We start from the raw sequence: 61,992 nt of genomic DNA, 5'->3' as shown, positions 1-61,992 counted from the left end.
TTTAAAAAAAAAGATCATGAGTCGTAAAGTGTTGATTTTTCAAAATTTCCCTAAAAAAACCTAACAGGGATTAAACTACTTGGAGTTGGGACATGAACAAAATACACTACCTTTTGGTATGATGATTTTGCATAGTGGCTTAGTATTGTGCCCTGTTTGCCCCGACAGGTGTGTCGAACTTGGAACATAGTCTCACTCTCACTCACGTATTTTTTTTTCTTTAAAAGGGAGATAACTGGTGGCAAGTCACGGTTATCCACCATTTTCGGAGGCTGAAAAGACTCACAGAGGCATTTCAACCTTCTCCTAACCACAAGTCTGGCTTCCACATTAGTAGCGGGTTTCGAACCCGAAACCTCCAAATTTTAGCTTCAAGAAAATCTCATAATCTATTATTTACCACTGGACCACCAGCTCGTGATTTACTCACGCATTTAGGTTGTTAGTGGAAGCGTGGTGATTTCGTTTGGTTTCTCGTTTATTAAAAAACACCAGACAAAAGTAAAGCAGCAAATGCGACAACTTTCTCCTCCAAAAATGCATCCATTTCCAAGGTGGCGTTTTCTTTTTCTTAGTCTTGGCCTTAATCAATAATATTCTATTATGTTTGTGTATTTTATACGAATTTTTCGTCATTAAATTTTAGTCATTAGATCCTCAATCAAGAATTTGATGACGAAAAACTCTAGTGTTTATAAGCTAGAGTAAGCAAATTGACTGACATCATGGGTCTTCCAGACACGTGGCATCCGAGGAGGCTACCCGTTGTGTCATGTGATCATGGTATGTTTCTTCTCTCACATATTGAAAGAGAAAAAAATAAAGATATATAATCGATTGTAACCAACAAAAACAAATGAAAACAAAAAAAATATACAACTAGTTGCACTTAAATTTCTCTCCTACTACAAAGTTGGTCTTTTGGTTTTGGTGGTTGCGTGACTACACATCAAAAAGCTCTTATTGTAATTTAGATGGCATGGCATGATTGCCAATTTGCCATGCGCTACAAAATACAAATAATCACTTTTGGAAAAGCGCTTCTAAGTGGGTTTGAGGATGAGAGAGAGAGAGAGAGAGAGAGAGAGAGAGAGAGAGAGAGAGAGAGAGACCCATGTGAGGTTGCTTTGATGATGTCCAAAGGCCGTTAGGTTCCCCTCTCGGGTCCAACACCATTTGATTAAACAAAAGCTTCACATCTAAGTGTTACTCTAATTATTATTCATCAAATTTGCAGGAAGACACAAAGCTTTTCAAAGTATGAGAAAGATTAAAGAACACACTAATCTTGATTAGGGTCAGTGGAGTACGCATAAATATGCACATGATAACATTAATTTGGCATTTTAGCTAAAATAGTTTATGAGACCGGTATAACTCCTCACTTTGGTCTCTGCAATTTAAAATTGATAGAAATCGGCCCTAAATTTTTATACCGTCAATCATTTTAGTCATTTCGTGAAAATCTTTGTTAATAAGGACTAAAATGACAAAAATCTCAATTTAATAAACAATGAGCCAAAATAATTTAACAAAAGGGTATTTTTGTTAGTTTGGAATTCATTTAATGAAGATTTTTACAAAATAACTAAAATGATTGACGGTAGGCAAACTCAGAGACTACTTCAATAGATTTTAAATCTCAAAGACCAAAATGATGAGTTATGCCAATCTCAAGGACTATTTTAGCTAAACAACCTATTGATTTTGAATGATAATTTTTATTTTTATTTTTTTTATTTACCAGTTTCGCTTTCACCTAAAGATGCAACAAATCCTTTAACTTAAGCAAAAAGATACTGTAATTAAAGCTTAGTTTTATTACAAACAAAGCAACATGGCCAACAAAAAAAAGAGTAGAAATAAAGCAACCTGGCCATGTTTCCCCTCAAGTTGCACATGATGATGCTGCTTTTAATCTTAATCCTTATGCCCATAAGTAGTGTTTTATTGGGAAATTTTTAAGCATTATTCTACTTTGTCTTCTGGTTACCTACATGGCATCGTGCTATTTGTATGTAACACGTTATTTGTGGCGTATAAAAAGTGTATGTAATACGCTATTTGTGGCGTATAAAAGGTGTATGTAACACGCTATTTGTGGCGTATTAGAAATGTATGCAAGTCTAGAGACAGAGACGGTTTATTGTTGTTTATACTGAGAGATCTTTAACCCAAACCCGAATCAAGTTGTTCCATTTCAAACCGGTGAGAAGCAATCTGGCACCATACAAGTGCTATACAATTAAATAGGGAATAAAATTACAGACACAAATGGAAGACATGGAGATGGAACTCCAACACTATATTCTTTTTGCTTTTGCTTGCAACAAAACTGGATTGATCTTCACCGGCACACGGCGATTATCTGTTCACTTTCTCAATCTGTAAACTAAAATTATTCTAATTCCTCCTGGCCTTCTGAAGGGCATTGGATGAGTTCTAAAATGTTGATCACTTCATTCATGTCCGGGCGATTTGATGGCACTTGAGACGCGCATATCAAACCCAGCTTGATCACCGGAATTGCCTCCTCTGCTGGAAAGTTGCCAAGGAGGTTTTTGTCCAGACATTCCTCCACCCGGCCTTCCTCCAGCGCTCCCCTCACCATATCACAGAGTACTATCACATCATCCTCCATATATTCGACAGGCCTCTTTCCAGTCACCACCTCCAAAACCAAGATCCCGAATCCGTAGACATCACATTTCTCAGTAATCTTAACCGTTTGACATGCAAACTCGGGCGCCATGTATCCAAGTGCGCTTTGGATTTTGCTGCTTAAGATGCACCGGTCTAGTGTTGGCAACAGCCTTGCCAGGCCAATGTCTCCCACCTTAGCCTCACCATTGTTGTCTATCAAAACATTAGTTGATTTCAAATTGTAGTGGATTATGTTCATTTGGTGCAGATGAGCCAAACCCTTTGCCATCCCGAGAATTATGTGGAACCTCTGCCGCCAAGTGAGACAGGTTTTGCCAGGTCCGTCATGCAGATTCTTAAATAGACTCCCGCATGGTATGTACTCATAAATGATGAGCTGCAAGGACGGAGTCCAGTAATAGCCTTCAAGTGCCACAAGATTACGGTGCCTGATCTTTCCAAGTCCCTTAACTTCCCTCTCGAAAACTTCTTGGGACTTGATCAAACTTGAGACTGATAGCTTTTTTATCGCAACAGAACACCCATCACGAAGGGCTGTTTTGTAAACTACTCCAAACCCACCACGACCAAGTTCGCAGTCCTTGTTGAGCAAGGCTTGTGTCCCAGCAGCAAAGTCAGCATCACCAGAAAACATGACAAGCTTGCCGTAGTTTGGATCATTAGTCGGGGAACAACTATAATCTTCCCCGCCTGATAACTCAAGAGGAGCAGCAGACAGTGATAATGAAGACCGCGCATGCATGTTGAGGATGGTTACAGCTATGACACCAATGGCAATAAATACAGCTGCGCCTATAGCAATGAGGGCTGATATGCTGAATATGATCTTGTGACCATGAGATGGAGCGGAAGAACCACCGACGGGATTGGAAGAATTAGGGTTGAGGACAATGGGTTTGGGGTGGACGGAAGGGCAGGCACGGTTAACAGCAGATCCACAAAGAGATGGATTGCCCAAGACAGATGAGGGTGGGATAGTGTTGAAGAATCCCCCTAGTGGTAGTTCACCCTCTAGGTGGTTGTGGGAGACATTGAAGTAGAGGAGATGGGAAAGATTTGTCAGCTCTTTCGGTATGCCTCCTGAGAATTTGTTCAAAGACAAGTCGACATATTGAAGATTGGTAAGGTTAGCAATGGCAGTAGGAATAGGGCCAGTCAGATTGTTCTGAGATAAAATCCTGTATAATTCGAAGACGCAAAAGAAAAAAAATTCAGACCAATTTAAGCTCCATCTGTACTCGTAAGTAGAGTAAGATAAAACAGCAATGCTACTATATATATATAAACATTGGAAAAACGAAATGCATTTTACGCTAAACGAAAAGCATTCTGAAAACAGCTTCAGGTTAAGCACTTTCTGATGTAATTAAGCAGCATTCGGAAAACAGCTTCAGGTTAAGCACTTTCCGATATAATTAAGTAGGTATTGCTTTCCGTTCGTTATAAATCATGTATCAAGAAACATAACTAAAGAAGCAGAGATAAGCAGAACAAGAGAGCTTACAGATTTGTCAGAGATGAGCACTTCACAATTTCGGCTGGAACCTTCCCAGTTAGAAAGTTCTTCTGCAGCCTTAGTTCCTTGAGTGAGATTGCCCCTCCGATTTCATCAGGAATGCTTCCACTTAGCCAATTGTCACTCAAGTCGAGAACATAAGCCGCCTTTAATTTACCTATACTCGCTGGAATCCAACCCAACAGATGGTTCCCAGACATATTCAAGAACTGCAAGTTACTAAGAACACCAATGTCGGATGGAAGCACATCAGAAAATGCGTTCGAAGACAAATCCAAGACCTGCAGGCCTCCATTCGATGCTGCCATTGACGCCAATGAACTGTACTCCTCACTTCCACCTAATCGGTTGCCAGAAAGCAAAACACTGCGCAGACCAAGCTTAAAAATCCACGAAGGAAGCTTACCTGCCAACAGATTATGGCTAACATCTATAGCTAACAGATTGATGCAGTTTGCCAATGCATCAGGCAAGCTTCCAGTAAATCCATTCCTAGACAAATTCAACTTTTCGAGCACCTCTAGATGTCCTAACGAACTTGGAATTTCACCAGATAAATTATTTCCAGACACATCTAACATCACAAGGTTTTTCAAATCGCCAAGCCAATTCGGAACTTGCCCCGCAAGAAAATTCCCCTGTAAACTCAGAGATGTACATGAATTGAGACTCTGAATTGAATCCGGGATTCCCCCAGAAAACAAATTATCACTAAAATCAAGCAACTTCAACTGCAAACAGCTTCCAATGTTCCCTGGAAGCTGTCCTGAAAACCGGTTTTCCCCCAAGTTGATCACTCTCAAATCATACAAATTCTCTATATCTTCAGGAACTTGTCCCTCCAGCAAGTTATCCGACAAGTCGATTGATTGAAGCATTCTCAAGTACCAAATCCCAGGAGGCAATTTCCCAGACAGCCAATTCGATGAAAAGTTCACCTCCACCAAGGTCTGGCACAAGCTCAGGGACTCCGGAATCCGCCCCGTGAGGTTGTTTCCGGCGAAAGAAACCACCCTGAGGGATCCACATTGCTTGAAGAACTCCTCCGGGATCGACCCAGATAGGCTGTTCCGGCTCAAATCGATAACCCGCAAGCTGCCGAGGTGTGGGAGATCAGGGTTTATGAACCCAGTGAAGTTGTTGTCGGAAAGCGAGAGTTTTTGAAGGTTCTGCAGCCGCAGAAGGCCGCGGCCGATGTGCCCGGACAGCGAAAAGCCATCAAGAACAACCTCGGCGACTCTGCCGGTTGTCGGGTCACATGTGACGCCGGCCCAGTTGCAGGGACTGCCGTCGTCCTCGCTCCACGAAGCAAGCTTCGCTTCCGGGTCAGAAAGCCCGGCCTTGAAGACGATCAGCCCCAAAACGTCGTCATTAAAAGCGGGGTCTAGGGCGAGTACCAGAAGAGGAGCAAGAAGAAGGAGAAAACAGAGCTCGAACGCCATTTTTTTCAAGTCTGATAAAATCCCATGAAAATTTCAGAAGTCTGAGAGCTTCAAAGTTGTGAAGAAAAACAGAGGAGGAGGAGGACTTTTGGTGGAAGTGTTTGAATTGAACAGAGAAATGCAACTAAGCCATGTGTAATAATGGGCAAAGAAATAGGGCAAAAGGTAAAGTGATCAACCCACCAACATCAATCACAACACTCCTCCACTTTTTCTCTTGCTTTTTTCCTCTTTCTTTTGTTGGGTTTTTTGAGAAAACCAGTGGACAAAAAAAACGCAGAAAAGTGGTTAAAGGTGGAGGCTTTGAGGTGAGAGAAGGGAGGGGATATGGGTTTTGGGGAGGAGGTAGGTGGAGGCGGAGGGTGGCAGGGTACGGGGTGGGAGAGGAGTTGAATCCGAAGTTCAAACCCTAGAGAGGGAGAGGGAAGGAGGGGATTAAAGAAGGGGTGTCACTTGTCAGGGAGTGTGGGGGTTGGTGTGGAGGAAGAAGAAGAAGAAGAGTGGAGGGAAAATAATGGTGGTGGGGGAGTAGAGTGGCTGGCTCTGCTGGTTCTGGCGAGAGAGTAAAAGGCAATCATTTAAAGCTTGTACCGGCGATGGCATTTAATGCTTGTACCGGCGATGGCATTTAAGGCTTGTGCAAACACGGTGATATATCACGTATTTTTATGTAAATAGTAAGAGATTTTATTTTAAAATTATTAATTTTTTAACACGCAGATTTCATTTGTACAATGACACGTGACGTGTACTATTTCCTGTGCGGGTGACACTAAAAAATCTCTCCCATTTTGAAGTTGAGCATTTGGTCAAACTAGAATCCGAGGTGTGATCCACTTGGCTTTTGACTCTGTTTTTTAAACCAGCGTGGCAACTGCAAGAAGACATTTGGTAGTTTTGCTTAATTAATTGAGAAATTTGAGTACAGCATTCTAATGAGTTGGGGTAATTCTCCCGAGATCATCTTATCAAAACATTGTTTGTGAACTAAAGGGGTAGTCAAATTAGGATTTAACATAATTTTAATGGGCTTTAAAATCAGAGAATAGTCGATTAAGATTTTAAAAAATAATTTTAAAAGATTTTGAAATCATGGTGTAGTCAAATTAGGATTTAAGAAGATTTAAAAAATACATTTAAATCCAGAAGTAATCAAATGAGATTTTAAAAGACATTTTTAGAATCATTTTAAATGTATGGGTATTCAAAAAATAAAGATTTGGTAGTATTTCATGAAGAAGTGGTTTTCGTTGGACACCAATTACAATCCCACCTCAACCCCTAGGATTTCTTTCAAGCTTATGTTCCATTCTCTCTCTTCGGCCCTCAGTTCTCAGCTATAAGCAGCGGGAGAACTACTTCACTGGTGAATCAATACTCACTCGCACTCCCTTGACCCTTTCCACTATTGTTCTTTATATTTTTATGCCTAAACTCATTGAATTTGACATGGAAGTGGTAAGTTTGTCGACAAAGTTGCAGATTGACTTGAGCTACGGAAATATACCATTTCAAATCAAACCCAGAAGTTTGATCACCAATCCAATCTGCAAAGTAAGACCAAAATTCAAAACCCACCATCTATAATGTAAGAACATATCGACCCACGGGTAAAAAAATAAAAACCAAAGAAGAAGAATTTGATTTGCACCTGAAAATCCAATTGAATCACTCGTCCATGCTCCGAATTGAATTTGAATAAAAAACAATCATTCTTCAGGTAGACAGAAAATGGATAAGACAATTAAAAAGTGTGAATTGGGTTGACAGGCCGGCTTGAAAAGGAACCAGCCGCACAATCATGTTTTAGGGCATGGAGGGAGAAAATGGTTTTTCTTTTGTTATTTGAAAAAAAAAAAAAAACAATCTAATAAAGATAAATGAAAAGTAAAGAGTATGCAAATTCATCAAAATCTACAAATAAAATCCATACAAATTCACAAAAAATTTATAATATAAATTCATATAAATCTGTTAAAATCCATATAGAATTGTAAGTACATTAAAATTCTTTGAAATCTGTCACTTAAAAAAATATATTGAAATCCTTTGAAATCCAAATTGATTACACCCCCTAAATAATTTGGCGGTTGATGATTAGACTCACTCTTTAAATTATTAAAGAAAGAGTTCAACCATCAACCGTCACGTCATTTAGTTAACACAAAATGATCTCCAAAAAAAGTTTATCTCCCTAGCATTTTCCTAACCTGGGTGTTCATATATTTTCCAAGTTCTACTATATTCGATTACAAGACTCTACGCAAATATAACTCCCAAACATATAGAAACGGTCGCCACTTAGTACTACAGTTTAATGAGAGGTTTTAAGTTCAATTCTCGCCAAAGACGAATTTGAACCACGTTATTACTAGCCCATTGTGAGACTTAACCCACTTTCCCACCCTCTTAGTGTAGATAATGTCGTGTGTACGAAAAATACATATAGAAATAGTCATATTTTTTTGGACCCTACACAAGTTTTTGTCTTTAACTAGAACAACTCTTGTATTAGGTTAGACCACGTAAGATTATATAAAATCAAATATACGAGGTCATATGTTTTTGTGAGAGATGCCTAATGTGGTGCCATAGTGTTTCACATTATATTAACAAATAGCGTTTCCAATTTTTAATCAACAACATTTAGATCTATAGGACATACACAAGCGCATATTAGTCCCTGAATCTAAGAAATAGTGAGAATTTTGAATCTCTCTCAATATTGCTTATGAAATCCTCGATAAGAGAAGATTTTCAAATTATGTTAGTATTACGTTTAAAGTAATTTATGAGGTTCTCTTAAGTAGAAAACTAAAACCTAATCGACCTAAGACATTCCCTATATTCTAAAGTATTCATCAAACGTAAAGGACAAGAAATTCATCATACGAAGAAAATAATATCCTAAAATCTTCTTGCTCCAAATTTGAAAAAAACAAAATTCAAAACTTGTATCGAGCCTAAATAATTTTTGCTTGAAGCACACTTACCCTTAACTAGCTTGATGTCTATTCTTGCAGTAATATGTTACTCAAGCCCATGTTTTTCCATCCTTACATTCTTCCCTTTTTTCCTTTTGTCCAGCACCATAAAGGATGGTCAAAATTCCGTGCGGATATAAGTCCTAATCATACATTTAGTCGACCAATTATTGTGGAAAGAGATCATCTTCGAATTTCTTTCATTAAATCTACCTAATTATTTAATTTGGACATTTGAAATTTGATCCAAGAGCTAAAGTTATTATAACTTTTAAAGGGGACCACTGTTTTTAGCAGTTTAATCAAATTCCAAAAGTCCAAATTGAGTGATTGAGTAAAATTGGTGGAAGAGATTCGGAGAGGATCCCTTTCCTTAAGCACCAAACTTTGGCTTTGTCCCTCCACTTGTCACTCACTCACATCAATTGACAGGTTTAACAGAATCTGAATCCTGGTCGGATCCTCTTTGTGAGGATCTCGGGGATTCGTGAATCGTGTCCGTTCATCGTATATCATACGATCATAAATTATTTTAAATATTTTTATTTAAAATTAAATACAAAACAGTAATGCTTGACAAAAATTGACATCACGATATATAATGAATGGACACGATTCACGAATTCTCTCAATCCTCACCAAAAGAATCCAAAGAGGATTCTGTTGGGACTTGACAAGCCATCTTTGTTCAAAATCTTGACAAACTAGTTTCAAGTTTTCACACCTATATACCTATATATTTTGTATCTTGTGTTCCTCTATCTACAACCGATGTTTTGTGTGATTAAAATAAAACCCGTCTTAAATGTACATCTTGGGAGGATTAGGAAGTGTCAGAGATGGTCCAATTCTATAATAATTAATCAAATAACTTAGTCAAACTTCTTTGCTTTAAAAAATGGCAGCCATTGAGGATCTAGAAAGCATAAAGACTAAGTTGGGAGATTGTGGCCTAAGTGGGCTCTTCTATTCTGCTATCTCCAAGTCATGTCATAAAATTTGAGGCCTAAAACTAATTAGGCCGTTAGTTAAAGTTGGGCTTTAACAAGTCTCACAGTGTACTTGATTGACAAGTTCTATTTGTCGCGGTAAGATCAAAACTTGAAATTTTCTCAAGAGTAGGCTATAAGTTATTTTCTTTAATTTTCTTTAGTTTTGTCAAGGCCGTTAGTTAAAGGAGTGACTGATTTGGTCTTAAGAGTTGTTAAGGCTGGGTTGACCAAATTTTAGTTGAACGAGTGAGGTGTGCTAATTTTTACTAAAACGTTGAACTTCAAAAGAATTCGACATAAAATTTCGGTTTACCTAGATTTTTAATTGGGCTGGAGCCCACCCTAGCCTAAAGGTGGCTTCGCCGTTGTGTTACATTGTTCCCTTTATTGGGAAACCCTTATTACAATGTTACTAATTGGCAAGTCCATCGTGTAATGCCTTGACTCCTTTAGAGCAGCTCCAGCGGGAACTTGTGCTCGAGGGACAGGCTGCGGAATAGGGCCAAAGAGCCCGAGTGGGGAGGTCCAGCGTGTGCTGGCGATGGAGCCCAAGCGGCCCCGAGGGAGAGGCCCCGCAGGAGTTGCCAGCCCAAGAGCCCGAGGTGGAGGTGATGCACGTTGATGTCAGGGTGAAGAGGCATGGATTTTCTCATAGATTTTCCGGTCCGGGAGGAGCCTAGAGTCTTGGTTCTGGTCGTCGGACATCATCTCGTAGAGGGTTTGGGACTGGGTCGGTCAAGTCAGAGACTGATTTGACCCGACGAGTTACGGTGATGGCGGCGGTTGGGGAGAATGAGGGCGAGGAGATGCGGGAATAAAGCTTGGAGAGGGATCTTGACGGCGAGAATGAGGGAGGTGGGGGAGTTGGGTATGCGTTGGAATTTAGAGAGAGGTTGCATCATTGGGTCAGAGTTTTAAGGACGACTGATAAGGAATGTGCTTCTTCTGCAAATAGGGGAGGGGATTACATAGAGAGAGAGAGAGAGAGAGAGAGAGAGAGAGAGAGAGAGAGAGAGAGAGAGAGAGAAAGCTCTGAGAGAAACTCGGGTTAAAAGATATGGATTTTTTTTTACGGGAAAAAGAGGAATGAGAGCTCTGAGAACTCGGGGGAATTAAGTGAATGGGAAAGAAAACCCAAAAGTGGGATTTTTGTGGGGATGCAAGGATTGAAAGAAAGAAAAATATTTTCTAGGAAAATGAAAAAAGTAAAATATTTTGAATTATTTTATAAATAAATAAAATAATAATATTTTATTACCTATTGCCAGTGTTATTGAAGTGCAACGGTGGAGATGCAAAAAGCGATTACTGTTCATTGAGGGCAATTACTGTTCACTAGGTGGATAGCATAGTGTATTGCCTGGGGGGGTCTTTCCCACTTTGGAACTGCTCTTAGAGCAACTTCAGCCCTATTTTATAGGCTGGCCCAAAGCCTAAAAATATAGGTTGGCACCCAAAAAAACCCCTCCATCCCTAAAAATAGGACAACCCAAAGTCCAAGCAGTTTGTAGGCCGGTCCAAAATGGGCTGAGGTAGGAACCGGCCTATTTGGCGTCATGCTGATGCCAACAGACAACACAATTTTTTTTTTGCATCAGGCACGTGGGCGCACGTCCCTAACAAGGCTACAGGCCCCGGGCCCATGCTGTAGGCGCACTAAAGGGGCGTCGGACATGGGCCACATGGCTAAGCCTCGGCTGTTGAATTTTCAACGGTAAAAAAAATTTGAAATTCAAACCCAACGGCCAGTGACGTGGCACAATCTGCACCGTTCGATTTTCAGATCAACGGTCCATATTTTTTGGGCAAAAAAACTTAAAAATAAATGAATAAATAAAATGTTAGAAATTAATAATATTTTTTTATATATAAAGAAAATGTTAGAAATTAAACATAAAATCATTATTATTTTATTATTTTACAATAAAAAAATAATATTTTAATAAAATGGATTAGGCTATTTAGTTTTAGGAATAAAGATGCACTTTGACCAATTACTATTCTACAGTCAATCACTATTCATTTGAGTGGATTAAATTGATTTTGAACCAACTCATTTTTTAGAAGTAGAGTTGCTCTTATCAGGGTACTCGGCAAGCCTTGAAGCGAAAATCTTCAATCCCATGGTCTTAAAGAAGAGACTGACAAGCACTAGCAACATGATTTATGCACTAATAAATGCATGTGGTTTCCCATGGTTTAAGCTTTCTGCTTTTGGTTAGTTGTAAGAGAGAAAGCCTGCTGGCTGGAGGTGCCTTGCTTGCCTTTTGATTCCAAGTATTGCAAATATGGTTGTCCTCTAGCTTGCATCTATTCCTTTCTTTGCTCATATGTCTCTCCCAATGTTTTGTTCATGTTATGCAATAAATTAAAGAATTTCCCAAGAATTCAAACATACACTCGCTACACCTCTGTATTATGGTCTAACATTTTCATCGATTCAGGTTCGTAGTTCAAGTGATTAAGAAAATTGAACTTTTCTTCGAGTAGAATCAGTTGCATGTAAAAATGATGTCACAATAACATTATCTCAAATCAATCATGCATTGACACGTGAAAAAATTAAACGCATGACAATGAGTGACTGAATTATAATATCACTGCATAAATTCTTTGCATTACAATAAAAATGATGGAAACTTATTAAAGCAAGTAATTCACATAGGGGGCAAATCATTATGCTGGGTTCGTACGACACCTATATTAGTGTCGTCTACCAAATCATGAACATTGCCATGAGAGATTTTTCAATGTGACCATCACACGAGATGGTACACCACGTGTCGTTATATAAATGATAAGATATATGTATTAAAAAGTTAGTAACTTAAAAAATAAAATTTCCCACAACTTACATAAACACACGATTCCATCACAATTAAAAATTTCTCAAGATTGGGTGGGCGTGCGGTACAACTAACCACCCGCTGATTACGTGTCACCAAGGCATTAACCAGATTCTTTTCTCCCTATTTTCCTGGCAACCAAACACGCAGTAACTGGCGCGTACCTCACCCCCGGCGCATTTTAGCCTAGGACCCCCCGTAAAGCCCGTAAACTCTCCTAATTCGCAACGATTCTTCGAATTTCACCAAAATTTCCAGCTTGGAGTACAAAAATTGCACCCCTCGGCGCATTTTACCTACCTTTCCTCGTCAGCTTCGCCTCAGTTTCAAACTCTCTTTCTCTCTCTCTCTCTCGATTCAATCACAATGAGTGTGACATTGCAGTCCTTCTCGCTCTTAAACCCTAACCCTAGCAGCTGTGGATTGAAGAAGTCACCTTCTTCGTCTTCTTCTCTGCGGTTCGGACAATTGATTGCAGCTCGCGGTCATGGAGCCTCGCCTATTGCCCTCCCGAAAGGGCTTTCCGGCGCTTCTCTCTCCCTGCACCGGCGGAGCTTGTGGACTCGGCCGATTGTCGCCGCCGCTGCTTCTCAGGAGGAATCTGTAAGCTGAAATTTTGAGTTTTCTTTTTGTTGATGATAGAATTAAGAGTGTTTGGTTAGTGGTAACGGTGTTTTGATTTGGTTTTTTTTTTGAGAAATGGGATTTTGAGGTTCATGTATTACTAGTGTTTGATTGAAGAATGCGGAGGCTTGTGTGGGATTATATCAAGTATTCATTTTTGGCATTTGGGAATTGGGAAAAAAGTATGGTTATGATGAATGCTTTCAGAAATTCGGGTTTTGCGATTTTTGTTTACATTTGTCCAGTTCTTTTGACTGGATGTTTGATTATGCTATTCCGACATCATGATCATTTACGCAATACTATGAAATTTGAGACTAAGCGTTACAAAATGTTGGTTTTATGGTTTATTTGAGGTTAATGTAGTGTTTGATTGAAGAATGCGGATGCTTGTGTGGAACTATATCAAGTTTTGATTTTTGGCATTTGGGAATTGGGAAAAAAGTATGATTAGTATGATTATTTTCTGAAATTCGGGTTTTGCGATTTTAGTTTACATTCGTCCAGTTCTTTTGACTGGATGTTTGGTTATGCTATCCCGACATCATGATCATTTACGTGATATTAAGAAATTTGAGACAAAGCGTTTTAAAATGTTGGTTTCGGGTTTATTTGAAGTGTGCCCCTTAATACCCACTTAGATTTTATGGGAAGATAGATATATGGATGAGCCGGGTTTGATTAATCGTTCATTGGGGACGCAACTTGTTCACATGTCATGACATTAAATTGAATTTTTGTTCATAGCAACATTCAGACATTGAGGTGGAGAATGAAAAGAACAATGCTAAATCGGAATCTGAAGAATCAGAAGAAGCTTGGAAACACACTCTGGCTTCTTTCAAAGAACAAGCCTTGAAGATGCAAAGCATCTCGCAGGAAGCATATGAGCAATACTCAAAGAAAGCATTGGTTATTATGAAAGAAACTTCGGAGCTGTTAAAAATACAGGCTGATAAGGCAAGGGATGACTTGAGTGAGATAGCAAAAGAAATCAGTGAAGAAGGTAAAGAATATATCTCCAAAGCTGCAAAGAATTCCCCTGAGCCAGTGAAGGAAATTGTTGAAACATATAATTCATCAGCTGATGATCTCCGTGATGTTTCACAAGTCCGCGACTTTCATGTTGGGATACCTTATGGTATGTGTTATGGAAAAAATCCTATTGTTTGTTCTTTTCTTTCTAAAGCTTTTAGTAAACTTATATGCCTGATTGCATATGCCTATGCCTTGTAGGTCTTTTGCTTTCTGTTGGTGGATTCCTGTCCTTCATGGTAACGGGAAGCACTTCTGCTATTAGGTTTGGGGTTATACTTGGTGGCACTCTTTTGTTTCTAAGCGTTTCAAGTTTAAGATCAGGAGGAGAATCATCTCCCTTGGTCTTGAAAGGGCAGACAGGTAAAGAATGGTTTATTTCTATAATTATACGTATTGGAGCTTATCCAATCTAGTTTTAATTACATGATTTAGTTGATCTTTTATATAATTTCAATGATTCTTAATGTACTGTCGGACCTGCAGCCGTATCCAGTGTAATTTTTCTGAGGGAGCTACGCTTTCTGGCTCAGGTTGGAAATTCATTCTTTTCTTATAGTACAATTAAATTTCTTTACTAGTCTAATTGACATGTCTTCCAAATTTCTAATATTTCTTGTTTCTGTTTTTGTTTCTCCTATTTGCAGAGATCATCATTTCCGAATTTTTTAACAACCCTTGTCAGGTTATTATGATTCATGTTTCTTCTCATTTTTATGATGCTGTTTGCTTTCTTGCGTTTCTTTAATCAGAGAAAATTATATTTAATCTTTGAAGGATATGGAGACAATGATATAATCTTTAAGAGGGTCTATTTTGCTCTCAAAATCCTTGTTCTGGGAAGGTAAAAAATAACTCGTAGTTTTGGGAAGGAAATGATGGCATCTAGTTATAAATAACAATGTGAGAGGGAAAATAGTGGAAGAGACTTGTATGGCTGATCTGAGTGGATCTTGATGTGGTATTTTGCAATCTTTGGACCTTGCATGGTTCTTTCGTTGTTTTTGTCTAGATGGTCTAGATTGCCGACTACCTCCTAACATCTTTGAATACACATACCTGAGCAACAATGCACATTTTCCAGCACAAAAATGTACAAGTATACTTTGTTTATTTGAAGTGAAGATAAAACCATCTTTTTAAGTAGCTAATCCAAAACCGTATAGTTTGCTTGTTCATGATAATATGAGTTTTGTAATATTTATAATTCAGATCTCAAAAGAGTTTATTATCTTATGGTTCGCTTTTTTTTTCTTTCTGTGCAGTGGCGCAGTTGTAGCTTTCTACTTCTATAGGATTGTACAGAATCGCAAACATCAAAAGGGTTCCAACTTTGAGAAGGAGACGTAGAGTTAAAGAGTGCAAGGTGAGTTTCCAGGTTGTTTCTTGGATGAGGTACGGTAAACATACCAAGACGGTGATGCATTGCAATATCACTAAATAGCGGAATCCAATCCTTTTGTCTGATTGAACATCTGATTGAAACTGATATGTATAATTTGGTTTCATGTTTCAGCAGAGCCAAGTAAGCGTCTCCACGCGTGCCAGGCTAGTGGTGTTTGTGGGAAAGCAGTCGCGATGAGAGAACATTTGTGCGTTTGATGCCGTTGGGAATGAGGCAACAGAACTTAGGTGTTTCTTTTTTAACTCTATATTTTCATCATCTAGTGGGCAATCAAATAGATTTTTACTGTGTAATAATATATGGTGTTCTTGCTCCTCTTTTCGGCATTCATACTTTTCGATAAGCAAATTCGGTAATGCTTAACGTAATGGCTGTAGCCGTCCGTACAATGTACTCTTGATTCCGCACTATTATTCGATAATGCTTGCGCTTGAACCAAATTGTACTTGTTTTGTAATTGAATCAGTCTCTCCAAGTAGTACATTCAACCTGAGAGTAAGTTCATGGACTGAAGTTCATTTTTTCTGTGTATCCGGAATTCAAGTCATTACATCATATGTCGCAATACAAGTGAAGGGACATTGAAATATATATCTTAGGCCATCTGTAGTGGGGAGGGCCAAAGGTTCAAAAGCAAAAAAAATAACTTAATTTGTTCAGAAATTTATCTCCAATTGATTACTGTGATGTAATTCTATGGTGTATGGAGCTTACTAGATCATTATTTGGGCAAAGAGGTATCAGACTTGCCAAATGTAGCCCTCTTCTTAGCCTTTTATTTGGGCTCAGTTCATCAATTCCAATAATAATCGATACAAATTTAACGGCTAGATTTGAAAACATTCAACCATAATTTAATTAAATTAACCAATAAATTTAATGTATAAACTAAAAACTAATAAATATTGTGGGACTATGTTTAGCCTCTTCGGTTGGAGATGGTATATGAACATGACCTGACACTGTTCATTTAAAGAATGAGTAGGAACTCCTACTTAAAATTGTTCATTGCCAATTTATAGAACTTTGTGTTTATAATCAAGACAGTTCATAGTATAAATCATCCTATAAAGATCCCCTATACAAAAAATCAATTAAAAATAAGGTTGTTTAGTCATCGAAATGTATAAAAGCAAATGAATGGAATTGGTAAAAGTATTACGAACCGTCTATGTATTTGCTAGAATAGATTGACTAAACGACTTTCGTTTTAATTCATTTTTTGCAACGATGATCTTTATAGTGTGATTGATAATATTAATGGTTTTGATCATAAGCGCAAAGCTCTTTGATTCAAATATTAAAAGTTTTGAGTACGAGTTTTTACTCATTTTTGAGTAGCCAAGTAATGTTGTTTTATAACACCACTTAATGAACCCAGTGCCAGTGGGGGAGCTTAAAGAGTGAAGGCTCACATTTCACTCTCTGATTTCAAGCCCTCGCATCCCAAAACCTGTCTCTGATTTCCGTAGACTTTTGCCAAGCCTTGCTCCTCGTCATCCTTCCCATCTGGACATCTGGTGCTTAAAACTTCCCCTTCCCTCCGTTTAACTAGATCCACCCTTCATTCCGCCACCATCGACGCCACCACCGAAAAAGAGGGGCGCCGTTGGAAATTTGGGTAAGATTTCGAAGAAAAGAAATCTTGGCATTGGAAAATTGGTGTAAGATTATGAACGAGTAAAGCCCGGCTTGCCTCGAAGCCGGATTAGTACTTGTATCTAGTTTTCTGTGGTATGTTTTACATTGATGAGAACATCGACGGACAATTGTTTCCTACTAGAAAATATAATGCGAAACATGTGGAGTAACGCTGATGCTAGACACATTTAAAACGTTACACTCTCGCGAGTGAACCGATTGTTAATGCCGCGCCTAGAGGTTAGAGGAGGGCATAGGATTTCAGGACGTCGTTTGTCTTCCCTTTCTCTCGGACAGCATCTTACATCTTATGAATATGTCTCCGCCAGTTTCAGATCTCCCCGCGGGAGACATGGCCGGGAACTTCTCCTTCATTACCCAACGGCATGTACTGCGCCATGATTGCCCGGATCTCTGAATCCATGTATCTCTGCACGGGAGTAATTCAACAAACCACGTTTAGCTTTAAGGGCTGGCACATTGTAGAAAGCGGACTCGTAAGTAATACATTAGTTTTTGAACAAGAATTTCAGGGTAAGAAAACATACCCGGATTCGATACTTGTAAACTGCATATCCCCCAACTCCGACAGCACCCAAGCAGAGAATGATAATCCAAATTAATCCCCAGCTAGACCCAGAACCACTGGCGTTTTTACCTGCTTAAAAAAAGAGCGACAGAATAATTAACGTAGAAAACCATATAAACATGATGCAAAAGCACAGAAGGTAGTAATCATGCGTCAAAATTAATGGTGGGAAACAAACAGCAGGAATTCCATCATCTATATTAGTCTCTGTCTGAAAAGGAAGTTCCAATGTCACGACTCACGACTCACAATCTAACGCATTGTGAAGTTGAATGGACGACTAGTTTAGCAAAGAAAACCATACCAGCATGTCATTCAAATGACAAAAAACAAAAAAGAATCGAGAATACTCACTTATGCATGCATCATATCCTTGCATGTACAGTAAGCCACCACCGCAACTGCACTCGTAACTGCCCCAAGTATTCTTGCATTTGCATTGTGCACATCGGCAAGCCGTTTTCTCCTTGCACTCATCCACATCTGGAACATGAACAAAAGCAGAAAACCGGGTGGGGTGACTTGGCACCAATACAAGAGAATAGGGATCATAAATGTCATCTAGTTGTTACAATATGAAATAAAGCACATATAAGTTTTCGAGGAAACCAAACCATTCACCTCTGCAATGAAGGCTGGTAATCAACAAGAATTATTAAAACCACAAGTATTTAAATATAATACCAGTGGTGGCCTTCAAACTCAGGACCCTAGATTATGTGCTCATTTGGTAGCCTTACAAATTTATAAGCGCAGGAAGTGGGTAATGTTCTCTCGATGGTAAAACGGTGTGTATAAATGTGGCATAGAACAGTTTGCGGTAGAAATCCCTTGGAAATGGACTCGGGAGCTTAAGCTAAATATGCTCAACGAGCCATCCAAGTCATCAACTGATTTATAAATGAGAATTGCACTATAAATCATTAATTAGAGACATCTGGACATGGTGGGTACCTTCACATGTTTTCTCTCCATCACCCTTGAATCCTGGTGGACAACTGCAACCGTTTGTATGGTCATCCTGAACATCCATTAATCAGAAACCATGATCATTTTTTCACTTTAGGGTGGAGATAGACTCTTTAAGAAGATTCAAATCCAAACTTACACGACAAGCAGAGTAAGTCCTGCCGAGTTGGGTTTCCTTCCAACAACCTCCATTGTTAATTCCACAACGTAATGCTCCTGTAGCTGTTCGATCAAAGCAAGCAGCATAATGACTAGAGTAAAACAAAACAAGAATATAAAATGGCAAGTCATTTCCATATAACCAAAACAACATATTCAAGCACCCCGTTCTAAAATTTCCTAGCATAATGATGGCAACTTTTCTTAAAACAAAAGAAAAAAAACGAAGGAGGAAACAAGGAAATACAAACGAAGTAATGTCAGGTAAGTTAGAGACTACAACCTAGACTAAGACCAGATAATCTCCACCGGCAGTAAATGTGAAAATTTGGAATGCATGCCACAATTAACCATAAATGACAATCAAATAATGTACCTTCACAGTGAGTATACCCATCGCCAACAAACTTTACGCCTTGCACAATAGGGCATTCACACACTCGTCCACGGAATGTATCCTAAAACAAAGGAACAATCAGTACACACAAGAAAAACTGAAATCCCAAACAAACTAAATATCAATAACCCTGAGCAGCCCCCATAAAAGAATACACCGACAAAAGTTTACGACAATAGATACCCTGCAAGCGGTAAGGTTAGCAGCTTTGTCATGCCAGCAACCTCCGTTGTTTTCCAAACACTGATTTGTTTGTACATCTGAAAATAAACAGGCAATTGACACCATCTCAGAGATAATAGAGTGTGAGCCAAATAATGAAATGATGTTTCCATTGGATAATCTTGGTAAAAATATGCAATCCAGATATGGCTGGAAACTAAAACTACTACCATTTCCAAAACTTATTGCAAGCCCTACTCACACGCACACATTCAAGTAGGAAGGTTTTTACCGGAAGGGGTATCATCATTTTACCATACGAACTATATTACAGTCATTTTTTATTGTGAACAAAAGTATTGTTGTTTTGGTTGGTGGAAATCACCCTCTTTATAATAATGGCAAGTACAGTAAAGACAGGTAAGCGGTAGCTTCAAAACATTCACATGTACCATCATACAAACTCACATGTGGAATGACAAGAATCAATCTACATAACTATATCAATGAAGAACATAGAAAAATAAGGCTAAATGAGGACCTTCACTTAAACAAACAGCGGGCTCAGTGGTCTCTTGGAAACCAGAACAGATGGCTTTGAGAACAGCTCCTTTGTCCAGTTTCCCTTAAAAAAACAAAAGAAACAAACGTGAGACAAGAAAAGTGATGTGAATAAATGCGTAACGGGATATAGAAAAGATTTGTATCATACCTCTGTACTGTCTGCGGTTTATTACAAGAGTTGGCAATATTGTAACATCTCCACGGTAGCCCTTGCCAATCTGCAAAACATTTGAGAAGTGAAACATAAGAACAAAGTAGCACACTGCACACTACATGCAAAACATGAAAAGATGAGGAGATAAAGCTAAAACATGTCAAACAGTTCCCATGGGCCCAACCTGGGCATCCTGTTCGGCCTTCAGAACTGCATTCTCCTCATCTGCTTCAGGGTCGCCAATACATTTCTGTATCTTCTTCAGATCAGCACCTTTAATGTTACAGAAAATACGTGGAAATAGTTACTTTATGGTGCTCAGATTTTAGCAGAGTAAATAACAATCCACAAAAACCAGCCAAGGAGAGATAAAGATATTTAGACAACTCACATCAGAGTTTCTGATATTTCATGAATTTCTATACACCAACCAAGCTTAAAACTTTCGGGCAAATTATAGCAGGATAAAAAAGAAAAATTGATCATATGAACAATACTCACATACTCTTGTTAAATATTGAAGAATAAGAATTAACACCAACCAAGAAACTTCAATTATTGCAAAACATAGACAGGCAAATCATAGAATTGCAAATAAATAAGTCATCAAAGAGATGGCAGTTCAAACCGACAAGGTAGCTCAAACTAGCAAATTGATAAAGTTCCCAAAATACTATAGAATTTATACTCGAAAAGCAAGCAGAAACAACTAGCAACAAAATTAAAACACAAATCAGCAAAAATATTAAATTGTACTTAAGCTAAACAACACATCTACAATGCAGCTAACAATAGTGCATTGGTTAATCAAATTTTAACTTTCTACATATGAGAAGTTGCTACCATACCAAGGGATTCAATAACTTGATTTGCACATTCTTGGTTGTACTTATTCTCTTTCATTGGGCAACGTATTGCAAAGTCCGTGACATAGTCCCACCAAAGCCATGGCTTTCCACTTTCATTGGCCACTTTATAGAAGCAAGCTTGACGGAGATTTTGGACCACAACATCTTTCCCATCATAACCTTTACTGAAATCTTGCTCTGGATCAGGAGCACAGTACCTCCCATGATTGATACACTGAGACTTGCACTGTTTGCTCGAAACAAAAGCTTCTGGACAGTACCATGTTATATAGTGTGGAGTAAACTGGGTGTACCCCTTCCGCTCAAGTACCTGAGCTGCTCCTTTAAAGTTCTTCACAAACTCAATCTGGCTGTCGCACTTTGGCCCACACTCATCATTGCTATTCGTCCAAAACTCATACTCAACACGTTCATCAGGATGTGGAAGAGCCTCCGTCCAGTCTAGTTTTATGTTGACCATCTCATCACCCGATAGAGATTTTTTTATACTATCACCCAACTCTTTGCTAATGAGAGCCGAAGGAATTGTGATATTCCGCAGATAATCAGCATCCGCATTTTCTTGTTCAGGAGTGTCCATGGTAATCAACTGCTCATTCTTGTTATCTATAACAAGAATGGCGGCCGCTCCCCCTTTCTGTGCATTCCATGCCTTCAATGTGAAGTAACAATCTGCCAGGACATCACAGTCAATTAGTCATATAAAGAAAACACACCAGTGAAGGGACACAGAAGCCTTACATGCACGTTCTTAGAAACGTCCCGATCAAAACCATCCGCTTATGTACTCACAGAAATGAGTCATAAAAAAACTTCCATGTACATTGGATAAATGATTAACATAACTGTCAAGGAGGGTAAGGGCTTGAATTATGAATACACAAGAACCATAACCATAACCAGCCAACACAACCCAACTTTTTATCAGTTAATAAACATCTGCTAAACTTTTCAAATATACTTTCGAGTTTCGCCAACGGGACTAGATGCAAACCACAAGTATATAACACAAAAACACACCAAACTACTTGCCATTTACATCAACCGCAAATTCCATAACACTCCATAATTATTTCTACACAAATTTGCACACTGATACCAAACTATTACCATAAAAGTTCATAAATTTAGTGAAAATATCAAAAATCGAAGATTCTAACCTCCTCGATCGACAAGAACAAACGTCGGCAGACCACCGGGCTTCGGTTTGAAGGATTCGTCGGTATCTTCAAACCCTTTGCATGCCATCTGATTGGTCTTCGGATGGTACACAGTTCCCACCAAAGTTCCTCCGTATTGAGGAACCCCAAAGTTCCCAATCGCACATTCGTACACACCCTCCATCGAGCTCGGAGAAGTCACTTTCAAGATGCTCTTCTCCACCACGAACCTCGCCACACAAACCCCACATAGCAGAAACCACACACAAACTAAAAATCCAAGCTTTTCCTTCATTTTTTTACACACTGAAACACTCAGTCTCCAATTTATGAAGCCGAAGCAGAGGGACCCGGATCAAAAGATTCACAACCCAACAATATAAAACTCAGATAACGAAAGTTTTTCGAACCCAATTTTACAAATGTACAAAGAAGAAAAGGAAAACTTTTACGGATTTTCCCGAGAAAATATGGTTTTTTTCTCCAAACCCAGATCGCAGAATCTGATGATTAAGAAGAGGAACTAGTTCTTGTGCACTGCAACAATTTCCCTCGGTCAAATAAACTCCAATCTCCACAGTTCGATTTTCTGTCCCCTTCGTTTTCTTTTTCCAATTGCTTGTAAACTGTATATTTGTGATCACATTTTTGGCTTTAAGCTATCGGATAAAAGAGCTGGGCCCACATTGGCGCAGATAACTATGTTCAATTATATTTTACATGCAATTCACGTGTCTCTTTGTACAAAGCTTTTGTCGTAAATTTTGGGAGAAGTTCCTAGTTATTATCGAGGAAAGTTTATGTAACGTTGTCTCGTTACGGCAGTTTTTATACGGTTAGAAATTATCATGAAGTCGCATGTGAACAAAATAAAGAAAATTTTACGTTTTTACGAGAGTTGTCATACATTTAAAGGAATGTAAGGTGTTTCTACGTAAGTTTTTTTCTATATTAATTATGTGTTTTTTTTTGTTAGTATGTTACTAATCATGTGTTAATGTTAACAGAGATAGGCACATCATTAAATGCACCATAAGATAAAAATTTTCTTATTTTGGGCTTTACACTAAATCTCCTACCCAACTGTGTACAAGAGAAATGTTAAGGGAGCTTTCTAAAAAATGAGAGTCCTTATAGATTTTTTGTCACCTGACTCATTTCGTACTTTAACGTCAATTTATATGTCAACGTTATAAAATATTATACAAAAAATATACGGTGACAAAAAATTCATAGTACCATTTTTTAGAAAATATCCTTAACATTTATTTGGTGTACAATGCAGAAAATATTCTTCTCTACGAGGATGTTGAAAAAGATGAATTTTATGTTTTGAGCACTTTGGCATAACACAAATGTAAAACTTGATCTATTAATTAATAATTTATAAGAATAATAAATAATTGATTAAACATGTTACGTAACTAGCTAATATGATGAAAAGAATATGGTCTTGTAGGGAGAAAGTATAAACCTAGAGAATATTAATTTGGTTGTAACTTTTTTGTTTTGGAGCATTTTCAAGAGTCTACAGAATTAAATTCAAAGTGACACATAGAATTTTTTTTCTTACTTTCATAAATTTAGAGATGAGAAATGTTGAAGATTCTCTTTCAAAGTGAGACTTTTCATGGACTATCTTTTAGCTCACAGTTTTACGGTAATTCTCGTGCTAACATTATAAAATAAAGTGATAAAATCATGAGGTGACAGATGGTCCATGAAGAGTTCCACTTTTGGGAGAGTCTTCTTAGTATTTTTCAATTAAAACTCTTTATCCCCTCTTAGAACTCTCAAAAGTAGGACTTTCCATAAACTCTCTGTTATTTCATAGTTTAGCGTTAATTTTCTTACATATATTATAAAATAATATGATAAAAGCAAGAGATGTTAAAAAATTTGTGGAAAGTTTTATTTTAAAAAGTCGCATTATCATTTTTTTTTCTTTATTATAATAATGTGTCTTTGTCACCTTTGTCACCAAAAAACAAAGAAAATAGAAATATTAAAAGAGGTCGCATGAGGAAAAATAATAAAAGATACTCTTAGTATATTAAAAGTGGTCACATTAAATATTAATGTGTCTTTGTCACATTTACATGATATTATCGATGTAGATTTTGGTTTAATTCTAAATATATAATTTGCAAATGTATTGAACTTTGTAAGATTTTTTAAGTGTGAATTTTGTAAATTTTTTGAAATTATTAAATATTTTTGTTGGTAATTTTAAAGATTTTTTAGAGTTAAATTAAGTGAACTTTAATGAAAAACTTCTGGTATTGTTTACTTTAACGAAAAACCATATTTTTACACTAAAAAGTCAATTCTGATACTATTCATTTTACCATTTATTTTATTTTTATAGTTAAAACTCAAAGTTTTCAAACTCTTTTCATTAGTTTTTCTTTAAATTAATCTCAAACATTAAATTGGGCAATCTTTTGAAACCAGAGGCTCACAAAGCGTCACGTGATGGCGCTGCAAAAGACTGGGCTTTCACGTGGGGCGCCCCCCCGTCTGCTAGGCTTCGAGCAGTCGCAAGTCCTTGTTGTTGCAAGAACTTCTGCCTTTTGCCCAACCGCCTCTTGGTTTTTCCACCAGTGGAGCATCATTGCTGGGTCCAAAGACAATTGAATCCAATTGCTCTTGCAATTGAGAGTCCGCTGAAGATGGTCTAAATCGTCATGTGATTTGTGTTTAAAAGTCATGTTTACAGAAATTGTTGGAAATTCTCTTAGTGCTGCTACTTTTGCAAATTTGCATGGTGTTGGAAACACGCGGTGGGACACTCGATCTGTCGCCATCCCTATACAAGATCACACCTGGAGACTTTCAATGGCGGCGGTCCCGTGCCCAAATTTGAAGCAATTCATGGGCTTCAGACAAAGAAAGTAATGACATGGTTGCCAACATAGCAACATAAATTTTTACTTTATTTGGCCAAACAAAACATAATTTATAAATGATTAAGGACATTTAAAAGTGTTTTTAAAACAAATGAAAACGTTTTTAATGAAAATATTTTTAAAACTAATTTTTAGTAAAAATTTAAAGGATTTTGAAACCAAACAACGTTTTAAGTGCTTCTTGCAAGAAGTAGATGTGTGGTGTTTCTTCCAAAAACTACTTAAAATGTTTTTAGAATTCAAAATCAATTTCACAAAAAAAAATTTTTTTTTAGTAATTTTAAAAACGCTTCTAAACGAGCCATAAATATGTATTTTTATTCAACAAAAATGGAAGGATGGATATTTAATATGCAACAGTATTGTTTTGATAAGAAAAAAAACATTGATCATTTGCTCGTTGATTGTGTATATTTTAATAATAATTATAACATTCTAATTGTGATTAGGTGAATAACAAATAATCGATGTAGAGAGTAAAAAAGCATACAAAATACTGGGAATGCAAGAAGTGTTACATGGGACAGTAGGGATTTTAGTTGATTTGTTTGTGGTTTCAAAGTTCTTATAAGGCACTCTATTGGGGGTTAGGTCTCTTGTTTTTTGCTTTACGTGAAAAAAGAGGGCATGCAATTGTAGTTTTCTGACTACAGATCTTGATGTGTATTTTTGCTCGTCTAATCCTTCACAACCTTCACTATTGTTGAGAAGAATAAAGTTGCATGAAGGAGCATAACATAACGAAGTTCTTAAGATCTCACAAATTGGTGCAACCACGATAAGGCCCAACGATAACCTATTCTAGCTAGGAGGTAGTGTTTTTCGTGTGGGCGCATGAGCTTTGTCGGTCGGGTGGGCTATACCGTCTGTGTGAGAGTTACTCTTATATAATCAGTGACGTTACATGACAAACATTTATTGAATAGTTTAGAGTAATTTTAAACATATGACAAACATGTAATGGACCGATGACGTCACTAGGACTATGCATTGTTTCAAGAGAAAACCTCTCCATTTGCACTCGTAGACACAAATTCATTGAACATGTTCTGTCACATAGAATAATTGGCTGAATATATATATCACAAGCTATTCAGAACGGGATACGACTTTTAGAAGGTTAGTGAGAATGTGTTTTTGGTGATGGTGGTGGTGTCTGCAGTTATCCAATCCAAAACGCTGCAGAACAGGGAAACTAGCCATGCATCTCCCGATTCTTCCGAAAAACGAAGAGACTAAATAACAAGGACACCAACAACCCCCACAACAAGAGATCATAATAAGGGCTGTCTCCGCCGCGGCCGCCCGTGATGGTGATGATGTTGACCCATGTTCTTCGTCTTCCCCCAACTATTAGACAATATCAGAAAGAACCCAACAATAAAAAACCAGTGGAAGCAGCTTTCACTGAAATATTACCTGAATGAAAGATAACTTTGTTGTTGTAGAATGGGATGATTAATTTCATTCATAGAGTAAATCCCTTTATATATGCATCACAATTCTTGGGCTATAAGGAATGGGATTCCTACAAGTATTGGGCTACAAGGAATAGGATTCCTAAGTAGGAAATCTGATATACAAATAAATATATATACAATATACTTGACAACAAGGAATCCTAATTAGGGTTTTAGTCCACCATACCCCTTCAAACTTGGAGACACCGGAAAGACAGGTTGGGACAACCCACAATGCCGACTGGTTGATCAACTGATGGCAAATAGCGAACACAATAAGTACCCCATTGGACACACTCGTCAACAAAATGTTAGTACACCTCAATATGTTTGGTTCAACTCAGTATGTTTTGGTGCGACCGTGCAAGCATAAAAGACCAGATTAAGTGGAGGAGTCCTAATTAGGGTTTTAGTCGATCACTCTCTCTGTCTGCACGAAGAAAAAGAACTATGAGCGTTGATGAAAACCAGGACCATTCTATGATCTATCAACTGGCTCGGCAATACCTCGAACGCTATCAAACCAGTTGTTTCTTTCTAGGTGTATAAGGGAAGCCCTAGGAACTTACACACTATAATTTATTTCATTGACCAGTTAACAACATCTTGTGGCTGTAGTTTAGTGGTAAGAATTCCACGTTGTGGCCGTGGAGACCTGGGCTCGAATCCCAGCAGCCACAAAAGTCATATCTTTTTTAATTTCGAATTTCACTAACCCAGGGTTAAATTTGTCATAAAAACAGGATACATTAGATTGAATGTTTCGAAAAACTAGAGGGGGATATAGTTGAGTTTGTTAAATTTGGATTGTTTGCTAAACTTATTCTAAGTCAACGTGCACTGTAAAACTCGCAACTATACCAAAAAAAACTGCGATTGTAAGAGAGAATCGTCTTTAACAAAAAAACTCATTTTTAAATCTACCGAATCATTTTATCCAAATGAACCCTCTCTAACGCCGGTGAAGAGTCATTTAAATATCCTTTGCTTTCTTCATTTACTTCTTACGCATGAGTTTGATGGAAAAATTGTCACCAACTACTAATGAAATGATTGTCTACCCCTCTACAATGGGTCTCTATAAGAATTTTACACATCATAAAAATTTGCTAGAAAATGAGAACGATATCTAAAGCAGAGATTCAGAGAATGGAAATAGCTCGTCAAGAATTAGATTATCCTCGTTCCGCTGCCGGAGCTCAAAAGCGGTCAGAAAAATATGGTACAGCACCAGAGTTTACTTGTATTTCTTTCTTCACATATTTTCTACCATAACTACTTTTGCACCTATTCTCTCTGCATGATACATAATACATGGATTCTGTATCAACGATTCACAGAACTCCGGAATTGTTAGATCAAGAAAATGAAGCTTCGTCGTGGAAATCACTTTCATACAGGGAAGGGAAGCATCTACTCTCGCTTATCCTCCTCCATATCATCTGCATGTGCATTCTCGTATTCTCGCTTGATTGCCACATCTCCACTGACCTTCAACGCTCCACTGGTTAACGAGATGCCCTCCTCATCAAAATCATCTCCTGCTTCCTCCATGTATGCATATCTACATGTACAGCACCAATGTGATTGGTTTTTGCAAACACAAGATAACACAACTCCATAATTGCCTTTGCCATTTGCATTTTGGATTCAACCAACCAAAAAGGAGAATAAAAAGGGGAAACAAACCCCAACAAAAGAAAGTCCCAGTTTCCTTGTTTCTATAGCACATCCGACACACAATTTCCACAAAATTTCGACAACAATAGTAAGCATATCATTAACAAACAAAACAGTCTTTAAGGACAAATGTATAGATTTTTATAATAAGTACGCAAAAATGATGTAAGACAGCAGAAAACTTTATAGATGCAATGTCAAAAACAAAATACCTAGTTGGGTTACGTGAAGGGGCCCAAAGGATGCATATTATTGCCAAGAGAGCATAGGCAAGAATACTCCAGAATGCTGGAATAATCCAAGCAATTTGCCAAAACTCACTCAGGGGATCCGTTGCATTGAAGTATAGCTGAGTCAACAATACGCAAAGGAGTTCAATTATTAGTTCCTACTGGAGAAAACAATATGAATAAAGACACTCCACCTGCACCCATGGGAATTGTTAATTTACAAAATACAACTTTGCAATGAATAATACCTCAAACCCAATCCAAGCAACCGAAAGAAGCACAAATATTGCAAGTGAGTTGGTAAATTTTCGGTATAGCTCCAATTTAGCCAAGTTTCTCCTGATCTGCATCCAAAAGAAACAAAGGAAGATGGTGAAAAATTGGTCATTAGTATACCAACATCATATTCCACGGGCATAACATTATCCTAAGCTGTACATATACAATAACATCATTAAGCATTCTTCCAGCAAAATCACAGATTACATTGTCACTCAGCACAAGAAAAGCTTCAAATTGCATGGTATTCGTGCATATTTAGGTGGAAGCCACATCCAATGCTGCATGCTTGTTGCGTGAATAAAGAAGATACTAAACTTAAGCATGCAAATGCTGAAGCTGCAGAGAGAAATTCAAAACAGAAAGATTACCTGAAGTTTCTCTAAAGTTTTTGATAACGATGAGAAAATCCATAGAATAAACCACGAATCTAAGAAGGCAACAGGTAGAACCAAAAATAACTTTGTTTTTCCTGAAAAATCATTGATGTTCCCCAAATGTTCAACAAGCTCAAGTGCTTCGGATGCCACGAAATATACCAGACCAAGAAGAAATACTTTCGGAGTTATACCACCAAGTGTAGGCTTCACTACACCAAAACCCATGGAAACGACCAAAAGAAGAAGGCGGGAAAGAGTCTTCTTGACAGCACTAAAAGTTACAGCCCACAATGTAATGCCCATAGGTCTGATCCCAGTTGAATTAAAATTGGCATACTCAAAGTACCACACAGCCATTTCGCACATTCCAAGAGCAATCACCGCTGTGATATGGTAGTGCAATTGTATAATATCCTTCCAAAACTGAACAAACCTCAGAAACCAGGCAAGTCCAAGCACAAGGTAAGCTAAAGACATAAAGCCATAGAATGTCATCAAAGGAGTCATCTTCCCAGGCAAATAACCATCTGGGTTTCTCCAGATGGTCGTTCCTTTAATCAGCGTACCCTTGAGTTGCGGATCACAGTACATGAAATAAAGGTAGTACATTCCGGAACTGTTGATATCAACCGTCTTAATTTCCATCTTCGCCTCTTCATCTTTTCCATTAAAGAATGTTTTGATGCGCACAGGCCACTCCGGGTTGTCCTGATTTTTGTGGATAACAACCTCTCCCACCGTGCAGTATCCAGAATTCGAAAGATTCCTGGTGCAGCATATTTGATCCGATTGGGCGAAAGAAGCTCCAATCCTTGCCCTGTCCTTCACTTCAAGAATGATAGCTTCCACCAATCCAGTGTCCTGCTGCATTTCACTCATCTTATTCGCAGACTCTTTCGTCCTCACAAAAGTGACACTCTCAAACCTGAAATTCCATCAGTAAGTCCGCCACTACCAACCGACTCAAATCCAAATCATGAACTTATAAAGTCACAAATTTTGAACCGATTTCGAAACCATGATCATAACCCAGTTGAGAGACAATCTCAAGATCTCAACTTACCAATTAATATTCACATTAACAAACTAATTAGCCATAACCCGCTATCTTAAATCAATTGGTATCAGTAATTTAAAATTTACCAGGTAAACTAAATTAGTAAAGTAACAAAACTTGCTATGCATAGAAGATAAAAGGACAGGTTTTTCACTGACTTGATGAAGGACTTGCCCTTGAGGTGGCGATTGTCTGCTGAAGAACTATCGGTAGAATCGTGGACCTTGGAAGCGTAGAGGCCTTCACTGCCGCCATGAAAGAAGAAGGCGTTTGACTGAGGATTGAAAGCTTCATTTCTGTACTCGTGGATTGAAGCATCAGACCTTATGATGCACTCGTTGCATGTGAGAAAAACCCCCAAAATTAACACTACGAGCGAGCCCCTTTCACACCAGAACCTTCTCTGTTCCATTTTTCTCTCACCTTCTTCCCCCTCGAGAATCTCAGCGCGGTTTGAGATGGTGAAGTGGGGAAGAAACAAGACATACCAAACGAAAACGACGCCGCCCCTGTCTTTTCGCTGTCCAAAGGCGTCTTGGGCTCATTTTTCCCTTGGTGGGTTCTATATTTGGGCTTCCTACGACATTGTCAACTTTTAAAATAATGGGCCTTTGTTGTCAAATTATTGAAACCCAAAAATTAGGAAGTATAAAGAGGAGAGGTGGCGTTTATTAGTTATCAGTCAAGTCTCCCAATAGAAGCATCAATGCATTTAGGAATCACACATGATGAGATATTCAAGTAAGAATCAACTGAAGGATTGACCAAATTGTGAAGAATGAGAATATGAATAACTTTAATTTTTTCTATTGATCAAAGAATATTATTTCTACTGTAAAAACTGTTTAAGGTAATACTCTATAAAGGAATAACCTTCTTAAAGTCGTAAATTATAGTCACAACTTGAGACCAATTATATATAGAAATAAACTCCACATTGTAATAAAATTCTTGATCCCATCTTAAGGAAATATGCCTTCACATAAGAATAATTTTCAACTAATCATAAAATTGCTCCCAATGTCTCATTGTCTCAACTATATATGTTGTGCTTAATGTAGACTAATCATAAAATTGCCTCGAGTGTCTCATTGTCTTTTTTATCACGAATATGCGCATATTACATCTCAAATGACTCAGTAATTTGGGCTATACAAATAGTTTTTATTTAATTAGAATATCGCACAAATAAAACAAAAAAAGACAAATAATGACTTAGGGGAGTGTTTGTTGTACCAGACTATATTGGACTGTACTAACCTGAGGGATTAAGCTGGACTGGCTTAGACTAGACTAAACTGTATTAGCTTAATGAAGCGCGCGAGAGCACTCCCATGATGGGTGACCCACTGGTAAGTTCTCGTGTGAGTTCCCAGAAACAAAACCGTGAGGACGTGGTCGGGGCCCAAAGCGGACAATATCGTGCTACGGTAGAGTCGAGCCCGGGATGTGGTGGGGGCCCGGGCTGGGAATGTGACAATTTGGTATCAGAGCCTAACCTTGGTCGTGGTGTGCCGATGAGGACGTCGGGCCCCTAAGGGGGGTGGATTGTAACATCCCACATCGCCCAGGGGAGTGGATCATGTGATCCTTATATGTATATTCCCATCTCTACCTAGCACGAGGCTTTTTGGGAGCTCACTGGCTTCGGGTTCCATGGGAACTCCGAAGTTAAGTGAGTAGCGCGCGAGAGCACTCTCATGATGGGTGACCCACTGGGAAGTTCTCGTGTGAGTTCCCAGAAACAAAACCGTAAGGGCGTGGTCGGGGCCCAAAGTGGACAATATCGTGCTATGATAGAGTCGAGCTCGAGAGATATGTGACACTATCAGACTAAAATGCAGGATAAATAATATTATATTATTTAATTAATAAATATAAATATTTTATTATTATCCTATATTTTTCTTCCTCTTTTCCTTCCTTCACCGTCACTTTCTCCAACATTCTTCCCTTTCATCCGGGGGAATTGGGGCTTGATTGTTCCGTGTAGTCGATTCGCTAATTACCTTCCATGAACAGAGTTCATGAGCTCGGGAAGAGAAGTAGGGCCTTTGGTCAACCAAGAGAGGTCCAGCCCTTCCTGATCATTCTCGTTGCGTTCTTTTTTCGAGCTGATCTCTTTCTTTCCCTTCTTTGCCCCACCTTTCCTTCTCCCAGATTAGACATCTCAATTCCAGTCTCTATCTCTCTTTTTTTTCTGTCCAACTCCCTCTCGATTCTAGTCTCTCTCTCTCTCCTCTCTCCCTCGCTCTAGCTCTATGTTATTCGACGAAACCTCATATCTCCATTTTTTCCGACGAGTTGCAGGTTTTCCATCGTGTTTTTCGGCCAAACCTCGTCGAATTGGATGAGGTTAGCACCACTAACAAACTGCTCTCCATCCCTGGACACAGATCAAAGCTTTGCATGCTCGAATCTATCATGGATTCGAAGAAACCCAAACATGCCGAGACTTTCGGGCCAATTTCCGGCCACCTCTGGCCACCTTTTAGCCTCAATTTAGGTAGAAACGGAATCCCCTCACTCCTAGCTTCAGTTTGGTATATTTTTTACGTGAAAATTGGTTGTGAAACGTATTTGAAAGAGATAGTCGAATCGGAAAGTTAAGCGCAGTGTGTGGTCACAAGGAGTGGCTGTGAGTAGTGGTCGAGCAAGACAAGGATGAAGAGAGATGTTGGTCTTAGCTAGTCCCATGGTTCTTGGGGGTACTCGCTAAGACCGGATAGTCCTGCCTTTAGTCGAGGCAAGTGAGAGCTAGTCTTACTAAAACTAATCCTTGTTGGGAACAACGTGGGATTGGACTAACCCTTAATTTTGTCCAATCCAGTGAACTTTAACGAGTGCAAACAAACGCCCCCTAGATGTGCTGTTTTTGGGATTTGAATCCCATCCAGATCCAAATTGTGGGGATCCTAGGGATCATCACAATCTTAGCCATCCATCGTGTATCGAGAGGTAAAAATTATTTAATTTTTCTATTTAAAATTAAACACAAATAGTACCTGACGAAAACTGACCGTACGATGTACGATGAACTGTTAGAATGTGAAGATTCTTAAGATCCCCACAAAATGAGTCCGAAGAGGATCCTCTTCCTTGTTTTTGGACTTGGAGTTGTTAACATTTGAACAACAATTCTATACAGATGTAGGTTAGGTGCAACTGCATCTAGAATAGTTTAGTTTACGCCACCTTGATAACTTGTTTTTCCTAATTACTTATTTCCTCTCAACCCCACTAGAAGGCTTGAGAGAAAGGCGTGTGTGAGAGCGTACCACTACTAGCTGTCGACAAGTGGGACACTGGTTCCAAGGTGCGCACCAATCTGGCCAAACTGACCGATACAAGACCATAGTGACCAATTTGTTTTGATTTAGATCAAAGAAAAATTTAAATGATTTACAAAAATCGAACCCAGTTGTAATGTGCACGTCCTCTTACGTGTGGTGAAATTTCAAGTTAAATATGTGGACAACAAGAATTGGGTGACGTGAAACACGTGTGGCCGTTGGGCTTCATACGTAGGCCAACCTGTTTTAATATCATGAAGAAAGTTAAAGTTCCACCATAAAACTAATAGGCCATATGGGAAGTAACCGAACCTCTTATAAGCCTTGCAAGGTTTCTTCTTTCACTAACGTAAGAATCTTTTATTTTCACATTCTCATAGTTCTCTCGAATGTGTCGTCAATCATCATCGACCCTCTACAAATTTATTTTTTAAAAAAATTTCGTGCTAGTTTCATGGAAATTCATCCATATAAAGCTCAAATTGCGAGAGGGGCACCTCCCTTTCCTTCATCATCTGTTTCTCTTCTCTGCTGCAATACATCAAGCATGATTAACATATATGAAGCAATATAGAAGTAAAAATTCAAAAACCCTAAATTAGAAGTAGCTTAAGAGATTCAAAAACCCTAAATTAGAAGTACCTTGAATTATCAAAAAGGAAAAAAAAAAAAAAGCTTGAATAACATGCTCCGTTTGTCAGCAATTCCTGCTTCCGTGCCCGTCAACAAGTTCTCTATTATCAACAATTTATATATATGTTGTTACAAATTGCTCCAAATCTTCCTGCCTCCGTCCCTCTCAACCACTTCTCACTTCCTCATTTTAGTTCCTTTTATTTTAAATATATATGTTGTTGAAGAAAATTGAGGTTTTACCATAAAACTAATTGGCATTATGAAAGTAGCCCAACTTACTTATTGAGAGGGCAATCAGGTTGCTGATTTCTTAGCTAATTATAGGGTTGATCATGTTGAACCCTAATCCCCATAATTAGCTAAGAGAGCCAGACAATTCGATCAATGAACCCTAAGAAGTCATAGCACCAATGAACTTGAAGAAGAAAGGAAGTGAATAAGTTACAGTTTGGTGGTGTAATTTCCTTTGCTCAATCACATCCAGAATTAGATTAGATATTGATTAGAATAAGTTGCAATTTGATGGTGTAATCTTCTGCAGCAGGTATCAAGTTTGGTAATTGCTGCATTTCGCATTACAAGAAAAGTTGACAATAATCACTAACATTCGTTGTACACAATGAGGTGGCTAAACTCTTAACAAGTATTTTTCTATGGGGTAATTATTAGTATAATCTGTTCTTGCTAATTGTGGGGAATGAGAGAGTGCAAAACTCTTTCCAATTTTTACTAAGACAGCTCTTTACCGGGCTTTTAGCCCTCTTTTATCTTTCTGGAAAAATCTAACATGGTTAATCATCAAAATTATTGCAAAACTACTAATGGTTAGAACAAGTACTGGTTCACACTTTTAAAAATATGATAAGCCATTACAGTTTTTCATTTTTGTTATTTTTGATAGAAGTGATTTTGGAATGAAGAAATCAGAAAACATTAGGGTTAGGATAAAACTTCTCAAACATTATAATCTTTTCTCTTTTTCTTGAAAAAATAACATTTATTGACATGAACATTATTCTTATCAACTGGCTGAGCAACATCTCACTAAACCCTTTGCATAAAGTTATATGTATCTTGTTAGTTCGTGACCTAGAAACTTTTCATTTTCTTTATATTGGAGAGTCCATAAAGCATTAGAAAAAGAAAAAAGTTGAACAAACTTGTTCAACAAGCTTGACTCATCCGGCAGGAGCAAATCAATGAATAAAACCAATTCCCATCAGTTTCACAGAAGCTTAATTAATCAAATTTTCTAATCCCAAAACTTGGAAAATACATGACCTTTGTAATTAAGTAGAAATTGAACTTGGACTATATCTCCCATCATTTTGTCTGTAGCATGATAAATAAAGGAGTCCACCTAAACTTCCCATCTTGATTACTTGATCATCTAGTCCCTGTCAGTGTTCTATTTATACATTCACATGGAACTTTCCAAGCACATTCTTACAATATGATTGCTGAAGATTGGTGGGCTTCTCTTTCCTTTTTCTTCTCCTTTTTTTTTCTTTTTGAAAATGGGACAAGTTGGTGGCTTAACAGTCGACCTTTTCAGGACCAAGAAGACTCACAAAGATATTTTAGTCTCTTCTTAGCTACCATTGTGCTATTCAATGGGTCGGAAACACGGCTTGGTACACCAAGTACGTTTCCGATTTCTTCTCTTTCCTCTTATACATGGTTGCAAATTAAAAAAAAAAAATTCAATAAATTATATTATGACACTTAGTGTACTATTATGTGTTTTTGGTACTCTAAAAAATTTCTTCAACTTTGAGCCACAAGACAATAGCTAAGCAAACAAAGCAGATAAAAATAGATTTGAACTAAGCGAATAAAAAAAATCCTTCTTGAGCCTCGAGTCCTAATGTCTAATGGACACATTATCAATATGAAAGCAATTTTATTTCCCTGAGACTAGAATTTCTAAGAATTATTTGTTTAGGGATCTGATTCCAAGGATAAACCATTCTTATAAACAAACCTGGGTTTGATTTCAATGATACATGTTTTAACCATTAGATTTGATTTTAGAAATTATTAAATCTTTTATTTTTAATCACAATCTTTCCTTCCCAAGCACTTCGTACCTGTCTTTTTGGATCGCGCAACGATATGAAATTTCAAATTGCTCATGTGCAGTCCCAGCTACTATCTGCCTAGTGTCCCATGTCCCTTTACACAGACAATCTTTTCATATTTATGTCTAAATTCTAAGGGAACTGTTATTAGCATTTTAAAAATCTCATTCTATACTCCTTGCAAGTGTATTTTTCTTTCTAATTATAGAAAATTTGGAGTACCAAATGAGATTTTTGGAGTGCTAATAACAATTCCCAATTCTAATACCAAAAGAGATCTCTGCCAGAAGTACTATTGCATACATATTTGTTTAGGCCAAAATTAAATAAAAATAAGGCCTCTTAAGTTGCTAGAAGTACTCACCTCCTTTAATGTAGATGTGCGCATTATCCTACATGCCCACGCCACCTCTAGATCGTGCGAACAACGTTAAGATACATCTGAAGGCCACCTAGTAGAAATTACAGTCACTAACAACACTAGATAAGATCTGATTGAGGTTGCTCTTTCTCCACTACCTATAAATAGAGCCAGAAGACTTCAAATTCTTTTTCTACAATTAAACAAAACCTAAAGTGACTCTTCAATCAAAACAACTGATTTTCATCACAAACCCATTTGCTCTTAAGTAAAACCCCTTAACTCTTTAGCTACAAGCTCAAAGTCATCATTTGAAGCAAATACTACCTAAGATCTTGAGATCTAAAACTTTTACAATTCTGCCACCCCGTGATATGATTCAGTTGACGTGCAATTCCAACCACTCTAATTTCCTGTCAAAGGCATCTGTTTTGTACTAAGTCCAATCCTATACAAGTGATATCGGTGGACTCCTTTAGTATTATATCGGCGTCCATGGCCTGAATTTGGCTAGACTTTTACTACTTTTCTTTACCTTTCCAGTTAATTATATTTCAAGTCATGTAGCTTAGCCTGTCGGCCTAGATTTTACTTTTATAAATGTTTGTAGTCATGACTTTATCGTGAAAATGATTACGTTATGTTTTTTGGTTTAGTTTTCATTTCTCGTTTATTTACGTCCTTGTTCACTTGAGGCACATATAAGAAGTTAATCGAATCAGCATTCCACTAGGTGCATAATCATTTGGTTAACAAGTCAGATCTACACACAACTTTCACACGCATTCGAACACAAACATTGCACGTTGGCAGCCTTTAACAGTGACATGCCTATTCTCTCTTTCTCTCGAGTCATTTCGTGGCACTGAGACCGAAAACAACACTTTGAACACGTGTTGAACCCAACATGCAGACTCCTTCCAATTTTGACACCAATAGCACTGGATATTTAGAAATTTTCATGAACTAATTACTTGCATTGTTTTTGTTTAAAGTTCGGCTTAAATTTAAAGTGAGCAATTGGTTTCAAATTTCCTTCAATTTTTTAATGAGAACAACGTGATATAATTCTTATATCCACCATAGTCATTTGTTTCTATCCAACCAATTAAACAAATTCTATCCGATTGCCATATTTTAAATTCTATCCAACTTATTCAATAAATTCTAATTAAAACAACTAAAATAGCCAGGAATTTTCCTTGTATGTAGTAAGATCTTCATAATTCTTTCGTTTCTTTTAATAGATAGTAAATCGAATTTTATCAGATCTCCACATATTGGAGAAAAGAATTGATTTTATTAATTAAGAATTGTCATGCATTGTATATGAAAAGGGTGTTAAGCATAATTAAGGTTGTTGGAAATTTTGAGTAGAAATTTCATTGTCCCACATTGGCCATTCTCAAAAGGATTCCTTACTTTATAAGGTTTTGTCCCCTTATAGAAAGTGATTGGAGTGATAAGTATTGGAGACTAAAATTGAGCTCACCCTTAGGGCCTTGGGGTAATTATCAAAAGATGGGCCTTGGGGCTTGGGCTCTAATTATTTAATTATTTTTTTATTATTACCAGCAGACTCATCCGAAGAGTTCAGAAAAAACGCAGAGCAAAGCACCCCTCTGAAGAGATGTCTCCCAACAGTCACACCCCATTCTCATACCTGTTGCGAACATGCATAATCCCATTATATATACATTCATCTGCATGACATTTAGAACACAGAAAATCAACATTCTTCTTCTACAATCATAAACATCATTTCTGAGAGAACCACACAAAAATTCGCCAGAAGTCAATTTTTCCGGTGCTGGAATTCCTGACTTAGATTGTTGAATCCTGGTGAAGCAGATGTCCGTAGAACTACAAGCACTAAGTAGGGACGAAATTTCTGTTTCAAAGACATTGCGGTACGCAAGCCTCGATCTTCAATTTTTCTGTTTACATTGTTTATACTCTGTTCAATATTTATTAATGTTCAATATTTATTAATATTTATTATTTATTAGCAAATATAATTTTATCACAGATTGTTGACATATATCCAACAAAGCTTCCATTAATCACTTAACGAGGAGAAATAGAAAACATTGCTTCTTGTATATTTTGTTTTGGGATAATTAACTGTGTTTACATATTTTATAAACCAAGAAAGCAACAATTTTTTTCAAAGTACTCGGCTTTCATCCTCGAAAACACATCGTCACCATCATACTGATTGGTTCAAATATTTCATACGATTTCCCTAAAGTTCAATTTACCACAAGGATCGTACGCTAGCAGCTACTAAGTATGTAGTACTCATAAAAACTCAAAATTCAAATATCCGTATTTCAAAACTTCATTCATCAAAGTAAAGACTCGACAGTCTTCCAAAACACGTCGTCATCTTCATACTGATCGATGCTTGATGAAAACCCAACCATGGGTCCAGAGGACTGGAACGTCAGATCATGCGACACAAGATGATCATGCCGTAATGAATGGTTGTGGTCGCTTGTCACTGAGTGATCAATTGTTGCAATATCTTCTTTAGCGAACACTTCTTCTTTAACTGATGATGAAGCGAAGGATGCGAAAAATGGGTGCTCTTGTTTGTTTGTCAAACAGTTGGCGTTTTCAAAACTAATGAACTTTGAAGAATCTCTAGGACTTGTGCAATCCAAGACTTGTTCAGAAGTTTTGAGGTAGTCTCTGCACGTGTGGGTGCCATAATAAGTGGTTCGGAACACTGGTGGATGATGTTGAACTTGTTGAACGCGCTTGGTTGCTTTGCACACTTGATCGTGTTTGTGAGTGCATCTAAAGTAGTTCCTGCATATATATATGTACATATACATATATACATACACAACATAACTATGGGAATCTTCATTTCTTGAATTGTTACCAGTTTAATTATTGAAATTTGTTACAATTTTTCAAGGTAAATCGTATATGTATGTACCTTGGATGCTTGGCATTGTGGATATTTTTTTGTCCATACTTTCTCCATGCATGGCCGTCATCAATCAAAGCAGGAGTGTCTCTAGTCCACGAGTGTGAAGTCTTCCTGCATGGAATCAACAAGTTGCAACTCTTTGTTAGAACTTTTAAATTAATATATAAATCCAACAATTTAGGCTAAGTGATAATGCTACCACTCTAAGAAGAATATGAGTGAGAAAGAAAAAGAGAAGGGTAAATTCCGCAGAATTATCTTAACTATTGGGTCATTAACAGTTTTATACCTCGTCTTTAAAAAGTTTTAATGTCATACCTCATCTACGAATTTGTTACAATTTCATACCTTCCGTCAGTTGTCTGTCAATTCCTCCGTTAAATGTTGATGTGGCTTGAGGTGGGACCCAATTTTTATTAAAAAAATAATTGAATATTAAAATAAATAAAAGAAAAAACCAAAAAACCAAAACAATCCAAACCCACACCCAGATCCCCTTCCCTACCCTGCTCCCCGCCCGCGAAAATCCTCATCCCCATCCCTTTCCTTCCAAACCCATAACCCCACCCCCACCCCCACCTCCCCCGGCCCGCAACCTCTCTCTCTCTCTCTCCTCACACATATTCTCACACATTTTCTTCCCCAAAAACAAATCTCAAATTGTGCGGCAAAGGGAGAAAGGGAAAGCACGGTGAAAGCGAGCTAGAGGCGGCGAGCGTCGAAACCCGACGGCGCAGTCTAAAGGAACTGGATCCGAAGGTTGAGGTCGGCTACCCCAGGCTGCTCATGATGGCCTGGACGAGCTCGGCGATCTGGGTGTGCGAGTGGAAGAAGGGGGATCGCGAGTACGTGGGGGTGAAGACTGGGTGGGTTACGGCGGTGGCGGCGGAGGGACTGGATTTCTTCTTGCTGGAGAAGAGGGATTTGAATTTGAAAATTGGGAGAATTTGGGATTTGTTTTTGGTTTTGGGGATCTGGTGGGGTAGGGGGTTTTGGTTTTGGGTTGGTAGATGGGAGTGGGGAAGAAGAAGGTTGAGTTTTTTTTTTAATTAATTTTTTTTTAATATTCAATTAAGTTTTTAATAAAAAATAGGTCCCGCCTCAAGCCACGTCAGCATTTAACAGAGGAATTGACAAACAACTAACAGAAGCTATGAAATTGTAACAAATTTGTAGATGAGGTATGACATTGAAACTTTTTAAAGACGAGGTATGAAACTGTTAATGACCCAATAGTACTATTGAGGTAGTTCTGTGTAATTTACCCAAAAAAGAAGCATCCAAATTTTGTAAATATATGGCATGACATGAACATATGAGAGCAAGGGGCAGTCCTTACTTTTTTGTCTTATTAGAAATTCTATGCATTATTAAATATAATAATATTTTTCATTCATTGAATCTAACAACTGTTGAGTAAATTAATTATAGTTACAATTGTTCACACATCAATATAAATCTAACAACTACGATGATCAAATTAATTACACCTTTTCTTATCACCCACATGTGGATGATATGAAATTTTGACAAAAGCCAAATTTTATAAATCGACATACATCAATTCTCTCATTTTGATTCATAAGCATAGAAATTTAGGATTTTCAAGGGAAGAAAAACTTGAAATTTGGGACCTCCAGTTCCCCGAGTTTAAATTTTATGTAAAGATGTTATTTCCAAATTTTTATGAGTAAGAGTTTAAAAATAAAAAATTATGTGTTAAAATTCCGTTGTATTTTTAGTTGAACCAAATAAAAAAATTTACAAATTCCAGAAAATAAAATTCCGTCATTTGTATCTCCGTCATCTTGAAATTTTTTAGTAATCTTAAATTTTTTCATCTATACACAGTGTAATTGTTGAAGTAAAAGACTCTTTAGTATTTGTTTCATACACAAATGTTTGAGATTGAACAATCAATTAATCACACATGGAAAGAGTCTTTAACTGGAAGAAAAATCATTGTGAACAGTATGTTAATGCAGATGTTAATGAATATTACGTATTAATTAATTAGAGAAATATAACTAATTACCTTCTCGTGTAAGAACCTCTTCGATCCTTGAAGGTTGAACTGCTTCTACAACTGTTCTCCTCCTCAGTATAGTCTTCAGGCTTAATAGCAGCTGCATGACCATGATTAGCACCCCAAGATGACGAATATGCACCACCACCACCACTACTACCACCGTCACTAACACCACTACCACCACCACCAACACCTCTACTATTTCCTTGAATCTGATCGGAAACAAACTCTTGATCAGACTCCTTCCCATTTAAAATCAAAAGGGTATTCGCAAATGACCCCAAAATCTTGTTAACAATACCTTCAGCCGATCTCCCATCATGACCATTAACGACAAGTGACCTATTATCAAAACCCCTGCTAAGTTGACTTGCCAGCTCACGCCCTTGGATCAACTCCTCCATCACCCTCCCCCTATTTGAAAGCAGACCCTCCGGCCACGACCACTCCATTAATCCAAATCTCCTGATTAACAACTAACTATTATAACAATTAAAAATTAATTGATCTCTCTGTGTTTCTGTGAGGGTTTGTGGTTTGCATAGCTGTAGCCAAAGTGATGGATGGGAAGCACTTTATAGCCGTCAAAAAAGCTCCTCAGGTTGGAGATATTTTTCATGGGCTCCGAATATGTTGTATAGTACACTACGTATTAATTACTATATACGTAGTCAGATACTTAGTTAAAAAAAATTAACAACTTAAAAACTAAAACCTTCCTCTTCTTATATAATGAGAAATGGTGTATCATTTGTATTTCGAACAAAATGAGAAAGGGTAATACTAGAGATACTAAATTTAGAGACAAAATTTACACACTAAATATGTCATCAATTACACGTTTATCAACGTTTAAATAATAAACCAATCATCAACATTTATATATTTTAATTTTTAAAATTTTATCTACTCATTTAATATTCCTACCATAATTATCCAATTAGAAATTTCTCCTCAGGTTGAAGGAAGGAGACGCGAAAGTCCAGGATTCACAATACGATGCCATCACGCGATTCAGGTCTATTTTCCAGCCAAGGGCTGGATGAGCCTCCACATAATGCTATATTTGGTTGATTGCTCCACACGCGCTTGTCCTACGCTTGTTGTTATCGTACGACGTCATTGCTTGAGGGTAACCCTAGTGTACGGAGGGAGGTAAGGGCGGGCACATTCCGCCTCTCATCCTTTTTTTTTTTCATTAAAAATTATTCTATTAATAATATTAAAATAGTGAAAAATCCTCTTTTATTTTTTAAAATGCCCTTCTTTTTTAATTTTATTTTTAATTTTTTTTTATCCTCACACACTAATGTCTAAATCTTGTCGAGTTGCATGTATTTGAGTAATTAGTACGAATAAGTATTAGATTGTCAATACAACAATCAAAGACAAAATTAGACAATAGAGTAATAAAATTAGGCATTTTGTAACTAATTTTTTTAGCATTTGTGAAAATCCTAGCTTTATTTGTCCAAAAAATGAGCTTAAATTTTTTAAGGTGCCACCTCTTAGTTAAATTAATGGCTTTGTCCCTGCTCATGTCGTCATCCATTGGTTCCTACTTGGCTTTGTCGACATTTATTTATTTACTGTTTTAATTTTTAATTTTTATAATATTAGCAACCCAACAATAAAAAAATCACTTGTTGTTGGGCCATCTATATTATGGTATAATCTTAGGAGGAGGATTATCTTCCCTTCTAATCTCTCTCTCTTTCTCTCTCCTTCTATTTAAACGGTCACGGTTAAGCCACATCAACATTTTATATTGATTTTTTTTTTATAGAAACAATAAAATAAAAATCAACGTGTGAGAAGAGGGGAGGGAAGGAGATGAGAATAGAAGAGGACAAAATCTTACTCCATTATCTTATCCTAATTCTGAATATTACTCTCTTCCCAGTTGGGCAAATTACGATTGCATCCTTTAGAATTGTGCTCGTGGAGCCTTTGAGTGGAGATTTTAGTTATAAATGGCAAAGAGAGTGGCATTGGGGTTGTTAATAAGACGACACTAAGGTGGTAGTTTACGGAATTGTATCCTCTCCCGAGAAGGAGATCAGGATCTTCCTGACCCATTAACACGGGCCATTGGATTTTGACCCAACGGTTACAAACATAGGGTCCCTCTAAAAGTTATAATAATTGTAGCCATTGGATCAAAATCCAACGGCCTGTGTTAGTGGATTAGGAGGATCCTGATCTCCTGCTCAGGAGAGGATCCAATTCCGTAGTTTACAACTCCAACGTCCTTGTTCCAGGGTATCGAGTCCGTCCATTCAAATCTCAACGCGTGGAGATACATCATTGGACCAAAACTTCTTCGAAACTACTGTCATGATACATATACCTCAAATTCATCATTTCACATCTAAATGTGTCATGTGATAGTTATATAACCCTTTATTCGTGATAAAATTATTTCTTTTAACACTTGATGATATTCCTAGTGGTAAATTAGGCAAACCCGATCTGCATCAAACTCGAGTGCTTATTGTATTATATATCCCCAGGTTTGGGGGAGGTAAGGCATCGATCTAAACAAGTCCAAAAAGAAGTATATCTTGTGTCCCATCTGTTTCATTGGAGTAATAAAAAAACTTAAGGGTGCGTTTATTGCACTAGATTATCTCAAACTGGACTAATTTGAAGGACTACACTACATTGACTTGACACAAACTAATTAGTATAAATATACTAAAGCGTTTGGTGCAGTGTAAGACTAAATTACAAACTAAATTATTTTTGGAATTCAAATATTTTTTTTGTCATTTTCTAATTCATTTCATTAATTTTTATTATTATTAATCTTTTTATTTTTTATTTTATATATATATATATATATATATATATATTTGACTCACTCTCTCGACCTTTCATTTCTTCTCTTCTTTTCATTTGATGTCTCTTTTTCGCACCGTCCACAATTGCTCATAGTAAAAATCAAACCCAAAAAAAATGGGACCAGTAATTTCCCTTATTTTCATTTGCTTTCTCTTCAAATAAACCCATGATTTCTCTTCAAATAAAACCCAGAAAATCCCAAATTGTTTTTCATTTTTCAATTTGTAGAGGCTTCGTCGCGCCTCCTTTCAAATTGTGCAGAGACATTGTCGATTGTTGCCCGCTCTAGTTGGGAGTTGTTGTAGACGACGCTACGCAGGCTTGAAAATGACTCAAGTTTGGAGACAAAGACCATCAACAGGGATTTGGGTTTTGACGGTGACCATTGACTACAAGGACGATGTGAAGCAGCCTGAATGAGTCTAAGGCGAAGCAAAGCAGGGATTGGAGACGGGATTAGCAATCCACTCCATTCTGCGCCCCGGGGGCGGGGGGGGGGGGGGGGTGTGGGTGGGTTCTCATTAAGACCGCCTAGCGAAGGATTTTGTTTTGTGAATACAAGTCCAACTTAGTCCCATTAAAGTCAGTCTCTCTTTGCATCAAATACAGACTAGTAAGCCAGTTTAGTCCAATAAAATTTAACGAGGCCAAACAAACGCGCCCTAGTATTTTTTTATAAAAAGAATAATAATAATAATAATAATTATTATTATTATAATATTTTTTATTTTTAATTATTTTTAATATCCACATGGCGCCTAATTATTGTCCACGTGGGCACCACGCCATCAGGTAATGGTTGATTTAACAACAACCTTAACAGATGTATGAAAATGTCCCAATTATGACTTTAGGTACCACTTTGGGATGAAAAAAACTTCATGTACTAAATATAGAAAACCATGAAACTTCAGGGTAGTAAATTGAGATTAACCCTTAGAGATCAATTGATGGTTGCAGGAGAGACAATTTCTGACAATGACATTATAATTGCTGGGTTGGCTAGTTTGCCTAAGGAATATGCTGTTATTCGAACTGTTATTTTGGCAAGGGAGTCTTCAATTACTTTAAGAAAATTTCGTGCACAATTACTTGGTACTGAAAAGGAGATTGAAGGAGAAATGAATCTGTTATCTCAAAATATGGCTACTCTCTTTGTTCAAGGTTCTTATTCTGGACAGAATACTAGTTCGGGTTCTATCATGTATGGTCATGGATCTTCAAATGGTGCATCTTCATCTAATTCTAATCAAAACTTTGTTGAGTCTTAGATATTTGGCTCAAATACAACACTGTCATTTCCTCTAGGACATCAAGTCTCAGAATTTCAATATAGGTTAAAAGTTTAACAATGGCAGTCACTACAAGAATAATGGAAGCAACTATAGAAATAGTAACAACTTCAGAGGAAGAGGGTACAATAATGGAAACAATCATTATTCTACAAGATCAAGACAAGCATAGAATGGAGCTGCACCATGGTTAGGCAATACATAAGCAAGAACAAATGTTGTAATTGAATGCCAAATTTGCAATAAAAGGGGACATACTACAGTAAACTATTTTCACAGAAACACAAACAATGCTTCAGTTGGTTTTGTTGTAGAATGCCAGATATGTGGAAAAAAGGGGCACTCTGCACTGGATTGCTTCCATAGAGGAAATTATGCATTTCGTGGTATGCCACCACCATCATCCTTATCTGCCATGAATGCACAACAAACATCTCAAATTCTTCCTCAGGATTCATTGATTGTGGATTCGGGTGTTTCTCATCATATGACTGCAAATATAACTGCATTGAATCAAGTGGCTCCTTATCAAGGTTCTGATAACATAACCATTGGTAATGGTTTAAGTTTACTAATTCAACATATTGGTTCCACTGCAATTCAAACTGATAATCACTCTCTTGTTCTTAGTAAGGTTCTTCATGTCCCAAATATTGCCAGAAGTGTGCAGATAATAACAACTAGTTTATATGTGATGAATGTGAATTTTTTGTGCAGGACAAGAAGACAAGGGAGGTGATGTATCACGGAAAGAGTAAACCAGAAGAGCTATTTCATATTCCAGTGTGATTAAAGCTTCAAGAGGGTTAAAGGCTGTTACAAAAAGATCCAGTAGCTTACTTAGGAAAAATGGTGAAATCTAATGTTTGGCACCAAAGGTTGGGGCACCCTGCTCATGATACTATGATTGCTATGTTGAAACAATCTAAGGTTGTACACAAGTTAAATGATACACGTACTACTTGTATTTCTTACATTAGAGGAAAAATGTCTAGGATACCATTTCCTGTTAGAAATGACAGATGTTTGGTTCCTTTTGAGAAAGTTCATACTAATATTTGGGGTCCAACTCCTATAAAATTCGTGGAATGATATAGATACTATGTACTTTTTGTTGATGAATATACAAGGTTTACTTGGATATTTCCCATGTGCAATAAATCTGATGTGTATGCAATTTTTGTTAAATTATATACTTTCATTGACACTCAGTTTGGGATTGTAGATATATAAATTTCGTTGCATGCAAATGATGCATCACAAAGCTCCACATGACATATGACTCATCACAAGTGGACAAGTCATTAATGACATGTGGTACAAATCAAGTAAATGAAGTACAAAACTTTCCCAAAATTTGGCAAAAGGGAGAAAATATCCCTTAAAATCGGCAAGGGGCCCAAATTGCTCCCAAAACCGGAAAGAAGGCTAAAACATCTTCATAAAACAAGTAAGAATTGAAATTGCTCACAAAATAAGCAAGAAAGCCTTATAGATTTCGGCCAAGCAAGGGAAAGTGGTTGAAAACAAGACACAAAACATGCCTAAATTCTCCTATGGACGAATCAAGACACAAATCAAAGCCAAATCCATCCAAAGGCAAGCTTTGAGAAGCCTATAAATACAAGGTCGAAAAAATCTCACATTCAGAAGAACCTCTACATAAATCTTTGAAGACTAATACGCTGCTGCTAAAGCTCTCTTTGAAGAACGTACAACCAAAGCCGAAGCATTCCCTTGAAGAATCAACAAGCACTTGTGCTGATTCCTTCAAGACTTTGTTGCAAGCTCGAAACTTGTAACGACGTTCGATTTAAGATTTAAGTCATCAAGACCCTTGAATCAACGAAGTCCTACATCAACTATACCTTTGTCGCAGGTCATACATAAACCTGAGGTGAAGACTATCCACACATCGTTTCAAGCTCAAAACTTAAAGCAATTGTTAAATCGTTTATCTGAGATCAAGTCATTGCGACCCATGGATCAACAACCTACACATCTACATCAAATTTGAAGACTGAATCAAAAGAAAGTTGTAAACAGAGATTGTAACCCTACAAATTCATCAATACAAATCTACTTTGTACACATGTTCTCGTTTTATTCGTTACAAAATTTTACTGTTTACAAATTTGGCACCCCTAGTGGGACTTCTCTGCCTCTCATCTATATCTTCAAATCCACAAGAAACACACATGACATCAAGGAAGCATCAAGCTGTTCCTGTAACCAATGCGAAGAATAAGAATATCCTTGCCGTAAGTGGTGGCACTTTGGGCGTTATAACCCGAAACAAGGCAAGAGCTCTCTCTGTCGTGCCTTTCACCCCTATATCAACTCTGCCGAAGGAGCATGAGCCCGTGATCACCCTGGCCTCGCTAAGAGCGCTAAGGGAAGAAAGCCCGATGAGGTACTCCGAATCGTTGACTTCCGATGCCAACTCAAGCAACAGCTCGTATCCCGTAGCCATGCAAGTCATAACTACTGGTGCAACTTCAATTGAGGAGCAGCAGACATAAATAAGATAATCAATCGCAAGGCTGACAATGACCGTGTAAGAGAATGACTTGTAAATTGCTACACTCGTAAACAATCTGGAGGCGCAGCACGGCAACAATGCTGACCCAAAGATTGATCCGCTAAAGGAGGAAACCGACGAGAACGAGGAGCCTTTGGTGGAGAAAGCTAAGGAGAAACTGGAGGTAGACCGAGCTGCGATGTTCATGAAATCTCTCTCTATCCAACAGCTGTAAGAGATGATCGCAAGCACCATCAAGACGCAATATAAAGGGAACTTACATGACTCTGTACTGTACTCAAAGCCATACTCCAAGAAGATTGACACCTTGAGGATGCCAAGGGGTTATTAGCCGCTAAAATTTATGCAATTTGATGGAAATGGTAATCTTAAACAACATATTACCCATTTCATCGAAACTTGCAACAATGTTGGGACGGAGGGAGACTACCTTGTCAAGCAGTTCATGCGCTTACTAAAAGGTAACGCCTTTGACTAGTACACTAACCTCGAGATTGAATCTATCAACAGCTGGGACCAGCTTGAAAGGGAATTCCTCAACCGCTTTTACAACACCTACCGCATTATAAGCATGCTGGAGTTGACAAGTATGAAGTAGTGGAATGATGAGCCTGTCATCGACTATATCAATAGATGGCTTTCATTAAGTTTAGATTGCAAACACCGGCTTTCAGAAACCTTTGCCATTGATATGTGTGTTCAAGGTATGCACTCGGGGCTACATTACATCCTCTAAGGCATAAAACCGAGAACATTTGAGGAGTTGGCAACTCGATCCCACAACATGGAGCTGAGTTTGCCAATCATGGTAAGAATGAGTCGATCACCGACTTCAAGAGGGATAAGGTGTTTGCTCCGAAGGTAGACAATATTAGGAAGAAGCTCGCCAATGAAGCTTTTACCGTCAATACTACCCCCATTAGGACCTCCTCCGCGCCCGTCAAGATCTCTTCCAAAAACATAACAAATGAGATGAAGAAAGGTGAGTCTTCTCGTACCCAAGATAGGTACAAAAACACCTTGAGGGAACTGGAGCAGAAGACATACCCTTTTTTTCGGACTTTGACGTGGCCGCAATGCTAGATGACTTGTTAGAGAAGAAGGTAATCGAGCTACTTGAATACAAGTGCCTCGAATAGATGAATCGCATTAACAATCCTAGTTATTGCAAATACCATTGTATTGTGAGTCATCTGGTTGACAGGTGCTTCGTCCTCAAAGAACTTATCATGAAGTTGGCACATCAAGGGCAAATCAAACTTGACCTTGAAGACATGGTCGCAACACACACTACTACAATTACGTTTGGATCATTAAATCCTATGCTTCTCTAAGTGACACATGACCACTCCTGACCATGCTCAAGCCACACGGCACCTTCTGCGCATCCATTGCTGGGGGTAAACGACCAAGATGCACCTACCGATGATGAAGAAGAGTGGACATTGGTGACCTACAAAAAGACGAGGAAGCCAAGACCACAAGGCACACGGTCAAAGGTTGAGCAAAGGAGAAAGCACCGGCGCTGCAATAATAGGAATCTCAAAAGTAGCGTAAGAGCTGCTTAGCCAACGTATGCTGGGGAACCTATGGAGCAAAAGCCACGCATTCCTGTCTTCTTGCATGAGTATTTCCCGAATGACTTCTTCCAACAGTGCACTACCGTTACCTATCACATGGTTGAAATAAAGATAGAAGAGCCCTCAAAATGCAAAGCTATTATTGTCGAGGAAGAGGAGACCCTCATGCCCAAAGATGGCCTGCCAACATACTTTAGCATTGAGGAAGACCTACGATTGCCCAAGAAGATGCAAAAAACACTAGTAGTGGTCTTGGCGAACCTTGATGACCATGAAGTGCAAGAAAGCAAGGATGAAGGCTTGAAGCTTTGACCACACGAATATGCCACATGTTATGTCGCCTATGACACAATCAACTTCACTGATGAAGACTTGTTGCTGGGATCAAAACCTCATAACTATCATTTCTTCGTCTCTGGGCACGTGAGAGAGAACAAAATCAACCACATGCTTATAAATAGTGGGTCAGTGATAGGAGCATATTCATGCGACTTAAATGGCTTGTTCTCGTGCATTTACGTTATGTTTCTTTAGTTATTTTAGTACTTTAAGCTATTTTCGTGTGTTTGTAGGTTCTAAGGGCAAGGTATGCAAAAGGATGCCTTTTGGAGCCTTTTGGAGCAAATTAGAGATTGGAATGGATATCATATGCTTGGAGCCAAGAGGATGGACGAAATTGAAGACTTGAAGTAGGAAAGTTAAATCCTAAAAGACCTCATGTTTGAGCATCATTGAAGACTCCTACGCATTTTAGAACACAAAAACAACATTCCTTGCAACCTTAGGACATTGTCGTGTGTTTCCTTGTGTCTCCCTTCCTTGCATGGCAAGGAAGGGCTTTGTTCCCTATTTTAAACACTTAAACCATTCACCACATATCATTCACTTATCATATCATTCACTTAACATATCATTCACCACATATCATTCACTTATCATATCATTACTTATCATCACCACTTATCACTTATCATAATCACATATCATTACTTTTCATCACCACTTATCACCTTTCTCCCAAAACCATTCACATGCATTCCATCCTTTAAAACATTGCACATGCACTTATAATCATTCACACCTTGCACCCACATGCACTCCCTTTAATTAATTAACCCACATGCACCCTTTATTCACTTCATCATTGCAGCCACCCACATCCATTTAATTCACATGCTTTCACATGCATTTTCAGCCATGCACATTCATCTTGCATTTGCAGAAAATCCACTTCCTTTGCACATGCATTCATCATCATCACTCTAGCTTTAATCACATGCATAAATCAGCCACATGCATCTCCCATCACCATTTCAGATTTCCACCCACCTCCTAGCTGTCATGTTCCCTCTTATTTACCTATAAACAAGCATGCATTTCAGCCACAAAATATTCACACTCATTCATACACATTTCAGTCACAAACACTTCCATTCCATTGTACATACCACAAACACTTCCCCCTTTGTGCCGTGAGTCTCCCTTACAATCCAAACACCATCCTCCCATTTCCACCACTCCTCTTCCATTCCTCCACCACTCCCCAAACCATTCACACCATCAAACTATCCTTAGACCTTGTGCTACAACGAAGAGGAAGATAAGAGGGCCTAAACGTTCATACAATTCAAGTTTGAGTTGTTGGAATGTTTAGGTGTTTCTTTGATTTCAATGTTTAATTTCAATACTCTTTGTTTTGTACGTATGAGGAATGGAAGAGAAGAGTGCCTAAACGTTCATACAATTCAAGTTTGAGTTGTTGGAATGTTTAGGCGTTTCTTTGATTTCAAAGTTATGAGGAAATTCGAAATATATGTTTATGCTTGCATTTTGATTTGATTACTTCTAATTGCGTTTCATAAGTTATGGATTCAATTTGTTTAACCGTTTGATTGATAACTTATTTATGTATGTTTATTGAGAGTGCACACTTAATTTTCATGCATGAATATGACGCTAGAATATAAGTGAGTTTCACCTAATAGTTACGAACTTATATTCATTAGTAGTGGAGGTTGCTTATAAACAATCGCGTTAAACGAATTCTTGGCATAAGTTTCATGCGTATTCCATAGTAACGAATGCCTCGTCAACACTTATAGTTTTCATAATGCTTAATGATCTTTGATTGTATCTTTATTGTGCTTTTCACGTAAAGGACTTTTGGAGAATGTGGTGAATTGTGTTGCGCTAACCCATCAAATTCATTAACTTAAGGAGAACTTGACGGTTAATTTAAGCGGACCTAATTAACTTGGAGCGTTGAGAATTAATGGTTTATTGAAATGCAATTGGAAATCGTTTTATTATGCAAGTATAACATATGTGGAGATGAACCCCGTAGCTAACTTTCCATCCATTCAATTCCATCAATTTGTTCTTTCTTCTTTTGTTTCTGTTTTCATGTTTAATTTAACTTGTTGTTCAATTATATTAAACATGTGAAACTAATTTCTTTTTAGTTAGAGGCGAATTTGAAGCCATGGACATATGTTGGTTATGATTTGATTTACTCCAGTTATGAATTCATGAACTTTAGATGTGGTTTACTTTTCTGTTTTGATTAAGAACTTGTTTATGTATGTGGGTTGAGGGTCGACACTTAATTTGCATGCCTAAACTTGATGCTAGGATATAAGGGAATTTCACCTAATCGTTATGAACTTATATTCATGAGTAGTAAAAATCGCTAGTCACGATTGTGTTTAGTAAACCCTAGGCTGGATTAACATGCGTATTCCATAGTTATGAATGCCTAGTCGATGTTTATGATTTCCGTTGAACTTAATGATCTTTGTTGAATGTCTCTATCATGCGTATTCCATGTTAGGGACTTTGATTAGGAATAATTTGGTTGTAATGCGTATTCCATTCAATTCAATGAATCTAGGGAAATCTGAAGGTTAATTTAAGCGGACCTAATTAACTTGGAGCATTGTCATTCATCGTTTGTTGAAGTCATAACTGGGAGTCAAATTATATGCTTATGTTCATGTGTGGATAAGGAACCCTCTAACTAGTTTTTCATCATTCTATTTTATCAATTTCGTTTTTATAATCTGTTTTAATTAGAATCTGTGCATTTAGTTTAAATTCATCCAAAACCAATCCCCCATTTATTTTAAAGTGTTAGATTAGTTAGAAATACATTTAGTTTGTGTTTATAAGTGTTTTGATTCATTTTGTTTCCCAAATTCGTCCAAATTACTCAAGGTGCTCAAAACTGCCCAGAAAGTGTTTTTAAGGCAGTTTCGAGTGCTTTGGGTACTGTTTGAGTCTTTTGGTTTGTTTTAGAGTTTTAAAGTTTAGTTTTACATTCTTTGAGTCTAGTATAGTGTTTTATATTGTGTTTTTACGTTTTTGAGTCAAATCCAAGTGATTAACAATCCCTCCTAATCCCCGGTCCAGAACGATCCCTACTTATACTTATACTACAATTTGACAAAAAGAGGGTTTAATTTGTGTGCGTATAATTCTCGCATCAAATTTTGGCGCCGTTGCCGGGGATTAGAAAATTTGCTAATCCCTTGGATTGTTTTATTTTCGTTTGTTTTTATTTTATTCTAGATTCTTAATCTTGTTTTGTTTCTTGTTTTAGGTACTAGTTTATGACTCGGAGTTCTCATCCGATTCGTGAACATATCCTGAAGTGATTGGGTTCTTCGTCCGGCTGCAAGACGTAAAAGAAAGCGCTACTTGGGAGGCAATCCAATGCACTGAATAAAACAAAGCATGTTCGTTAAAAAAAAAAAAAAAAAAAAAAAAGATACTAAACATGGAGAAAGATGGAGCTTCACAAAGGTTGTTTACGTGAAGCCCCACTACAAGGCGTCGGAACGGGAGGCATCGGAGCGGAAGGCGTCGGAGCGGAAGGCGTCAGAGCAGAAGGCATCGGAGCGGGGGTAAACGACCAAGATGCACCTACCGATGATGAAGAAGAGTGGACATTGGTGACCTACAAAAAGACGAGGAAGCCAAGACCACAAGGCACACGGTCAAAGGTTGAGCAAAGGAGAAAGCACCGGCGCTGCAATAATAGGAATCTCAAAAGTAGCGTAAGAGCTGCTTAGCCAACGTATGCTGGGGAACCTATGGAGCAAAAGCCACGCATTCCTGTCTTCTTGCATGAGTATTTCCCGAATGACTTCTTCCAACAGTGCACTACCGCTACCTATCACATGGTTGAAATAAAGATAGAAGAGCCCTCAAAATGCAAAGCTATTATTGTCGAGGAAGAGGAGACCCTTATGCCCAAAGATGGTCTGCCAACATACTTTAGCATTGAGGAAGACCTACGATTGCCCAAGAAGATGCAAAAAACACTAGTAGTGGTCTTGGCGAACCTTGATGACCATGAAGTGCAAGAAAGCAAGGATGAAGGCTTGAAGCTTTGACCACACGAATATGCCACATGTTATGTCGCCTATGACACAATCAACTTCACTGATGAAGACTTGTTGCTGGGATCAAAACCTCATAACTATCATTTCTTCGTCTCTGGGCACGTGAGAGAGAACAAAATCAACCACATGCTTATAAATAGTGGGTCAGCCATAAGCATCATGCCAAAGTCAACAAAGACCATAATCGGCATCAAGGTAGACGAATTATCCCGAAGCTGCCTCATAATTCGAGGTTTTAACCAAGGAGGACAAAGAGATATGAGCATGATCCGAGCGGAGATGACCATTGGCAAACTTAAATCAAGCACACTATTCCACCTGATTGATGCAAAAACTTCCAATAGCTTGCTCTTAGGAAGGCCTTGGATCCACGAAAGTGGAGTAATGCCATCTACCCTTCACCAATGCTTAAAATTCTATTAAGAAAGGGTGAAAATTATACAAGGCGACACCAAGCCATTCATCGAAGCCGAATCACACTTCGCAGACGCCAAGTTCTACATGGATGAAGACATGGTGCCCAAAGCTCTTCCAAAAGAGATTAAATCCATAGACAAAGCTGCACCTAAAAAGCAGGAGTGGCAAGTCATGCCCAAGAAGTAAGAAGGGGAAGCTGTGCTATCTTCAAGAAAAGACGATGCTGAACCTACTAAGCCCTCAACAACCAAAGAGAGTGTGACGTCCTCAAAAAGACCGAACACACCTGTCTTTCGATACATCCTAATTTCGAGAAGAAAGAATGGGCAATCCCCGTTTAAAACTGGAACATGTAAAGCCAACACACAGCTACACAAGGACGATGTAAAGCTATTAAACTCAAATGCAGTTTTACCTCTGACACAGCTAGATGACGCTAAAGTTTCAAAACCACCACAAGGTTTCCTAAAACCCTTACCAAAGGGGGTAGAACCAATCTCTCTTCCAACCAAGATGACTAAGGAAGGTTTCAAACATCATTAAGAACAAAGAACATGACCTCGCTGAGACTCAAAAGAAGTTAAATAAGCATGGTTATAGAGTTGACAAAAACAAAGCTGGACTTGGCTTCACACCAAATACGTTTGTGAAGATTTCAAGAAAAGTAAAAAATGCTAGCGCTTAACACATTAGCGTGAATGTTGAACAAAGTTAAGAGAAGCCTAAACCTACCCTTCGAACATCAGTCTTCGATAGGCTGAACCGTTCAAAACCTAGAATTTCGGCACTTGATCATATTGGTGGTCAAGACCGAACCTCCATCTTCAAAAGGCTTAACATGCCAACACCCTAAAACTCTGTTTTTGAAAGGTTGTCAAAACCCAAGAAACAAAGTAACACGGGTAGCTCTCCTTTGCGACGATAAACCTCGGAAAGACTTGAAGCCTTCTAGAAAGAGAAAGACAACGCCTAAGGAAGAAAAGCTCGTCGGTCTAGCAAAAAAAGATGACGTTCGAAGCTCGATTCCTTCAAGAATGAAGCGTCAAGCAACATTATAAGCTAACCCAAAAGGACAACTGAAGGTAAAAAGGCGTACCATTATCCACATTGGCCAATCTTCATGCCAACAAGCCCAAGGGGACGGCACTGAAGAGGAGGTCCAAGATATTTTCCATGTCATGATCCAAGAAGACAAAGAAGATGAAATCCCATAGGAGGACATCACCACTGTACCACCACTGCTCAAGGATGAGGGGGCAGGCCACAGTTGATGATCTAAAAGAGCTCAACTTAGGCACAAGCGAGGAACCGAAGCCTATCTTCATAAGTACACTACTAAGTGTCGACGCGATCGAGGAGTACTACTAACTGCTCTTGGAGTACAAAGACGACTTTTCTTGGACCTACAAAGAAATGCCCGACCTTTACCCTACCATCGATGTGCATCATCTTGTAGTTAAGCCCGAAACATGACCAATCAAGCAAACTCAAAGACGCTATCGATCTAAGCTCATCCTACAAATTAAGGACGAGATTGATAAGCTAATTGAAGAAGGCTTCATTTGAGAGGTGTAATACCTTAAATGGATCTCCAACATTGTCATTGTCCTTAAGAAATATAGACAAATAAGTGTTTACGTAGACTTCCAAGACCTCAACGATGCTTGCCCGAATGATGACTTTCCCTAGCCAATCATCGAAATCATGGTAGATGCAACCACTGGCCATGAGGCTTTATCATTCATGGATAGCTCATATGGGTACAATTAAATCTGCATGGCTCCTGAAGATGAGGAATTAATAGCCTTTCGCACTCCAAAAAGTATCTACTACTACAAGGTAATGCCCTTTGGCTTCAAGAGCGCTGGAGTTATGTATCAAAATGTAATGCAGAAAATCTTCAATGACATGCTACACAAAAAATTAGAATGTTACGTAGACGACGTAGTTGTCAAGACCAAGAAGTGATATGATCACTTGAAGGATTTACGAATGGTGTTCAACAAACTACGACATTACAACCTCAAGATGAACTTGTTGAAGTATGCATTTGACGTCACTTCTGGGAAGTTCCTCAGCTTCATTGTCAAGCACCGTGGCATTGAAGTAGACCAATCAAAGATCAAGGCCATTTAAAGCAAGCCTGAGCCAAGAAACCTACACGAGTTGAAAATTCTACAAGGACGGCTAGCCTTCATCAGACGTTTCATCTCCAACCTTGCTGGACTCTGTCAACCCTTCAATCGACTCATGAAGAAGGACGTTTCATTCATATGGGATGATGCCTGCTGCAATGCCTTCGAGAGCATAAAACGGTACCTGGCAAGCCCACCTGTCTTAGGAGCTCCCATGCCTGGAAAGCTACTTATCCTATACATTACTACATAAAAGGGTTCCATTGAGCACTCTTGGCACAAGAAAATGAAGACCAAAAGGAAATAACACTTTACTACCTAAGTAGAGCTTTCACCGGTGCCAAGCTTAACTACTTACCAATCGACAAGATGTGCCTTGCCATAGTTTTTGCCCTCCAAAAGCTAAGACACTGCATGCATGCTTACACTATCCACTTGGTTGCTAAAGCTGACCTGGTTAAATACGTCATGTCGAAACCAGTTTTGATAAGGCGACTAGCTAAATGGACGCTGATTCTTAATCAATATAAGATCATCTATGTCTAAGCTAAAGTAGTCAAGGGATAAACGCTAGCAGATTTCCTTGCCGATCATCCAATCCCAGTCAATTGGAAAATCTCAGACAACTTGCTTGACGATGAGGTGTTCCATGTCAACATCTTCCCGACATGGACGATGTTTTTCGATGGATTCGCACGAGTAGACGGAGCAGGGGCAGGAGTAGTGTTCATGTCACCACAAAAACAAGTACTACCCTATTCCTATTCCTTCTGACTAAGCGAGCTATGCTCCAACAAAGTTGCTGAGTACCAGGCATTGATTATTAGACTCCAAATGGCGATTAACATAGAAATCACAACACTAGAAGTGTATGGTGACTCCAAACTCATAATCAATCAACTCTTGATTGAATATAAAGTGAGGAAATATGATATTGTCCCATAATTTCGGCTGGCAACTCAACTGCTACAAAAATTCAAGGCCGTGACGCTAGAACATGTGCCAAGAAAGGAAAATCAAATGACAGATACTCTCGCTAACCTAGCCTCAAGTATGGCGCTAGGAGAAGACGAAGTTGTATACGTGCCAGTTTGCCAAAGATAGGTGATCCCATTCATCACTAAAATACTACTAGATAACACAAACGTCATCTCAGTACTTCTAATCGACACTGAATAGTGGAGATAGCCGCTGATCGACTACTTAGAGTATGAAAAGCTTCCAGATGATTTTAAACATTGCTTTGAAATACGTCGATGAACACCTCGTTTCCTCTGCTACAAAGAAACACTCTACCGATGTTCTTTTGAAAGAGTACTTCTAAGATGCCTAGGTGATGAAGAAACCAATCAAGCCATGGAAGAAACACACTCAGGCGTATACGAAGCAAATCAGTCTGCATTGAAGCTACACTTCTAGCTTAAAAGAATAGGTTACTATTGGCCAAGCATGGTGAATGATTACCTGGAATACGCTAAAAGGTGCCAAGCCTGCCTATTCTACGCCAACTTCATACATCAATCGCCTGAGCCATTACACCTTACAGTTGCTTTATGGCAATTTGATGCATGGGGATTGGACGTCGTGGGACCAATCACACCAAAGTCATATGTAGGAGAAACTTACATCCTAGTTGCAACAGATTACTTCTCTAATTGGGCTGAAGCCGTACCCGTAAGGGAAGTCAAGAAGGAAACTATCGTCCGTTTCATCAAAGACCATATTATCTATCGATATGGTGTGCATCACTACATCATCATTAACAATGGAAACAATTCTCCAACTAACTTATTAACGAGCTTTGTGAGAAATACAAGTTCAAGCAGCACAAGTTTTCCATGAATCATGGTTAACTGTCTCGCGGAAGCATTCAACAAAACACTATGCAACCTCCTGAAGAAGGTAATAGGCTGAACAAAGAGAGACTGGCATGAAAGAATAAATAAAGCATTTTTGGCATATAGGACGACACATAGAACTCCTACTTAAGTTACGCCTTATTCTTTCGTATATGACGTGGAAGCTGTTCTGCCACTCAAAAGTCAAATCCCCTCACTAAGGATGACTATACAAGAAGGCTTGACTGAAGAGGAAAATGCAAAGCTATGACTTCAAGAGTTTGAAGCACTCGATGAAAGAAGGCTCAAAGCTCAACAACACTTGGAATGCTACCAAGCACGGCTATCCAAGGTGTTTAACAAGAATGTCTACCCAAGGTCTTTCCAAACTGGAGATCTTGTCTTGGCATTATGAAGGCCCATCATCACAACTCATAAGATAAAAAGCAAATTCACATCAAAATGGGATGAACCTTACGTAATACAAGAGGTCTACACCAACGACGCCTACTTAATCATGGCAAAAGACGGCTTAAAGATTGGCCCCATCAATGGCAGATTCTTGAAGCGTTACTACCCCTAAACCAAGCAAGCAATGCTTCTTGCCTGCATGAGCCTAAACTGCACATGGCATAAAGCTCCTCGTCTGCATGAGCATAAACTACACAAGGCACAATGCTCATTGTTCGCATGAGCTCAAAAGGCAACACTCAATGCTCATTGTTTGCATGAGCTTAAAAAGTGACACTCAAAGCTCCTGGCCCGCAAGAGCATAAATTGTGTACGGCAAAATCACCATCAAAACCGTCAAAAACATAAAAAAAAAAAACAACCCATCATTCCTTTGAACTACGTCATAACTTGATCCCTCATTAACCTAGGGAACGTAGGCAACTTGGAATTTCAAAACTTCAAGTACAGTCACATCATCAACAAAAACACAAACACTTTGAAGAATAAAGAGCAAATTCAAGAATGTGAGTACTTTATTTCTTTAAAGGAAGCATTTGGCTACAAAGCCTTATTACAAAAAAAGCAAAAACAAAGAAGGCTTAAAGTAGAAAGAACGAAAGACTACTTGAAAGCTATGTCCCTAAAATTACGGCGACGATATTCAAGCAAGCCTTCCAAAGTCTTCAAAGTCTCTACATCAGTGGGAGACAAGGTGGGCACTTTCATGGCCGCGCCTTTCTCTTGCTCTAGGCGTGAAATATCTTATTGATGTTGAGAAAGTGTAGCTTCTTGCTCCGAGAGAACACCTTGAAGTCGTGATGCTTCGGTTTCCAACTACTTTTGCTCATATGCCAATGCTTCTAGACATGCTTGGATGGAAGCTAAAGAACTTCCTGTGACTTGATAAACTTCTGAAACAGCTTGCTGAGAAGACTGAACTTGGGCAATTGATAAGTATATTGCCGCAAGTTGTTGAGCTCTAACTTCTGGACTCAACTTCTTCGAGGAAATAACATGCAAGGAAGAATACTCAATTGAGGTGGCCATAAGTTTGGCAATCTTGACTTTCAAGAACGAGGAATCAACGTTAAGGTTGTTGATCGCAGAAACAAGATTCGACAAGTCTTCCTTGAGCAACGGCATTCTAAGAAAGATCTCGGAGTTAGCTGGCAAAGGTGTTGGATGCATGACAGGCTCTTGCATACCTTCACCTACACACGAAAAACTTGGGCAGCTTGGCGGATTTGTAACAAGCTCTGCATCGAGTGGATCCCCAATCTCCCCGCCCGTAGGTAAATTGCCTGTAAATAACATCTTTATAAAGGAATGAACGCCCATGTTCGCCAAATCAAAGAACAAGAAGGCCCAACCTAAAGAAGACAAAGAAAGATGTTAGAAACAAAAGCTAAAACAATGAAAGAAGAAAAAACCACAAGAAAGAAAGAAGTACATACATCTTTCTTAAGTGACATATTGCCATTAAATTGAGAAGGCCTAAACACTTTCTTCTTCTTATGATGAAAATTGACATCGCTGTCACCCTGAGCACCTTCAAGCTGTCGTTTGTTCAAAACTTGTTAACCTTGCTGCAAAATGCAAGTCAACTTCGTCACCTACCTCTTCAGAGGCAATGATAAGACAAACACATGTGTTGATGAGTTAAAGTAGCAAGTCCATCTTGCAAAGGAGTTGCACTTGCACATTCAAAATGTGCCAGCTATGTAAGAACCGCAGAACAACCATCTCTCGATACATCATAGCGTGAATGAGAAGAATTAGTGCCACCTGGCATCCCCAAGTTTTCATGATGTACCTTGAACCACCAACCTACGTAGGCACGGGTCACTGGATTACTTTTGAACTTATCTTTGGCCGGCAGGGTGATAGAAGCATTTATGCATGCACAGGTACAAGACTCTCAATACATATACACGACTTGCAAGGATTATGACTATGCATTTTCTTTTAGCTTGCCTAGCATATGCTGAATGAAACCAAATTGCTTACTGAAACAGTGATGGTTATACGACTGAACAATACATCGGTCTTCTTACCACAAAGAAACATACCCCAAACGAAGGCTTGTAAGATAAGACAAGTATGAGAAACGAAGGTGTGAATCATCTATAAGGCCTCACTATGCCTAGCCAACCCTTATCAGATGGTCAATTCTTAAACCTTCACAGCTTTTAAACAACGCTTGCGCCTGCAAATCATCAAGGCTCTTTGCAGAAAGCACGCTAGAGTATCGAATATCCCAGTTTGGCTGAAGGTGATGAAGAATGCCTCGACTTGACTAAAGTTGATGAAGGAAAATGAGTGCCAAAGTACTCACCCAACCAACCATACACACAGTGTAGGGCAGTACTGCAGCATGATCTTCGGTACTCGCTGAGCTTAAAACAATGCTCAAGCAGTCATAAAAATTGGCTAAAATTGGAATAGCAAGGCTAAAAGATTCACCTGCAGCCATCTTGCTAGCCACTTTGAAGACTACAGGACGAATAAAATTGACATCGTCTTTAGGGAAAACAAACTTACAAAGCCAACTAGCTAAGAAAGTGGCTAGGTAAGATTCTTCCACATGCTCTGATGTTACGCCAAGTTCATCAAACACCTTCAACTCAGTGGGGGTATAACACCCAGCTAAATCAATGACACTTGATCGATCCGAGTCTCCTATTGGCTTGGTTGTCTTGTTGCTGCCACTTTTCTTCGAAGACTTATTGTACTTCATGGAACCCCAATACCAAAATCGGATCCGTGAAGATGTCTTCACGCTTGACTTGCCCTGAGGCTCATGGGAAAGCTTATGATATGCCTAAAACAAATAGCGGCAATTTGCAGGCAATTATAAGGTATTGCGATGAGAAAATTCATCCACGCTAAGAATAACCTCGTTGTAAAACTTACCCTAAATTGGTAAGCCTCCTATCTTATTGAGATCCCAAAGTGAAATCGACATCTCCCCTTGTGTCGT

The 61,992-nt window shown here is 38.3% G+C and overlaps 5 protein-coding genes and 1 non-coding gene across 9 annotated transcripts; 2 read left to right on the top strand and 4 right to left on the bottom strand.

The window, feature by feature from the left end:
• Positions 1–2,156: 2,156 nt before the first annotated feature.
• On the bottom strand, positions 2,157–6,127 carry LOC137746173 (leucine-rich repeat receptor-like protein kinase PXC2). Its single transcript, XM_068486253.1, has 2 exons — positions 4,169–6,127; positions 2,157–3,842 (listed from the first exon to the last, which is right to left on the bottom strand). The coding sequence occupies exons 1-2, from the start codon at positions 5,620–5,622 to the stop codon at positions 2,399–2,401; spliced, it is 2,898 nt and encodes a 965-aa protein (XP_068342354.1). The 5' UTR covers positions 5,623–6,127; the 3' UTR covers positions 2,157–2,398.
• A 6,533-nt stretch (positions 6,128–12,660) lies between these two features.
• Positions 12,661–15,834, top strand: LOC137745124 (protein FATTY ACID EXPORT 3, chloroplastic). 4 transcript variants are annotated; one of them, XM_068485012.1, is made up of 7 exons: positions 12,661–13,047; positions 13,816–14,209; positions 14,305–14,466; positions 14,590–14,636; positions 14,751–14,788; positions 15,369–15,469; positions 15,620–15,834. In XM_068485012.1, exons 1-6 carry the CDS (start codon positions 12,811–12,813, stop codon positions 15,451–15,453), a joined length of 963 nt encoding a protein of 320 aa, XP_068341113.1. In that variant the 5' UTR covers positions 12,661–12,810; the 3' UTR covers positions 15,454–15,469; positions 15,620–15,834. The 4 variants fall into 4 exon arrangements, with proteins under 4 accessions (XP_068341113.1, XP_068341110.1, XP_068341112.1 ...); XM_068485009.1 differs by having other exon boundaries at positions 12,686–13,047; positions 15,623–15,834; XM_068485011.1 differs by having other exon boundaries at positions 12,686–13,047; positions 15,369–15,498; positions 15,623–15,834.
• A 1,339-nt stretch (positions 15,835–17,173) lies between these two features.
• LOC137745317 (vacuolar-sorting receptor 1-like) lies at positions 17,174–22,774 on the bottom strand. The gene is made up of 12 exons (XM_068485258.1): positions 22,173–22,774; positions 20,992–21,684; positions 20,328–20,416; positions 20,138–20,207; positions 19,967–20,050; positions 19,447–19,523; positions 19,243–19,324; positions 18,847–18,929; positions 18,693–18,759; positions 18,093–18,221; positions 17,698–17,807; positions 17,174–17,579 (listed from the first exon to the last, which is right to left on the bottom strand). The coding sequence occupies exons 1-12, from the start codon at positions 22,465–22,467 to the stop codon at positions 17,481–17,483; spliced, it is 1,878 nt and encodes a 625-aa protein (XP_068341359.1). The 5' UTR covers positions 22,468–22,774; the 3' UTR covers positions 17,174–17,480.
• Positions 22,775–27,149: 4,375 nt separating this feature from the next.
• On the top strand, positions 27,150–27,221 carry TRNAH-GUG (transfer RNA histidin (anticodon GUG)). Its single transcript has one exon. It is a non-coding gene; the product is annotated as a tRNA-His (tRNA).
• A 468-nt stretch (positions 27,222–27,689) lies between these two features.
• Positions 27,690–30,620, bottom strand: LOC137745083 (uncharacterized). The gene is made up of 5 exons (XM_068484957.1): positions 30,326–30,620; positions 29,102–30,035; positions 28,700–28,795; positions 28,434–28,570; positions 27,690–28,105 (listed from the first exon to the last, which is right to left on the bottom strand). Exons 1-5 carry the CDS (start codon positions 30,577–30,579, stop codon positions 27,955–27,957), a joined length of 1,572 nt encoding a protein of 523 aa, XP_068341058.1. The 5' UTR covers positions 30,580–30,620; the 3' UTR covers positions 27,690–27,954.
• Positions 30,621–38,719: 8,099 nt separating this feature from the next.
• LOC137744182 (WRKY DNA-binding transcription factor 70-like) lies at positions 38,720–42,023 on the bottom strand. Its single transcript, XM_068484047.1, has 3 exons — positions 41,515–42,023; positions 39,486–39,590; positions 38,720–39,352 (listed from the first exon to the last, which is right to left on the bottom strand). Exons 1-3 carry the CDS (start codon positions 41,958–41,960, stop codon positions 38,887–38,889), a joined length of 1,017 nt encoding a protein of 338 aa, XP_068340148.1. The 5' UTR covers positions 41,961–42,023; the 3' UTR covers positions 38,720–38,886.
• Positions 42,024–61,992: the final 19,969 nt, after the last annotated feature.

Source organism: Pyrus communis, chromosome 9 (assembly GCF_963583255.1).
Source record: "Pyrus communis chromosome 9, drPyrComm1.1, whole genome shotgun sequence".
Taxonomy (NCBI): Eukaryota; Viridiplantae; Streptophyta; class Magnoliopsida; order Rosales; family Rosaceae; genus Pyrus; species Pyrus communis.
This window is presented reverse-complemented; position numbering and strand designations above follow the sequence as displayed.

Coding starts and splice junctions, on each gene's coding strand:
- LOC137746173 (XM_068486253.1), bottom strand. CDS start 5,622: ATGGCGTTCGAGCTCTGTTTTCTCCTTCTTCTTGCTCCTCTTCTGGTA. Junction 3,843..4,168: donor TGCTCATCTCTGACAAATCT/GTAAGCTCTCTT, acceptor CGAATTATACAG/GATTTTATCTCAGAACAATC.
- LOC137745124 (XM_068485012.1), top strand. CDS start 12,811: ATGAGTGTGACATTGCAGTCCTTCTCGCTCTTAAACCCTAACCCTAGC. Junction 13,048..13,815: donor CTGCTTCTCAGGAGGAATCT/GTAAGCTGAAAT, acceptor TTTTGTTCATAG/CAACATTCAGACATTGAGGT. Junction 14,637..14,750: donor AGCTACGCTTTCTGGCTCAG/GTTGGAAATTCA, acceptor TCCTATTTGCAG/AGATCATCATTTCCGAATTT.
- LOC137745317 (XM_068485258.1), bottom strand. CDS start 22,467: ATGAAGGAAAAGCTTGGATTTTTAGTTTGTGTGTGGTTTCTGCTATGT. Junction 20,208..20,327: donor AGGCCGAACAGGATGCCCAG/GTTGGGCCCATG, acceptor AATGTTTTGCAG/ATTGGCAAGGGCTACCGTGG. Junction 18,222..18,692: donor TGGAGAGAAAACATGTGAAG/GTACCCACCATG, acceptor TTCATGTTCCAG/ATGTGGATGAGTGCAAGGAG.
- LOC137745083 (XM_068484957.1), bottom strand. CDS start 30,579: ATGGAACAGAGAAGGTTCTGGTGTGAAAGGGGCTCGCTCGTAGTGTTA. Junction 28,796..29,101: donor AAACTTTAGAGAAACTTCAG/GTAATCTTTCTG, acceptor TTTTGGATGCAG/ATCAGGAGAAACTTGGCTAA. Junction 28,106..28,433: donor CCTTCACGTAACCCAACTAG/GTATTTTGTTTT, acceptor CTGTACATGTAG/ATATGCATACATGGAGGAAG.
- LOC137744182 (XM_068484047.1), bottom strand. CDS start 41,960: ATGGAGTGGTCGTGGCCGGAGGGTCTGCTTTCAAATAGGGGGAGGGTG. Junction 39,591..41,514: donor AGAGGTTCTTACACGAGAAG/GTAATTAGTTAT, acceptor GATTCCATGCAG/GAAGACTTCACACTCGTGGA. Junction 39,353..39,485: donor CACAATGCCAAGCATCCAAG/GTACATACATAT, acceptor ATATATATGCAG/GAACTACTTTAGATGCACTC.